Consider the following 72,089-nt stretch of genomic DNA (forward strand, 5'->3'; position numbering starts at 1 on the left):
TCAGAGTGATTACACGCTTGGTTAACTCATTCATGGACTCCACTCTGTCAGTGACGCACACTGGACGCTTCCAATGCAATCAGCTCACATAAGCACACCTTGCCCGCACGTATAAACAATAGAGAACGTGCAGCTTTATCATGCAGGTGAACGCTCAACATGCAGGAAATGCCTTCAGCTTCAGTGTGTGGGGAAAAGCAGCTTAACTTTCACTTCATATCAAATATATGAAAGGATGTTACAAAAAAGATGGAGAATGTGAATTAACACCAAACATTTAGTCAGATTCTTGATAGTCCAGGCTGTAGGCAGATGCCTTCTCTGGTTCCTCACCTCCTTTAAAACACCAAGATGCAACTGGGTGTTGCTTTTGAATTCCTGACAGACCACTAGGCAAACCAGTTTCTCACAACACCAACTGTTGGGGCAAAATATTGTCATTATTTCATGTGAGTGACTTAGTGGGAGAAGGAAGGAAGAGGAGGTTAAGCCCTATAAATCATGTTTACAAGTGACGAGAAGTGATGCAACTTGAGACAAGTCAATGCAAGAACGAGTTACCAAAATGAGGAAAACAAGTGTCAGAGGAGGGGAAAAAGCTCATACACCAAAGTTGTTAAATAAAGGCTGCATAAAATGGCAAATTTTCTGTCAAATTTACCATGATTACAACATTTTGTGGTAAAAAAAAAAACAAAAATGCACGTTGGACCAAACAGTGTGAGGAAATTTGTTTTGGCTCATACACCTGAGAACAGTTGTGGCACCTTCTGCACCCAAAAATCATCACATCTTCCTTTGCCCATAGCCTAACTATCTGTCAAACTTCATTGACGTCAGTATTTTTACTTCAACTAACTGAGAGGCAAAACAAACAAAAAACAAACAGACCTGGGCAGAGGTAATAGTAAGCTATGGCATTCTTGGTTGGGGGGTACGGAGGGACTGCATCGTTATCTCTCAGCCAGGATGTCATGATGTGAAGAAACTCCCCTGACAACAACATGCCTCCACCCTTCCTCGGCCAAGATCTGCTCTCAAAAGTGCTCAAAAACCTTTCTCTGTTTGGAGACACACCAGAGGGGTGAAATTAAAAGTTTACTTACTTGCAATCACACCCTTTGGACTGTGACTGTCCCTTCTTTACTTGCAGGCAAATACAAACTTGTGCACTGATCAGACTGATTCAGGTTTGCATAGCAAATGTGTAAGTAAATGCAGTAAATGTCAGCTGATGAACTTTGTGTCAGACTGACACCTGCACCTCCTCTCACCTGAACTCATGACTCCAACCACACGCACACCAGCATCACCCAAAGTCGGTCAGGTGTCACCTGCTACCATCAGCTCAGGGTAGCACCTAAATAAAAAACTAATGCGCTGTTGTGTTTCAGACAAATTCTCAAAATATGGGACCCATTTCTCACAAGTGAACCCACTGACACCGGGACTTCTGTTGTGTCCACAAATGTAGCGCATTAGGTAACGTGTTAGCACGACTTGCTAAGACCGGGGAGCGCACCTTGCAGAGGAAATAAACCAAACCCGGGCTCAGCCGCGTTAGCAGGCGAGACTGACAGGCTGCTAGCGTTAGCCCGTCCGCTGTGTTAATCATCCCTATAAATAAGCTCCTTGTGCAGCAAACTGGCCTCCACACACACACACACACCATCCTCACCACCTAATCTGGGCGCTGCCATCGTTGGATAGATAGCTGCAGGGCCACACAGATGCCCCCCAAAAATACCGCCTGGCCCCCGGGTAACATTAGGTCGGTTTACCGCTGCTACAGAGCTAGCACAGGCAGGGAGCTAAGCTAAGCTAGGTGACATGCTACCCCCCAGCTTGTGTAATGTGTGTGAGAGGACAGTCTGACAGTGCACCTGTCCGACGCCGGCCGTGCTGGTGTCAGTTACCGTGCGGTGAGTTTGCAGCCAGCACCGGAGAGGCTGCGCAGTTGAGCTGCCACGGAGAGTAAGCTGGCTAAAGGCAGGTTAGCTGTCGGTACTCACCCCATCAACCAATCCATGGCGCTGCTGTCTGAGGCTAGCTTAGCTAACGTTAGCTGGCAGGGGATAAATCCACCAGGAGCTGGAGGCGACCCCCCCCTAGTTTATCCAGCCACCACCCTCGCTGCCCTGGCTGCCTGGAACCCGGAGTCCCGTCGCTCTCCCCCCCCCGGGGCCCGTGTCTCTTCTCCCGGCCGCTGCTCAAACACAAACGCCGCTTGAAAACTTGGAGCGATTGTCCTTGTTTTGATCCTCAGCTAGCTCGGATCATGAAGTGGCAGTAACGCACGGTCGGATCAGTCCGTTAGCTGGTAGCGGCTGTGTGCAGCATTGAAGTGACTTTGAGCACGGAGGCGAGCTGGAGGAGAGGAGAGCAGGGGTGGCAAGCGGTGTGGGTCTGCCCGCCGGGAGTCGCGGTGTCCTGGGTGCTGTAGCGCCGAGTGAGGCTCGTGTGTTTGGATGCCGCTGGTCAACCCGGTAACCTCTGTCATGAAGCCTTGTATGGCTACCGTGCTAGCTGACAGCCTGAACCACCACTGGAGCTGCTGCTGCTGTCTGAGCGAAGTCTAAATCGGAGTCCGGAAGTAAACACAGACCCGACCCACTCTGTCTCTCCTGTGCGTAAAATGCGTGTCACGCAGGGCTGTATGAACATGGATACAATGGGATATGTAGTGAGTTTGACTGTCCTGCGCCACTGGAGACTAAAAACATTAAAGAAAATATGCTTACATCTGCTGTTTAATTAGATGCAATCTTATTCTAGGTGAGTGGGCTTAAAAAAAATAAGATGTTAGTGCTGTATTTCTTACTCAATGTGCACAAAAAGTGCAATATTAACAGAGGCAGGTCCTGCAGTATGAGATATAATAAGATTCTGCCTCTGTCTTGCAGGTGGCCATCTATAAGAATCAGTTTTGTCTTATTACCACAAGTTAAAAAAGCATAAAAGTCATGCACAGTCTGCTGCGTGACACACACAATGCACAGACAGTGGTAGGTTGAGGGGTGAATAATCTGTCCATGTCTTTGGCATTGTCTGTACTTTTCATCATTATAACATATTGAATAGAAAGATCCCTCTACACACCAAACCCAGTGAAATGTCATCGGAGGCCATAAATCTTAACAGGAAAGCATTCATGTGCACTGACCTCTCACTGTGAACCTGTGCAGGCAGGTCAGTTACCGTAATGGCCAATGTATCACTGGATAAATTGTTATATACTGTCAGCCACACACACACCGCTCTGCTGGACTTAGACACAGACTGGGCAGAGGCAGAAGAAACAGTTTTTCACCATCTACACCCACTTCAAAGTCTGCACTTAAATGATGAGCTGCTTCATTCACAGAGGAAAATATTCCCTAAAACTATTGATTAATTGATCAACATAAAAAAAATTTTTTGTTTATAATCTCTTAAAGGTTCAAAGTGTAACTTTTAGGGCGCTCTATTGGCAGACATAGAATATAATAGCACTATAACTATGTGTTCAGTGATATATAATCAGCTTAAAAACATTATTACCACAGAATGAGCTTTTTATCTATATATAGAGCACATGTGTGCAAACAAGTTCATCTTTGCCGCCATGTTTGTACAGTAGCCCAGAGCAGACAAAGGGTTCAACGTAGCACTTTTTGCGCAAGCGGCATCCTGCATGGCTGTAAGGTGAACCCTGTGCAGAAGTGCAAAAAACTTGGGGCTGGCTACAGAAAGTGTCAGTCTCCATAGGCCTCCATATTAATATGTTCAGATTCACAGCAGAAATAGACATGTTTACAGCCTGGTGCAAACAACAGTTTTGGTCTCTATAGATAATTTCCCTCTTTATAGCAACTGTACTGCTTTGCTTTTGAGTGATGGACTGTACTGAGTCTGAATTTCTCTTTAACTCACCTGCTCAAATTATATTAGGGCTTACATTATACATAATAAACAGTGTGGCTGCTTTGTCACAGGCTGATTGTTTTAGCAAGCAGGTGTCATTCAGCCCGCCTCAGGTCCACCAATGATCCACATTTTACCTTTAGGTGGGAGGCGGCGGAGGCAGGACTGTGACAACATGTCTATGGCGAGCGGTGCATATTTTTAGCCTCACAACAACTCTTAAGAAACCTAAAGGTAACATCACAGATACGCCATCCATTCTTTATAATATCAGTGGTTCTAGCTAATTAAAATGTGTTTGCTCAGAAGTTTAATAAAGGTCATTTATTGAGCAAAATTGCAGCTTATAAAGTCAAGATTTTTCTCTGTTTTATATCAGTGTTGGATTGACGGAACAAAACAAGACAACTGAAGACATTTTAAGCTCTCTTGACTAAGCAACAACAAACATAATCGACGAATGAATGGATAATGAACTGTTGAAGTCCTTGAGACGTTTTTTTGTTGTTGCAAGATACAGTATCGGCAAATTATAAAAGAAAATGAGCTTTAGTGACCACATATTGGTCTTTATCATTTCATTTTTTCAGTGGGATTTCTAATTCTGGTACAGGAATATATTTAATCCCATAATTCATCACGTGCCCGTGCCTTAACCTCAACCCTTGACCAACCACTCTGTGTAGCTTTTATCAGCTCTTTCAGTTCTTCCATTTCCCTCTTTAAGAAAACCATCAATCACACAGATGCAGTCAGAGATGGGTCAGAGATGGGATCAATGTCTGCATTGCCCTAAAATATGACTCCTCTCCTGTTGTCTGAGAAACCATTACAGAAAAAACCTATGTGCATCACCACTCCTCTTTTCCTTCTTCTTTTTCTGTCTCACCCTCTCCTCCCTGGTTTCTCCCCCCATCTCTTCCTCTCCCCTGCTTCACTCTGCATCCTCACGCTTCTATAAATATAACAGTGGCACACAGGTGACGGAGAGGGCATCCAGAATAGGAGCCCTGTTAACAGGAGGCAGAGCCACACGATTGGCTCGTTGTCACTCCTACGTCCTGCCGTCCTCCAATCAGCTCAGAGAGAGGCGGAGTTACAGTGATGATTGACAGGAAGGTGCTGGAACCGTCAGACTTGGTGTAATGCTGTTAACAGCCACTCGGGGGCGGTGTGGGATGTTTGTTGACACAGGTCTGTGCAGATTCATGTAAATGCTGGAGGAGTCAGCTGGTCCGGGATCTGTGCAAGAAAGGGACAAAATGGAGAGAGATGCACCAATCGCACCTTTTCACTCCCATCTGATCTGACACCACATGCATCCTGTGTGTCTCTTTAAGTTTGTCATTTTTACATGTATGGATAAAGGAGTCTTGTGTTGGAGAGACTGACTTATATAACCAGGGGAAGGACTGCAGAGTTTGAGACCGTGTGGAAACCTTTAATAGAGTTTCTCAGACCTTAAAGTGCATAATCATCTTAAACACAAAAATAAAAACAAACTTATTAAACTATTAAAATATATTTGCATCTATCTGCATGTTTGCTTGCTGCTTTTCTTTCCTTTGTACCTTAAAGGTCCAATGTGTAAGATTTATTAGTATTTATTGGCAGGAATGGAATACAATATTCATTAGTATGTATCCATTACTGTATGAAAATAAGAATCGTTGTGTTTTCATTGTCCTTTATATCTACAGTGAGAGCAGGTCCTCTTCCATGGAGTCATGAAGCCACTTTTGTACTGTAGGCCAGAACAGACAAACCAAACCCTGACTGCAATGTGAATTTGGTATCTGGAGTTTTTTCTCATATGCTTAGAAGAAGAGGATGAGGCATGGGAGAGTATTTATTTGGTTGCAATCTGCAACTTTACCACTAGGTGCCACTAGATCCTATACACTGGACCTTTAAAGTCTAGCCATGCAGGCAGTTTTGGTCTGTGCTCAGGTGTTGACACAACGTGTTCCAGAAATTTCTGCTCCAACTAAAGTACAACAGAGGATTTAAATTTATTTTGTTGTGCTCAAAGCATCTGAAAAATATTGAATTCATTTAAATTACAGGGCAGCACAGTGGTGTAATGGTTAGTCACCTCACAGCAAGAAGGTTCCTATTCTAGACTCAGGGTTATAGTTTGCATGTTCTCCCTGTGTCTGTCTTCTCTTCAGGTACTCTGGCTTCCTCCCACACCCCAAAGACATGCACTTAATAACTGGTGACTCTAAATTGCCCAAAGGTGTGAATGTGAGAGTGAATGGTTGTTTGTCTCTTTGTGTCAGCCCTGTGATGAACTGGCGACTGGTGACTCGCCTTATGCCAGCTGGGATTGGCTCCAGCCCGCTGTAACCCTGATAGGATAGGATAAGGCTATAGAGCCACAGTAAACACACACACACAAACAAAAAATATGTCACAGGAGGAAAAGCACAGGTGTAAATAATAAAATTGATGAGGGCTGAGTCCCATTTATTTATTCCATTTGAGCATGCTGGCTCACTCTTATACTGTCACGTCCTACTTAATCTCCTCCATCCTCTCCGTGACCACCACTGTTTATGATACTCCCATTACCAAATTCATGATGGCATTTCAGCATGACTACACTGACCTAAGTTCAGTCTGCAATGACCTAAGAGCAGTTCATGTTTACCTCTCTGCAGGATACACAGTAAGCCGCAGTGTGTTTTCAGAGGACTGGCTGGTGCCAGAGATGTGCTCTGTGGGAAAACGAGCCGGGCTCTGGTCAGGTGCTTGTCTGAGTTAGCCAAGGTCACTTCCTGAAATCCATCCATCCATCAATACTGAGCCATTCAAGGGTCGATACGTTCCCATTCCACATCATCCCAGCCGGTGCAGTGCAATGAGAGAGCTCAGCGTCAGTTCATCTAACGTATCTATACAATGCAAAGCAATCTAACAGCCCTGAACACTATCACTGTCAAGCTCATTATGTTCACATTTAGGTGAGAATGATAGAAAAGTTGATTAAGCTTGACCCTATTTGCATGTTATAAACTGTATCTTACTGGATGCATGTGGAAAGTAAACATTAAACCTTACAGTGTGATTGCAAAAGGCCTTTTTAAGAACATGCATAGCAGGCAACCTTAATGATGGCTCAATTCCATCTCAGGGTTCTAGTAAGACATACGTGTGAACACTTAATGTCAGTAATTCTGAAGCGACTGAAACGTGTCAGATGAGTTCAGAAAATGACATGACTAACTTTAAAACACTCTGAACGAGATAAATTGATCTCTATCTCTCTGCTTGGGGTGCAGGGGTATGCTTAAGGTGGCCTCAGTGTGTCATCGAGCCACCCTTTAGGACCGCCCAAAAAATCCTGGGCTGAAAACTGGTTTTAACCTCTAACTCTACATTTCAGTAATATATCTTTTAAAGTCTTCTCACATTTTCAGAAACTATTTTCCAATATATTAGATGTATTTTGAAAGAAATCTCATAATTGCCTTTACACTGTCTTTAAGTGAAATAAAGTTGTTGTCAGTGTTATCACTTTTCATGCTATGGAGATATCACACATGAAAATGTTCTGTGGCACTGCCTTAACAACTATTAGACATTAAGAGCCTCAAATGTATTATCATTGTGTCTACCTGCTCCTCGAAGACTGTCAGTTCAAGTCTTTTAACAGTCTTACAATTTCTCTGTCACATAAATTCCAGTTCGTAGGAAGTGAGAGCATCCACACTTTGACTTGCCAAAGTAGAAAAGCTAACAGTATTAACAACGTCTAGATTTAATACATTATCCATGTATCGTTTACACCTGTGGTTTTCCTACTGCAACAAATGTTTTCTGTAAAAATCAAATATACATCTATTAACACATAACACATTTGTTGTCAACTAAAAGGAAGAAAATCTCAATCTTTGTAACATTTTTGTAAAATCAGAGAGCACACACCACATACCTGCAGATCAGCTCAGTACCATGGTGAGTGAGGTATTGGCTGCGACATGACTGATATGATTTATTCATTGCTGGCAGCAGTAACTCAAAAAGCCATTAGGAGACATTAAAACAGAGACACCTCACATTACTCTTGCATGAATAATAAATGTTTAATAGATGCAATGAGGAGCGGGTGTGCGCATGTGTGTTTTTGTGTTTACATAAATTACACAATTACACTGGATTTTTTTTTGTTTTTTGTAGCTTAAAGAGGATGATTTTTATGCCCTCATAAAATGTTGTGTTTTGATTGGAAGTGTTTATGTTCCAAAATGTTCCAAAAATGTTTTGGCAAAGATCTGAAAATGAAGATCAGCATATTATCAGAGATTATTATGATCATAAACTCACAATTAAATATTATTGAAGTCATTTGTCTGTTGAAAAATAAAACACAAGGTCATGAACCTGACAGACAGATTTGTGTGTGTTTGTGTTGTACACATGTTTACCGTACCACAGTCTGATCTCATCACTGATGACTTCATTTTCAGTTTCTCAATAATGATCAAACAATATAAGGTGATGATAATGGCCAGTTGCATGACTGGGTTTCATATTGTCGGCACCACCAAGTCTGTCTGTATATACTGTAATGTGTGTGTGTGTGTTTGCTCTTGTGCTTGTGTCATTGCTGGCTCCACGCTGACGGCTGATGTCTTAGCTGCATGAGTCAGTCTCAGCCACATTACTCATGTCTGCAGCCCTACCTGGCTCCAGCGATCCCATCCTAGGAAGAAGGAGAGAGGTGGAGGAAAGAAGGGGGGGGTGGGTTTGAAACTCCAGATGGAATGAAGAGGGGATCTGAGAGGAGATGTAAGTGATTGAAGACAAGGAGAGAAGTGAAACCAGAAGGACTGGTAGACCAAAGGCACTGAGAACCATTAGGAATTTCCAAAAAGGATGCAGATATGCACCAACGCTTGTCTTGCACAATCTTGCCTCGGGTGCATCAAACCCAAACTAACAGTAGTCTACAGATCAGTCAAAGCATCCTGTTTTAATGCAGTACATTTTCCATGCACATAGTGATGCAACCCCTCCCTCCCTTCTTTGTGTTTCAAGCAAATCAGACATGAAGTCATTTTCAGCCAGAAGCAACTCAACAAAAATAGCTTGCATGTGGCTCTGAGGTCATGGGCACAGAGAGGAGAAATGATAACAGAGCGGCAGCCACAGACACTGTGTGTCAGCAGCGAGCAGTCTGCTGTGTGTGTGAGATTCAGCCTTTGTCTTAACGACATACAAGTCATCATGGCTGTGTGCTTGTGTTAAACCAGCCCGCCAGACATAACCATGGATAAATGTTTACAGTCGAAATGGAATTTTGTTTTCCAATTGTCTTCTAGTATTTTGTGTCTATAACCTCAGTCACCAGAAAAAAAAAAACATTAAATAGTGATATGTTGTATCTGCTGCACTAAGTGCATTCAGTTAAAAACAAAATGTGTCGCCATTTTCACAACAAAACATCATTTTAGAGTGAGACATCAACTGTTTGCTTTATTTTTACTTTATTTATATTTAATTTGCTTTATTCTTTCAATAAACATATATTTATCACAACACAAATTCTGTACCGTGTCTGCATGGATTCTCTCTGGGTACTCCGGCATCCTCCCAGCCCCCAAAAGACTCAGATGGACTGGTGATTTATCTGGGGTAATATTAGCTGCACCCCCCTGCACCTAATAATCATAAGCATTTATGGAAAATTGATAGATGGACAGGTAATCCATATGTAGATGCCAATTTTTAATGATTCTTTAGTTCATATATTGTAAATTTGAAAGAGGAAATGTGTGATGTGTTTTAAAAAAATATACACATTATGTGCATTTAAATGGAAATGTTATAAAATCTGACAATGTAAAGAGTACCCATCCATTATCTGTAACCACTTATCCTCACCAGGGTGATGGTGTCGCTATCCCAGCTGATAAAAAAATACGAGAGGTTAAATAAGGTAAAGAATATGTAAAAGTTAATTCATGTCATATATTACTATAAGATGAAAAGAAAACAGTGCTGTCTCATCCCTGTTCCTCTCAAGCTGTGAGTAAAACAATAAATTCAAATGGGATCATTGATTCAGTCAGGAATGGCTTAATGGTCAACCCCAGTACCAACAGTAAAAGATGTTTTTAATAGCTCACGATAGCTGAAAATAAAAAGTAGAGGACAGGAGTCCAATATGCAATAGTTGTGGGAGTTGAGTGGGAAGCTATTAACACTTGAGTATGTGTCAAAACCAACCCTGTGATTATGGTAGTCTAGTTTTCATACTAGATGAGGCAGTGTCTGACCTTGTGTCAGCAGAGCCACATCCACCTGAAGCTATGTCTTCTTCACTGGTGGTCCAGGATGTGGTTTTTGGAGGTGCAGACGCTGAGATATGGGATATGCACTGCTGTGTGTTGCAGACTCGCAGGAACAGTGTGTGTGTGTGTGTGTGTGTGTGTGTGTGTGTGTGTGTTGATGGGGTTTGGACCCGGGCAGAGTGCTGATGGAGCTAGGAGAGAGAGTGAGAGAGTTGCAGTTTGTTCCACCGTGTAGAAAGACAGAGACAGATGTCAGCACCACTAGCTGCTTTAGTCAGCACTTTGAACATACATGCACACAAGCTCATTGACAGTAAAGAGGGGGAGCCTCGCTGTTACATACAGAGAGGAAATGAGGGTAGACACACTCTTTCTCTTTGTCCATTCATTTCGTTTCATAGCTGAAAACAGAAGCTAAGCGAAACCCGAGGACTGACAGACTGATGCACATTCAATCTGCTACTGGCTTGACTCATGGAACAAAAGTATTGATCGCCTCTCACCTTCCTGTCAGGGGACAAACCTGGAGCTGCTGAGCTTGACTTGGAGCCAGCACTAGGTGGCAGCAGTCTGTTACACAACACCTGCCTGACTAATCAAAATGAGTGTGTGCCTGTGTCTACCTTTTGCCGCACAAATCAGACACTTCCATCCTCTGCAGATGGAAAATATATTGTACCTGTCTCTGTGGTTTATGTAAATCAACCAGGTGGAGCCTTGATTGACCAGTTTCTGTTGTTGTTCATATCAAAGGGCTCCAGACAAGCACAGTGTTCCCCATTGCAGTCTTTGTTTTCCGGCGATTTGCCAGTCTAGACACCCCCTCTTGTCTTGCTGTAACGCTGCGGTGTGTAGTACACAGGTGGCCATGACAACGCTAACGGCATTAAGCTGGATTACCTGAGGCCTGCTGAGCCTCAGAGTCAGCGAGGGATTCCTCCTCGCCACAGGCCTCACACACACACACACACACACACACATAAACTCATGTCTGCTGCTGCACTAATGATCTCCCTGCGTTCATTTATTTAGCTCATTTCACTGCGGTGAGTTGTAATTCATGTTGAAATGAAGACGGACTCATGAATGTGCTTATGACTGCAGCAGCAGCAGCAGCAGCAGCAGCAGCAAGAGAATATTGGACACATATGTTTGTACCAAGGCTCTTGTTGGCCTGGCATAGAGGAGAGGGGAACTACCACAGTCTGCCCGGCCTCCCAGCCCACAGAGCTCAAGTTTTTGCCCGCTTGCGTGAGAGATGGATAGGGATGAGAGAGAGGTTAGAGAGCAGGGAGACAGACAGAGAGGAATAGTAGGACGAGCAGGCAGCCAGACTACAGGGTTATATAAGGACAAGAGTTTTCCATGGAGAGAAAAAAAAAAAAAGGAGCAAGAAATGCTGTTTGGAGTCAGTCATCCATGGTGACGCGTGGAAAAGTGTGGAATGCTGTGCTGACGCAACTTTCGAGCAGTAAATGTGTGTAATGAGTGTGTGATTGAGATGAAAGAAGAAGAAGAAGAAGAAGAAAAAGAAGAAAGTGGACATGTTCTTTGAAAATATGTGCGTGTCTGTGTGTGTGAGTGCACTTTAGATGTGCATGCACATGTGTGCGAGTGGAAAAGCAGAGAGAGAGAGAGAGAGTACCGTAGCTTGCTGACGTAACAGTTCCTAACTGTTTCCATATAGACGGCCTGGGACCAGGCGCCAGGCAGCCCTCAGCATGGATACGTCTGGTACCCATCAGCCAATGTGAGAGAGAGGATATACACTCACACACACACACACACACACACACACACGCACACACGCACATATGCTTGCCCACATGCAGCACAGATTCATGCATATACATATACCGTGTCAGACTTTCATTAGTGGCATGAAACATCAACATGCCGAACCAAAACAAGAATATATATTTATTCACAGACACACAAATGCATGTATCCAAACACAAGTACACACACACACACACCCAAATACAGTTATTTATACATGCGAGCTTCATCCATGCATAATAAATGAATAAAACAAATGCATCTTGGAGATGAGATAATTATACCTAAAGTGTAACTAAACCCCCAAAGTCTGTCAGCTCCAGCAGAGCACAATCACTACAGGTGGCGTGACCGCTGCTCAATCTAGCAGGAATACAGATGCTGTTAGTCATAGCTAACCGAAATTCAGGCTCTCCGTGTCCGTGCTGGAGCCATGGCAGTCTCTAAAAGAACATCCATGGCTGTTTGTAAAAGATTTTTGTGTGTTGGAATGTTAGCTGAGAGCTCACAGAGGCAGAGCTCAACTATCACGAGTAGCTGCTGTCAGGCTCTCTGTGTCCGTGCTGGAGCTTTGGAGCAAATTCAAGACCGTTTGTAAGTTGATGTGTCGTAAATGTGTTGTGAGGTTACATCGCCGATGCCTGTTTGTCAGTATGGCTGCACAGCAGACCACAGTCTGCAGAGTAACCCCAAGAACCCCACCGGGCACGTCTCTGTCACGTTATGGCTGTGACGCTGTTTTGGTAAGTCCCATGCGTGAGTTCAGACCCCACCGTGTTTCAGAACTGATTGTTTGATATAAAATATTAACAAATATATAAAACTGCAACTATATCTTTTAGCGTTTTAATTATTTTTTTCTAGCAAAAAATGCCAAACATTCTCCGGTTTCAGCTTCTCCAATGTCAACCTTGGAATTTCCTGGCATTTTTCATTATTTTCTTCTGATTTCTGAATATTACAATAATCAGCATGTTAATTGATCATGAACATAAGACATGCATAAAGATGCACATAAAAATATATACTGTTTGTTGTCAATGAATGGACATTGGCATGTCCCATATCTAAATACGGACACACATCATTCGTATCCACGTGCACACGTTTGCATTCTTTTGTGATGACCGGCTTTAACCTTAATTTGTTTCATTGAGCAAACAATAAGTGGAGTAAAGAAGTGGTTAGGATTTAAATGAAAAGCGAGTGAGAAATGTGAAAAATTGCATCAGAAAGCTATTTCAGGCCACAGCAGGAGTACAGTACATTGGTAACAAGAAACCTGCATAAAAGTGCAGACTTCAGCAAAGCAGAAGGGAGACTGTAGACATACAGGTTACCCGAGATGCAGATACATATAATACGAGCTGAGGGCACCTTGAAACACACACACACAGACACAGACACACACACACACACAGGGGAAGCATATTGTGAAAGGATTATCTGTTATGATCCAGGTGATGCATATACACAACAACATACGGGGCTCATGTTAGAGAGAATGAAAGTGAGAAAGTGGGATTTACTATGTATCCCATTACCGTGGTGGTCTTGTAATGGGAAATTCCCATGATGCTCATAAAATTAAGACATGCACATACACACACATACACATACATACAGAAGAGCAGAGGGACTCAGCTGGAAATGCTGGTAATGCCATTACCTCTGCCTCCCCTCCTATTGGAGTGAAACACTCATTAAGACAGCATTGTACTCACTGAAAAAGGCCAAGGGCCATCTGGTCTTGCTTGTGTAAGTGTGTGTGTGTGTGTGTGTGTGTGTGTGTGTGTGTGTGTTCAAAGGATTTACTCCATCTTCTTTGCTGCTCCTCCTTACCTCACCTCTGAACAACACACTGGTTGTTCTGGCTACATTGAACCAAATAGTGGGGCTTTGGGAGAGATGCTTTGTTTGCGGCAGAGATGTTTGATTACGCGAGGTGAAATTCCACCATGACATCATGAAACCAAAACTGCCTTTGTAGTCGAGCCCCCATTGAGGGGACACGATGAATTGGCCCCCCACTGGATTTGGCCCCTGTTTTTTTGTAACATTAGTGTACTCTGTGTCCTCTGAGGGCAAATACCTCTCTTTGTCTTTCTGTTTCTCACACACTACACCACTACCTCACCTCATTCTCTCATCCCCTGGAGGTAAGCGCTGTTCAAACACATCACATCATTGGCAAACACTGCGTCCTCACCACCACCTAACCAGCCAACCCTCCCTCCCTGTGCTCACAGACAGGCAGTCAGAATAAGGAAGAGGTGGAGAAGGGAAACAAGTGGCGGAGGGGGGTGGAGACCTGAACTCCAGTCATGTGTATGTGTGTGTTGGGCGTGAGAAGAGGAAGCAGAGTGATAATACCAGACACTGTGCACGTCAGTGTGAAAGAAGACAGGGAACAACAGGGTGACGTTTCTCAGAGGCGTGGCTAACAGGTCTCTTCTCTATTCTCGGACGCACATGTCTATATTCTTACATATTTTTCCTGTATAACGACACCTCAGGGTCCCTCCTTCTCCCACAGAACTGTATCACTGATACAGGAGGTGTACCAGTATATTTCCTGTTAGCGAGTGACCTAACATTTTGCACGTTTATTTATCTTCTGCATCATCATTGACATAATGTATTTAAATCATTTTCAGGGACCTTGTAACTGAAACAAACAAACAAACAAAAAAACATATTAATCCATGTGAGTAACTTCATTTTATGCTACCTTAACAAGGAAAACATTGTAGCCTATGTTTGGAGAAATATATTTGTTTTCCTGCTGAAAGTTAATTAAGAAGATTCATGCTACTGTCATGTGGTGAATATGATCATATTATATTCTCATCTTAAAGACTGGGAACAAGGAAACAGCTATCCTGACCTTGTCCGACCGCTCCATGAAATCCCTTTTCTTCATGTAGACAGTTTTTGTACAGATTAAACAGAAAGCATGTTGTGTGTTGGTTCAATTCTGTTTTTGTCACCTGAGAAACAAAAAATCTGGAAATTATCATTCATGCATTCATAACCAGTCGGCTAGATTAATGGAATTGGTTGCTCTCTTGTCAGCTCATCCAAAACTCTTTTTCTCTTATCTTCTTTACACTGCTTTTTCAGATTCAAAGGAGCAGGTAGGCAGATCTTGTTACTTCTAGATGGACGTGACAGAGCCAGGCTTGCAGTTTCCCTCAAGTCTTTCAACTAAAGAAAGCTAACCTTCTCCTTGACACATGAACATTAACTACATAGTTTTAGATTTTGAAAAACATTGTGTTATTGTTACTTTTTGTTATTTCCACTGTTTATGTTGAATGGACCATTCTTACTGCACTATAAGTAATAATTTGGTGTAAACTTCATAATAAGATGAACCGTTTGAGCTAATTGTCTCTTATTAAATAATTCACCATTCCATCCTCAGCACATGGAAGTATGTGGCACAGTCTGAGGAAAAAAAAGAAAAAAAAAATCGATGAAGTGGTGTTGGTGTGGTCAGAGTGGAGCTGGTTAAACACAAAAATCAATATGAAGGCTCCTGAACTCGCGGATGTCGTAATGTGTTGTCTGTCTGTTTGGTGGAATTCCCTCCCCGGCCCCGTTCAGCACTCCATGCAAGCACACAAGAAGAAGAAGCAGAGAGGAGGTTTGTATTTTGTCATGTCTGTATTTTTGTCTCATTTTCACAAAACATGTACAGGGGAAGGAAAAGCCTTTTCAATAGAACCTGAGGTATTTTTGCGTCAAGCAGCCTAAGGTATCAGGATTTTCTTTTAAAAACTCATCTAAATTCATCAGTGTTCTTAGATGCGTTGCTATTTACACAACATAATAATAATAATAATAACAATAATAATAATAATAATATTCGATAACAACAATTTTAGCAAATGGGACAGCCTGCATCATCTTTGTTACATGTCATAAATAATTCTAACAACATTTCTTAAAAATATAGGGAGGAGGGTGAGGAGAGGAGAGGAGAAGTTGCTTGAGCCTTGGGGGGAAACATAGGAATCTATCTGAACTTACTGTAGCTGCAGCAGCCAGAGTGAAAGGTCAGAGATCACCAGAGAGAAAAGCTAATCAAGATCAGGGTCAAAGGAAAAGAAATAAACACATTTTACATTATAAATAAATAACCATCTCGCACCAGGAGAGCAAAGTTTTAATTTCTTTCACCTCAACATGTGAAGATCCTCGTTTTGTTTTCTCTTTCCATTTTGTTATGCAGTTTGTAATCAAAGCTTTGGAAAATAAGAAATAAGAGCAAAAATAAAAGAAAGAGAAAGAGAGAGAGAGAGAGCGAGGGAGCTTTACGGACATGCATTGTGCTGATGTACCAGCAGCTGTGTGCCCTGTGCTGGGCTTGGCTCACTGAAAGATCCCCTGAGAATGAACAAAAGGGTGTGTGTCGGGCCTTTACATGTGTGAAAATATGTGTAAGTGCCTACAGTATAGGGTGTTTGTATATATATTTATATGTGTGTATGTATGTGTGTGTGTGTGTGTGTGTGTGTATTGGTTTCAGCTTTGGTGGGATGCGTTATGACGTTGAACTGGTGCTGGCTCGGAGAGGACTCGCTGTGCAAGTCTATATGTTATAAACTCGTGAAAGAGCGTGCGTCTGTTTGCATATAGTTGTCGTTGTTATGCATGCCCTCTGGAAACTGGCAGGAAATGTTTTAATGTATACGAGTGATCAGAGTGTGTGTGTGTGTGTGTGTGTGTGGCTACTTTGTCTACCTCAGTCAAACAAATCTTTTAGTTAATGCTTGATCCCTCAACTGTGATAAAAACCCTGAATACAGGCTGCAGATGATCCAAAAGAAGAGATCCTGTCCTTATAGATCTCACTAGTGGGATATTTGTATCATCCTACAAATACAAAACAGGGGCTTTACATTTGTACTAAGAAAACTCAAAACTCGGCTTACGGAGTATCTTGTTGCAGGGGTGTGAGGGGTAACTGAACTTAAGTTATCATAAAGCAGAAAAGTGCATTTCAAAGTCATACATCACTCTCCCCAAAGAAGGAACAGCACATATTGCTTGCTTGATTTTGTTGAATGTGTGTATTTGTTTGTGTGTGTTCATAAATACCATACAGCAAATAATAATAATAATAATAATAATTCAACAAAAGAAAAAAAAAGAAATAAATCCACAAAACATTATATTATTTCTCATTACCAGAATGAACCAATACAATAAATTAAAACTATAACTGAACAAAAAAGTCATTAGAAGTCCATTAAAATTGCTATATATATTCATATTGTATATATAGTATTTGTCTGTCTGTAGTCAGCCTTTCTGGTGCATGCTCAGTGGTGACCATAGGTGGAGCAGTGGGGGTTTATAAAGGAGATGAGGGGCCGTTTAAAGCGAACCCTCGCCACCATCCCGAAACCTCAGTCCCATCACGCTGTTAACACTGGAAACAAGGGAGCCAAAGTCAGGAAAGACACACTGTGCTTTAGGGGGTGGGGGGCACTCCCGTCTCTTAAGAGTCTTCAACTCAAAGTCTTTTCAGCAACAAAGTGCTGAGGATCCTTCATAGTTTGGATACAGTACCGCCATTAGATTAAGTCCTTGGGATCTCTCTGCCTTGTGCTGTGGTGATGTGAGGAGACGGTGCTGTTATGTAGTCTGTTATTGTTGTTGATGTTGTTATGCAGAGTCTGTAGCAGGCAGAGCCATTGGGACGGAGGGGTGGGGGGGGGTGGGGAGCGGCGGACATAGCCGTGCGAGGTTCTGAGGCTTTCTGACAACGGGGTGAAGCTTTGGGAGGAAAACACAGGGCTTGGTTCAAATCACGAGCTATACACCCACTGAAGCACACTACATTTGACCGCAGGCAAGCAGTTTGTGTCCGAACTCTGTCAAAATAGGGATATTCTATATAGTAAGGATGCAACATGACACTTGCCCTGGGTCATTTTATTTTTATCTGTGACAGAGCTCAGAAAAATTAAGAATTTCAGTACCTACAGTCGCCCCCTATACCCTCCTCTCCCCCAGACTTTTCTTCAGATTTGTATGAGAGTTCAGGATGGTTCTGGTCTGCTAAGCACCACATCACAGGCTCCATCTGTCCAAGTGTGAATGCTAGCTCACTTGCTAACCTTTTCACACTAACTCTTGTCCTTCTCTCAGTTGGAGTCTTTAACACTATCTGTGAGGGGAGCACAAACAAAAAAACATCTTCTGCTCTCCGTCATATGTCCTCTTCTTGTACTCCCTCTAACCAGGTCCATTTGTGCCCCCATGGGACAGCTCTGATCATGTCCATTATCTGTCAGGATACCTCGATGATCTCCATGCTACCAGAGAAGCTCGACTGCTTCCCGATTTTCCCCAGCTCTTCTCGGGACCGTGTCTCGGAGATGCCCTCCTCGAACTCCATCTGACAGCTGCGCCGCTTGAACTGTTTCTCTGACGCAGGCCCGCTGTTGTTCGCACTGTTGGACATGGTCACTGCGGATGACGACGACATCGAGTCCCGGTGGTCTCTCTGTGTCTGTGGTGCTGAGGGCTTCTCCCTCTGGGATTTGTCTCGTAACCGCACACCTTCGCTGCACCCAAACGCCACGTATGCCGAGCTGCTCCCGAACCTCACTGTCGACTCCTCTCCCCCTCCGACCCCTCCTCCTCCCAGCTCCATCTCTACCTTGCCACCCTCCTCTGCCCCGAAGTGCCAGGGGGCATCTGTGGTGGGGGTGACGGGAGTGACAGGAGTGGTGGCCTGGACAGTGTCTCTGTGTTTGGTCCACATGGCCCCAGAGCCCATGTTGGGCAGGGAGGGTAGTGACAAGAGCAGGGAGCCCTTTAGGTTCTCGTCCAGGCTGGGGCTCTTGTCCAGCGACAAGCTAAGGGACTGTGGAGGTTGGTGTGGTTGGGAGTGGATTGGGGAACTACTGGAGCAGTGTTTGGGTTTTCTCCTGGGTCTGGATGAGGAAGAACCAGACCGATGGACTCCTTCAGTTCCTCCAAGCCCCAAACCTCCAATGCTACCGCCGCTGCCTGGTGAGGGGAACGGTGAATCAGAAGAGCTGGGGCTGTCTAGGACGGGAGACTGGGAGCAGACACCATTGGAGGTGCCCGTTCCTGGGCTGTCAAGCTTGCACAGCTTGGGGACGTCTTCAGAATGTGTGGGTGCCAGGCTGGGACTATTAGGTGAGTATACAGACTTAATGTCCAGGGAGAAGGAGCGTTTAAGCCGGTTAGTGTCCATGATCCTCTCTGCAGAGAGGTGTAGGCCATTGAAGCCTTGCTGGAGGGAGGTGGGTGACGGCAGCTTGGGTTCTGGTGGGATGTGTGGCTCTCCCCCAGATGAGTCGTAGTTGCTGAGGTGACCGTTCATCTCGAAACCTGTTTTGACTCCATTCATCTCTGAGCTTTGTTTAGTGTTGTTTTCAGAGATCTTGTCATCAGAAGTTGATGTTAAAGCTTGCAGTAATCGCAGGCCCTTCTCGAATTCCAGAAGCTGACCAAGGAAGTTGAAGTTTGGGGATATGGACGGTCGTCGGTCCTTTACAAACCTGGAAGGAGGAAGACAATTGGAAAATATTAGTCACAGGAAAACAGTTTTAACAAGGCCACTCTTGCAAACAGTTTGAGTACTATCTGTCGCTAAGGCGTAGGGTGAGAAGAAGAAGGAGTTTATGCACAATACATAATCATGTGCCAGTGTTGTCCAGGCGAGGCAAAGTAAAGCCTTTTGTATGTACTCTGTTACCTGGCAGCCATCTACCAATTTCATTTCTCACGAGTGGAGGGGGGGTGGGTGGGAAAATCGTCTAGCATTACATTCAACAGTGAGTTGCCTTTTTACTTGGGCTGACACCTTAGCTCAGCTGGTGGTGGGTGGGAGGAGCAAACGTACCTGTAGGCATCATCTGATGACAAGCCCATTGTCTTCATGATGTATGCAATGGCGATGGTTGCTGAACGCGAGATTCCAGCCAGGCAGTGCACAATGACTCTGCAGTTTGACACCTTAGCTTTGTCTGTTGGGGGGGAAACAAACAGGTATGAATACACATCCTCAGCGCAGAGTCTCGAGACAATCAGCGTCTATTGAAAGAAAACTGACATTTCCTGGAAGAGTACGAGGGGGGGGGGGGGGGGGGGGGGGGGGGGGGGGGGTCATCTGAACGGATTTGTTATACCTGATGCTATTGTTACCTTAGCTGCACGTGAATGTTTATTAACTCTGACAATGTACGGACACGTTGTATTGAATATCATGGCATTCTTCAACACCTAACTTGAGATGAATTCACTTCCTTATAGAGACAGTTCCCTCAGTGGCTATTGAGCTTTTTATTGTTGATCCCAACACGTTATCCTTTTATTAGATTTTCTTACCTATGAATTCGTTAGTTTTGTCGAGCCAGGGAAGCAGTTTCTCGCAGTAGTTGTCGTTTACTGGGATACGCATAAAGTGGCTCTCGCTGATAAAGTCTGGCTTGGGACAGGTGTTGCTAGCATTCAGCACATAGGTGATACCATTCTGTGCCATCAGATCCTGTAGAGAGAGAGAGAGAGAGATAAAATTAGTTCAAGGCCATGTTTTTGTTGCCGGGTGACAATAACAAGGATGTTATCTTTCAATGACAGTTATAAAACGAGTACAAAGAAAATTCTACCTTGTTGAGGACGTCCTTCTGTGAACCCAGGTAGAGGTGTGGCAGGATGCGAGTGGGCCCTACATTAGCCACAGGCAAGCAGGGCTGGGACAAGCTCATAGGTAGGGCAGTGGCAGGTTTCCCTTCACACAGGCCGGGGAAACAGGAGGAGAATGCAGCAAAACCTCCTGCAGAGAAAGAAGCAGAGGACTGGTTAGATACGCTAATGGTTTTCCACATGGAAGTCAAACAACACACTGGGAACTCTGCAAAGAACTGATCAAGAACATTACACCACCATCAGCAGAGCAGACCGACGCTCTGTAGTCTTTCAGAAGTGAATCTGGGCTACAACGTCTGGGGCTTGCTTAGTGCAACAGGAGCAAAAAAAAAAAAAAAGAGGCTCTCTGTGCTTCTGTGTGCAAGTTAGGTTAACTGCTGGGCGGTCAGGAATGTGTGTATCTGGCCCTTTAAGAGGCAGGCGGCTCCACTTTTGGCATATGTGTATATGTGTGTGTATGTGTGTGTGTGTGGCTCTGTTTCCTGCATGAGCTCATGTCCTGTAGCAGTGCATTGCGTCAGGCTCAGGGAATGAAAGAGGCCACAGGTGCAGGGCCAGGACAGAGGCCCAGTAACATCCCCCTGACAACACACACACACACACACACACACACGCACACACGGTCATACACATGCACACACATATTAACAAGGTCTGAAGACATGATCACATAATCTTGCAGTCAATGTAAGCTCAATATTCACTCTCACTGTCACACACACACCACATGAGCACTGCTTGCCCACACTTCTGCACATACGCACAAATACCCACACTCATCATTACTCTGCAGTACAGCGGTTGTATAACTACAGGGTGGAGGCCAACAAGAGGAGGTGGGGGTGAGGTGTATGTGTGTGTGTGTTGGAGTGGGTAATGACCTCGCTGTGAGGAGTGTGTGTATAAGGGAGGAGAGTACTTCAAGTAAACCGTGAGCCCCAGAAAGGAGATTAGAACCTAATCTAGGTTCAGCCCTGCCTATATAACCCAATCTAGGACACAACACACACACACACACACACACAACACACACACATGGTCACAGAGTGAGAGTGAGTGAGACATGACATCACTGCTCTAAAGTAGCACACACAGCACAGTGCAGGCAGGACACTGCCTTCCGTTGTAACACACACCCAGCTGCACTACTCATGTAGCAGCGGCTACACACACACACACACACACACACACACACACACACACACACGCATGTCAGCAGCATGGCAAGGACTGTGTACTCTCCCAACAGAGATCTAAAAAAGCTGCAACATAAAGTTATGCAAACACTCAGACAATAGCAGCTTTGGTATTTGGTGCGATTTCACAACACCACAGCTTCAGAGGACCCGGTGCACCCTCATGACCAAATGCTATTCTGGGCACACTGTCCCTTTAAGAGCAGCACGAAGAAGGGTTGTCTGTTTCCAGCTATTAATGGCAACCGGTGGAGCAATGACATCAGTGCTCCACGTGGGGGGGTGGAGTGGAGGGATGGGGTTGGATGGACTGATGCAGAAACAACGATCAGATAACATGCGAGATAGAGGAAGGAAAGCTTAATGCAAAGGAGGAGAGGCTGGGAGAGGGATGTGTCTATGATCTAACCCTCTTGGCCTCTTTAGACTAGACTAAACAGCCATTTGTAGTTCACAGTTTGGCTTTAGACTGTGCTGGCACTGTACAATTTCCACCAGAGCCTGAGCCTCTTTCTAGTGATCCTATGGGCGGTGCTACAGTGTCGCTAATTGATAAAACAGAGGGAGGAAGGGTAGTTCTTTGAAGGGTTTCTTCCTGGTTTCTCTTTTTCCCAAGCTGCTGGTGTGGAGCCTGTGCACACACACACACGCACACACACACACAAGAAAATAAATGGTGCTACATATATAGCCCACACCTCAGGCTGTATACTGTATCCGTGTGAGGAAGAGGCATGTTCCTGGAGACAGTTAAATCAACAGGAAAAAGCCTGACATCACACAGCAACCATTTCCTTTTCAGTGCGAGGACATTGTTAGAGAGTTGTTAGAAGGACAGAGGGCAGGACGTTCCACAGAGACGGTGTTTGTGCGCTTAACACCGAAGAGAAAGTGTGTTTGTGTTTATGAACGGAAGTGAACGCATGAATGAAAACGCTCCTTCAAAAATATTTTATCAGTTTAATCACGAGTGTGTCTGGATTAATGATTACAGCCGAGATTACTGTAGCTGACGTCACCTCGCGTTTAAAAGAAACATCAAAACGGCAGGAAGAGTGGTGAGCCAGAGTGAGTAAGGGGTTACTGGCATAAAGGGAGACTGAAGTCAGAGATAAGCGATCAGGACTGAGTGTGCCTGCCTGCTTTTTAAGGGCTATTACATTACAGTGACATTACGTCAGCACAATTACAAACACCTTCCTTGTAGTCAAAGCTTTACATGGCTGCTGCTAATGGATGTTAGTTGCACAGGAGATAGCGTGTTATTGTCACCTCGTCACCTGACCCCACTCTACTTAAGGTTACCATGACTACAAGGAAGGGCAAGTGATGTTGATGACAGTTGGCTCATCGTGTCCCCGAGTGCTGTCAAGATGGAATAAAGCTTTGGGCCGTCCAAAGGGCGCATGAACACACACTGACATACACACACACACACGAGCACCAAATAACCCAAAGAGACATGGCCTCACATTCTCCAAAAGACAACGATGACACATCCGTCCTTTCCAATCTAAGCACACAAGGCGCACACAAGGCGCACACATAAACACACTGTACACTCACACTGAGGTCACTGAAAATACCCCGTGACACACACCAGGCCAGCTGTCCATGAAGATGACATCAGAAAGTCAACTGGGAGAGATGAGTTCACCTTCGGCGCAGCATGATAATCAGCGGAGACTAACACGCTGTTACATTAAACTCACAAGATAAACTCCAGTGTGTATGAAGGGCTGCTTTCATGCCTGCCTCGGGCTGTAACGTAGCCTACAGTTTAATTTGAATATGAAACAGAAAAACTTCTCTGTTCAGATGATATCATGTCACAAAAATACTCTTCAATCTTATTATTTCTGCGTGACTAAGATCATCTTTTGTATGGTACTATGTCATGTGTCTTTAACTTTGGGAAAATGCACAGGATGTGACTAACCCAATTTTGAACACATGCAATGAAAAAAAAAGAGAAAGAAAATGTTTGAGTAGAAAGAAAACACACAACCGGGAAAGAGGGCACTGTGTCGCCATCAGCAACGCTAGCCAGCAGTGACTTCCTTTTTCCGTTTTCCTCTGCCCACTTCATCACTTATGCAACTGCTTATTTTCCTCTCTTGCCCTGTCAGAGCCGAGCACTCAGGCCTCCTTTGTTCGCTGGTAGCGAGCGGTGATCCCCCTCCTGATGAAAAGTGTGTGTGTGTGTGTGTGTGTGTGTGTGTGTGTGTGTTTAGCAGAGGATATTTGGATCAAATTCTGGCTTTTTGGGGCCATCCTGCTGCGTGAATCGATGCGGTAAGCTGAAAGATGATGAATGGCGGTGGAATCCCGGAGATATTGACCGGATGAACAGAGACACACAACACCTGCCTGGCTGTTATGGTTAATGGGAGCTCTGCTGTTACATCACTGCTGCTGGTACAATTGACTGCTTCGTCAATACGAGCTCACCCCCTCCACCCCCTCGCCTCTGTGTGTGTTTCAGTCTCTTCAGTTGCTTTCAGTTGCCCTCTTTAACTCGTCTGTTAATGGAACACACACACACACACACACACACGCACACACACAACCCTCTACAGCCTGGGGGCATTGATCTGCCTGAATGAGTACCCCGCACCCCTCCATCCCTCCCACCATCGCTCTCTTATGTGGTTCATATCGGGGGAGACATGACGCCATCCTCTGTGCCCCTCCAGCTGTCCCCTCCACTATGAGGGGACATTAGCATCTCAATGTGACCCCCCTTCCCTCCCCACCATCCCTCACCCTCCCAACATGACATCATTGCACACATGTCCCACTCAGCTTCCACAAAGGCAACGCTGCAGCCTGAAGAAGCTATGGAGTCTGTGTGTGTGTGTGTGTGTGTGTGTGTGTGTGTGTGTGTTTTAGGGGGGGTACAGTGGGCCACGTCTGTCAGAAATGTGTAGATTGACAGACTATAGATGAGCTAGTGGGATGAGGTCATCGCTTCTTACATGGGGCGTCAGGTTGATGACGGGAATGACTGTCTGATTAACATGTCATCCTGGCTGATGGTTAAACTGTTTATTGTTCCTCTATCTTAGTGAGCAGATAGCAGGAGCATGTCACTTTGATCAACTGCTGTTTCAGCAGCACCGTGTTATTGCAATACAGGACTATAAACCCTCCTGTGATTTCGCCTGCATTCACAAGTCTATTTCCACAGAGGCAGGTCGATGCGCCTCAAAATAACCTGTGACAGACACAATCCTATTTTCACCTGCTGATGGCAAACGTGTGATTTTCTTTCGCTAGCTTTGTTTGAGCTGATGGGTTTGACACTTCCAGCAGCGACACGTACAGGACGTGCACACATGCACGCACACACACAAAGAAAACACACACCTACTGTAACAGTGTGAAGCGAGGCAGGTGTGGAGGGCTGCTGTGCTAACTGCTTTGAACCAGCTCTCTGATATGCACTAATATGCATACAGCGTCGACATTTGCATACAAACTTTACACTCCTATTCTCATACATTTATGACCCAAAGGATCCTACAATGAATTATGAATAGATATTTTGTGCAATATCCACAATAAGTGTGCTTGTATATAAAGAGGACTTTTCCACAGCACCATAACTCTGCATTGCCTCATTGCTCTGTGTGAAAGGTGTTATGTTAAACACCTGCAGTGCACACTGCACACATATTGATAACATAATCTCCACAAGACACCATTCTGCAGAGAGAGAGAGGGCGAGCAGGAGCGAGAGAAAAGCCAAGAGCAGACGAGTAGAAAGAGAGAGAGAAAGAGCCTTTGTGATAGTTTTACATCTCAATGACCACAGGCTGAGAGAGCATGAGCACTATGTCATACCGTGGGTCACGGCTCTCATTCTTCCTCCCCCGACCCCTTTTTCTCTCCCCTCTCTTTCCTCTTCATCGCTTCTCGTCTTCATAATGTCATCCTCTTAATCCTACTTCTTCCTATTCTCCATCTCTAAACACATTAACTGTGCAAACAAAAAAAGGTGGGAAAACAATTAGTGGGTCCCTGTGATTTATTCCTTTAGCCTGCTGTAGCAGTAAATCTAACTATTGATCCAGTACAAGTCCTTAAAATGCAATTCACATCTATCTTTCGTTTGCAGCATGCCTGGACTGGGATACCTCAATACCTGAGAGCCCACTGTGTCTTTGTACTCATCGGCACTGCACAAACCATTATCAGTGGGTTAAGATATCTTAAACCAAGCAAAATCTACAACATCCCCTGTCTTTATATTACATTAAATCATACATCATTCTTTATGTATTCACTATGTAGGGTAGCCCAGTAACCTCTGTACACAAAGGCCCACATCCTACAACATGTTACTTGCCAGAAAGGGATGTTCTGACAGAGAAACACACACACACACACACATACATACAGATATTGTCTCCTGCTCTGAATCCAGGTGGATACACACCTCGTAGCTCTCTCCCCTCCTTCATTCGGCGGACCCTGATCTTCAGCCTCATGTCTGTGTCCTGCAGGTCCGGCCAAAAACAGTCCTCCGCTGGGGCAATTACCACATCCAGAGGCATCCCCCAGAACACGCTCTGTCTCACGCACACACACACACACACACACAGATGGAAATGTTCTGATGCTCCTTCCTTCAGGGATGGAGCACCCGCCGCACAAAAAAATGTCTGAACAAACAAACAGAAGTGGTCTTCCTCGGGAGGCTGATTAAAGTGAGTCCACAGTCTGTGATTGTAAAAATCCAAAGTAGACAAAACTCCTCAAGTCAAGTCAGCTGTTCCAGTGTCCAGGCGGTGACCCTCAGAGAACAGAACCAGTACCACGTAAACTAGTCCAAAATGTCTGTGGACACACTCCTCAAGTCCACCTATGGCACAAATCCAATGCAATGACCACAAAAATTCCTAAAATGCTCCTGCGTCAATATTTAGCAATTCTGTGGTTTTGTGAAGAACGGTCGCCCACACGGAGAGCAAGAGGAAAAACAAAAGTGAGTACTCTGTAATGCCTGTACGTATAAACCAGCTGTAATCTGTCTGCAGCTGGTTTACAGAGCGTCTGTGTGTCTCTCTGAGCGCTCTCTCTGTCTCTGTGAGTCCACAGCCAGAAGAGCAGCCCACTATTGTTGTGCTGCTCCACTCTCCCCGTTTCTCATTCGCTCAGTCGCTGGATTACACTCCTCCCTCTCACTCCCTCCTCCCCTCTCTCTCTCTCTCTCTCTCTCTGCAAAGAGGATGACGGAGCCGCACTCTCTCCTCGAGCTCTGGGGGTAAATGAGCTCACTTGCCGTGAGCTCAGACTCTTCCCTCCCTCCCTCCTCTGCTACCTCCCTTTGCACCCTCCCTCTCTTGTGGAGCCAGCGCTCCGTCATAGCTAATGTCTAAGGCATGTAACCACATTCCTTACTCACCCAACAAATACGCGGCCACCTCAGGGGCCTAGCTGTGGAGGAGGCCTCTATCAGAGAAGGATGGAGGCTAAGACACAGCTATATAGATTTATACACGCTACTGCAAGACTGAACAGTTTGTGTTGTTGATTACAGGGAAGAGAGGGACATGCTTGACTTGTAAAAAGAGACTTGTGTTGCATGTGTGCATGATAGTGCAGCTTTTTAATGTGAGCAATGTTTGCTGAGGGGTTTGTGAACTTGACGGTTATAATAAAAGAAATTTAAAAAAACAAGATGCATATTTCTGCACCTTTAATAAAGCTATACAGCCCATCATCAGTGAGCAAAAGCTGAAGAGCTACATTAGGTTGATTGCCTTAAATGTACTGTATCTGCATAGTGCAGGGGGGGATTAAGACTGTGTCAGTGTGTTGAAAGCTGATTTGTCTCCCAAGGTGAGGGAATGTGTGTGACTTCACCGTGTTTCCTGCGCTGGTTCTTGTCTAACGCGCCTGTGTTTGGACACCGCGTTCTCGTGTTTGAGGATGAAACAGTAGAGAGGAGAGGAGAGGAGAGAGTGAAGCTGTAGAGAAGGCAGGAGAAGAAAAAAAGAAAATAAATTACAGCAGACAAAAGAGGAAGGGACAACTAGAGGTGATGAGAAGACCAAACAAGCTTGTGGTCGGCAGCCATCATCCATTTGACAGGCCACAGACTCCTGGTACTTTACTATGGAATGACAAACATGTAGGCCACAAGTCCAGCTATGGAAACAAAGCAGCAGAGGACTTAACATAACCGCTGGAGGAGACTGAATGTTAACTAATTATTACATTGGTACAAAATGATTAATCAGTCTTACACGACTGTTCCTTTTGTCTGCCATTTATGTCCGTTAATTAGGAGCACATATTCCAGCAGCTTCCCTGTGTAGGCCAGTCAAATGTCCTGTCTGTCCAGTCTCAGGCTGATGCATCATGGTACACTGATTACATTCAAACCAGGTCAGAACTTCAAGTACATTAAGTCATTGCCACAGTCAGCCCAGCTCCAAAGAAAGGCAAATAAGCTTATACAAGCTGTCTAGTTAGGGGGCCAGCTGCATGCTGACTGACTGACCTCATCTCATCACTGTAGACCCCTGAATGATCACACACGGGTGAGAACAGCCTTACGTCACCCTCCGCTCAACTGCGGGTCACTGAGAGAGGCAGCGGGAGAGGAAATAGGTCACTTGGTGATGATGAGCTTTGTGAAAAATGCTGGTTTTGGGAGGTACCAAGAAAAAACACAGATTGACAAATCACACACACACACACACACACACACACACCACGCTGCCATACTTATGATAAACACACACTTTTTTACTCATTTGCAGCTGGTTGGAGCACTCCACAGTGGTCAACTGGGGTCACTACACTTCAAACACACCGATCGTCACCCCGGTTTGAATCCACACCTCGGTTTGGTTGTTCTGTCAGTGTGGCTCGAAGCCATTAAAGCGGCTTTGAAACAGACGACTTCCTCCGACACCTGCAAACCCGCAGCGATGGAAGCCAGCAGCAACAAAACAAAGTAGCCGCTGATGTTTTAATGCCCAAACTTATTTGAGTTCCTAAAGCAAACACCATGCGCTTACTCTCTTTATACCCCCTCTCCTCCTCCTCTAGTCCTCAGCAGGGTAACAAGGCTCAGAATAGTAGGTGTGTTAATTAGAGGATTACAGCCAAGACGCTATAAATGACAGCAAGGCCTTTTTTATTGACTGCACATGTGTGCCCCTGCTGCGACAGAAATAGGTAGCACGGTCACTCCAGACAACCCCCTCCTCTGACATCTCTTAGATTTAGAGCGTGCTTTTATGGTAGAGGGCTTGTTACTGGGACAACGCGCAGTTTATACACACACATACACACATAGAGACGAGCCAAAACAGACAGTGGAGATGAGTATGAGATAGCAATGTAAGACAGAAAGAGAGAAGGTGTGTAAAGGCCAAAGGGGCCTTGGAGACCAGATCAACATGGCACCACTCCTCTGCACTGGAAGCCACTAGGTGTCCTCCAAACAGTAATAGAGAATCGCTAATGTACAAGGGTGTTAAAGGTCCAGTGTGTAAGATTTTTATGTGGATTTATTGGCAGAATACTGCGGAAATGGAATATATAATCTATAAATATGTTTTCATTTGTGTTTAATCACCAGAATATAAGAACCGTTATGTTTTTGTTAGCTCAGAACGAGCCTTTTATATCCACAGAGGGAGCAGGTCCCTTTCTATATTGTCCCATGTTGCACTGTGTTTCTACAGTAGCCCAGCCCTTTGTGTTTTTACTTATACACTTGGAAGAGGTGAGCAGTATTCAGTGGACGTTCAAGACTGTTAAATGGTAGATTAACATATGAGAGATTTGATCTGGATTGATATTGTGAATGCAAATAAGTGCTGAAGTAAGCTCTGTAAACTGACTGGGACCTGGAAGCTGCTTGATAGCTATCGTCTTTAATCTAAATACTTTCACACTAACTGCAGTTATTATTTTTGCAACATTACACATACATTTGTACACTATTACCTTAACTATTACTAACTACTAACTATTCATTTTTGTGGAATTTACTTTTGAAGGATATACATGGAGGTGAAACACTTGTGGTTTTTAATCCACAGTTTCTAGGAAACCAATCTTAATTTTCACCAATCATGTCAGTCTAAAAATCAGTTTGAAACCTCCATGCAAGCTTGTACGAACATCATGATATAAATTAATTATTTTTCACTTAATATGTTTCGTCAGAGCCCGTACCCCCGTCCCTCCGCAGTGAGACAGGCAGCGACAGGAGTGTCATCCTACACCACAGATCATCTGTCAGGATATCACGGGAAAGAGAGACGTCATTCTCCGGATAGGGCAGGTTAGGGTGATGAAGACTGTTAGTTAATGTGTGTGTGAGTTCATCTGTGTGTGTGTGTGTGTGCGCGCACACAACCGTGTGTTACACCCGTGCGTGAAGAGGATGAGCGTAGCAAGGTGAGAGGAAGACAGTGAGGACATTGCTGCAAGGGTTAGGGACAGGGTCGACAGTTATTTGCACCAATATGTGTAAACACAAGCATATGTGCCCGTGCACAAGTGTGTGTGTGTGCGTGTGTGTGTGCGCGCGTGCGTATGTGTGTGTGTATATCTGTATGTGCATGTGTGTGCGTGTTGATAGTGCTGGTTGTCAGGGGATCAGTAACAAGGCTGCTCTTGCAGTGATGTAATGCCTACAGGAGAACACAGCTGCCATGCCTGGGGGGTGAGGTAGTCACCAGGGGAGGGAGAGGGGAGGATGGATGAACGGATGGAGCAATTGAGGGTGGGGGAGGTGTTGGAGGAGGGGGATATTAGGTATCTGGGGGTGCTGGGTGTAATCAGGGGGTGTTTGAATCTTTAGGGAGATGGTGGCAGAAATGATGTGATCATATCACAAAGGGACATTGGTGCAGTGGGGTGTGCATGTGTTATGGGCACGGTTTCCATGCCTCAGTACTTTTTGAGTGCTCACTGAAATGTTTGTAGGACGTTTAATTAATCAAATAATAACATTTTTCTTTGATTAGATACAAATATCTTTATTTACCATTGATGCATGAGCTGTTTGGCATATTTTTTTATTTAAAAAAGGCGTCAAAAGACTACATATTCCTGAAACAAAGGAAACTATTTTGGTCTCAGGACTGAAACTTGTATTACACCGATCTATTTTCAGACGGACGACGGAAGCTGATAGCATCAAAGAAAGGCCGACGAGGTGAAATCGAGGAAGAAACCAGAGAAAGATGGAGGGAGGCGCTCTTTAGATGTAAAGAGCAGCCAGGAGGAGAGATGTGAGATTAAGGAAGCACTGGTGCACTACTTGGTCGTGTGCTCACGCATGAGGTAGTTTCATCTCTATCTGTGCAGCCTGGAGGGAGGCCTGCCCGCATCAGTCATGCAGCAGACCCCCTGCCCTCCAAACAACTTAACCCCCTGGAGGAGCTCAGCACCCGGGGCTACTGCACCAGTAAATCTATCGCACTGGCACACACACATAATATACACTCAGGCAAACACATATACATAAGACACACACACAAAAGGAGAGACGAGCTATCAAACACACCAAGGGGGGCTTTCAGGACCAGACGGGCCCTCATAAACCAGATGAACTACTTAAAAATCCCAGTTGGAGATGTTCAGCGGTGTTTGTGTGTGTGTGTGTGTGTGTGTGTGTGTGTGTGTGTGTGTGGAGAAAAAGGGGGTGCTGTTAAGCCTCAACGTGAAATGACACCGCAGGCATGCGCCTACAGTATGTTTGCATGCATATAAAGCCTGTGCATTCACTCTGTGTAAAAGTGTGAGAACGCAAAGTGAATATTCATTTTAGCCGAGAGTGAGACGGATCACAGCTGTTTTTTTGGAGGTTGTGTATAGATGCATATGTGTGTGCGTCAGGGTGACAATAAACGCTCAATATGTGTGGAGGCCATGCACATCAGTCTTTAGGAATGAAAAGATAAAAAATGTGTGTGCACACACTCTCATTTGATTTCCCCAGAGTTTTTCTACCCAGGTTCACTTGAGCATAACGGATTGTTATTTCATTCTAAATGCTAATAGCCTCAGCTGGGATGCACAGGGTTTCCTCGCAGTGCTCCAAGGTAATAATGCGCCGAAAACACACCTCATCCTTCTCTCGCTCTCGCCGTCTCTCGCATGTTGGGCTGTCTGACACACAGACACACACGTGTAATGATGGCGCTGCTCCGACAGAGAGGAGCTGACAGCGGATCAGTTTGTTTTTAATGAGCTTGTACCACCGCTACATGCAGACTGACAGGCAGGTCTCAGATCAGTTCAGTATTAATTAGCTCCTATCAGCGCAGCAGGCAGGCTGACAGACACACTGTCCTGACACCAGTGCTGGAAGCCAAGCCATCTGGTCCTCTATTGGTTACACACACACAATCACACACACACACACACACTCTCAAGTGTCTAGCAGTGTCTTGTCTACCTTTCTCACAATTAGCTCAGACTGTAACCAGGGTGTTTCTCTGTGTCTGTCTGTGCCTGTCGCTGAATAATATGATCAGTTTCCCTCAATATTCTTTTACACAACAACTCCTATTATCTCATCAGCACATGCAACATGACTCATGGCATAATGAAAGGTGAGAAATGTGTAAATAGTGTGTGTTTTTCCACTGACCTCAAAAGTAGCGCATGACAAAAGGATTATTTTCCAAACAGAAATGGAAATAAACACTCCAGCTGATGTTGGAGTGAGATAATATGTTCCTGAACACATAGTTATATGAATTCACTGAAATACTGATACCATATCAAAGTTTATGGTGCAGATTTCTGAGGGGAAAAAAAACACATGAAGCAGAAGTAAGGCGTTACACCCTGGAGACTGTATTTGAGCCTACAGGACATGGTGACAGCCATGGTCAGGGTTGGCTTTCCTGCCATTACAGAATGTGCAGATGATGTGTGTGCGTGAATGTGTCATATCCACAACGCTGCAGTGACATCACTCCACCAGCCACAGCAGAACAATAGAGAAGGAATGACGTGATGCCGCGAGAGGAACTGGGCAAGCTGTTTATGCGTGCGCCCTGCCAACGCCTTCACTGTGCCTTTAAAATTATTTTAAAAGCTGATGGTTGAGTTTAAAAAAAAAAAAAAAAATCTTATCAGCAGTTAATCAAAAGACACTGTAAAAGTACAAATAGTCAAACGCTCATAACACGCATGATGAGTTCCTTAGGCGTCTCCCTCTTCCACCCCAGGGAGTCCTGACTTACTTTATCAGAAAGAGGAAATAGTTACACAACAGAAGGGGAAGTGGCCTCTCCGTAGGCTGCCTTCATGTATGCATGTGTGTACGCATTCGTGTACCGAGTGCGTCTGTGTTTGTGCGTGAGCAGAGGGGGAAGATATCAGGAGGACCGGGAATGATCACAAACTGCTGCATTCCTCAATCCGGGGGCCTCGAGCTTGCCTGGAACTCCAAAATTAGCCTGTTACCGTGGTGACGGAAAATCTCCCGCCTTTATCAGGAAGCAGTGGCAGTCCCAGAGGTTCAGCCCAAAAGTTTGTGTGGTCACCATGTATTTACAGTAATAAGACCTCCGTTACAAGTCTGTGTACATAGCAGGAAAAGTGTTAAACCGCTGAGGATTTAAACTGCTCTGCTCTGCTACAGGCGACTAGTCTACTCCTCTGCCAGTGAGCCTGGAAAAGAAAATCCCCCTGTCTGCTTTTGGAAAATTATTAGTGAACTGCACATTAAAATAGATTTTCTCATACTGTAACACACTTCAAAAGGCTGCCAAGAAATAAAACCTCATCCACATGGATGAGGTGCAGTCTAAATCAGATTAAAACAGCCGAAAAAAAACAAACACCCATGGTAACCAATTAGATAAACAAGGAAGCAGCGCTGCGGCATGCCAGAGATAAAGAGCATCAAAGACAGCACGGTGATAAACAGGAATCCACCATTGTTCCAGGGAACGACGCTACGACAGGAGCGGCAGTGGGCAGTCCAAGCATGAATGGAATCTGGTGGATGCAATCCAGCTCTGGGTATGATAAACTTGTACAGCTTTTAAGCTACTCCTTTCCCTTCCTTTTTTTTTCTTCCTTTGGAAATTTCCACTCCACATGTGTGTCAGAGTCATCAAGATAAATGCTGCAGCGGTAAACTGATGGCGCAGCAACCAAACTACGAAGCACTTGGCCCAAATTCATGGTGAGGTTCGAGTTATGAGGTGCTGATGGGGGCGTAGCATGGAGAAAGCGGCCTGGGTTAGCACGCTGTTCAGCTTCAGCTCCTGTTGACCTGATGTGTTGACACTGCCTAGGTAACAGTTTAAACAAACTATTTTTATTCCATGCTGGATGAATACATGACAGGGGTGGGTTGGGATGTTCAAAAGCCCTGTAGATAGATTTCAAATGCTGCAGGAGCCAGAAGGTATGCACTGTGAAGGGAGTATATACACAAAGCAGCTTCAACAACTATGTTGGACGTATTTAGGGCACTGTGGTACAAGAATTTCCCCCACAGGACTTCTCCACTTCAAACTTTACTTATTGTAAAACAAGCAACCTGAATCTTGTAGGAAAAGAAACCAAAGGTTATTGTAACATATTTTTATATGTTATATTTAATTTAGGCTGGCACTTGATTGTTTTACAGATGCTCCACATTCACTTTTTTTTTTATTGTATCCTAAAACAAACTCAAGTATGAGCTTTGCAACACAATATTCACTTTTTAGGACTCACAATTAGTCTATCGTGAATATTTAGTAATTAATGTGACCTACTATACAAAAAGGTCATGTTACAATACTTTAAAAGGAAGTAACAAGACTTACTTCTCTATGCCTATGAATGGGGAATTATGATTTGAATTTGTCACTTGTTTTATGAGTTTGCAGTCATAATATTACATGTTGTTCATTAGGTATGCATCGAATATAGTAACATATCAACAGAGAAGGTAGTCGCTTTACCTTTATCCAGATCTAACCTCAAATATTGTGCGTGCAATTGTCTGAACTGACGTCTGTAGCTCTAATCTTTATCTGCAAAACTGAGATTCATGCACATCTCCTGTGCGTGCATGGGAGAGAGAAAGTCTGAATGTCTCTTTCTTTGCATGCTAGAGCATATACGTACAACTGTGTTTCACTTCTGTGTGTGTATGTGTGTGTGGCCCTACGAGCCAGCAAGGGACTCTGAGTGATGGAGGAGAAGGGGAAGAGGAGCAGGAGGCAAGCAGAGCAGTGAGATCACGTCATGGTGGAAACATTTGGCAACGGCTCACATACACACACACACACACACACACACACACACACACACACACACACACACACACACACACACACACGCTGGCCTGTTTTTGTTCTCTGGTTTTGAGGGAAAGAAGGGGAAAATGACATCAAGCTCATCATGTGAGGCCAATGAGACAGACGAGGGAGGGGGGTGAGAATACTGGCAGAAACAGAACATTGTTACATAAAACTCAGTACAGGCCTCCTCTGGGCCCTGTTACCATATTATAAGTGTGTGTGTGTGTGTATGTCTGTCCATATGTGCATGCATTTGTTTGCTTGCAGGAGTGTGTGTGAGTTCAGCATTCGCACAATACTTCATCAAGGTGTGCACCTAAAAAAAGGAGCTTGTTACATACCTGCACAGTGACCGTTGGCAGAAAAACAGAGTGTTATGTCACTGCGTAGCTCAAAGGCTTCTCAGAGTCTGTAACACTTTTCAGAGCAAGGAGGTGAGGTCATAGATATTTTTGTAGGCCATTTTCTTTGACCTTTGTGCTCCCTTGGTGCTGGCTGGGGTGGGGCTGTGTGGGTGTGTGTGTGTGTGTGTGTGTGTGTGTGTGTGTGTCCTTGTGTGTGTTTGTGTATCTACAGGCCAGGGTGAGAGCACAGAGGCCACTGGCGCCAGATGTGACGACCGCAGGAGTCTGGGCCTAAAAATAGTGCTCTGTTCTCAGCACCGTGAAACAGAAGAGAGGAGTGAGGGAGGAGGAGAAGGGAAAAGAGAGGAAGAAATAGAGGGGGAAGGTAAAGGGGCTGAAGGAGACATGGAAGGAGGGATGGAGAGGAAAGGCGAGGTCATTGAGAATAATGTGTCCAATCTCCCCGGGGAAGGTGAGCTCACCTCCTAATGGCACCACTGGCTCCTTCTCAATGAAATCATTGATCTGCTGGAGCTCCCCACGGCGTAATGGAGAGGGGTCAGATATAGGCGGAGGCAGATGGGGAGAGAATGGGGCAAGGAGGTGAAGAGAGGGCAGCTTGGGAGGTTAAGACAGGGGAGTGATAGAGAACGTGGAAGGAGGAAAGGATGGAGGAAGGTAGAACATGGACCTCAAGCACACCGCTGTGATTGATGTGCACCTCTCTGACCTGCACTGTGGCCAATCACAACAACCCGGAGGCACAGAGTGGTAAACGTCAATTGATCATGTCAACCTGATCTCCATCACACAGGCATCTACGACAATTTATGAGCCCTATCAGGACTTGAGATGGCGGTGTTTACAGTGACTACAGATGCAGGCACCACCTTTTTTGGGCCACCAAGCGAATGCACAGCAGCAAAAAGACGACACCTTCTTTTGGTTGGTTTTCTTTCTTTTGTTTGTCGGTTTCTAATTACATAAAATTAGCGATCCGTGTCACGCAGCACGCAGTTGCACTTTACAACTCTACAGGCAGGTGTGCATGCACGTGTGTGTGTGTTTGTTCTGGCAGAAGTTGTGGTGGCTTTCTCTCCTCAGGCTGGTTCAGAGGATGTGGAGACTTCCTGCTGGAATCCAGAAGGAGAAGAAGAAACCGTAAAGTGAGACTTTGAGCTCTGAGGAGGCTGACGAACACGGCACAGGTCAGCATGACGGCCGATCTCACTGAACGACCACACACACTCTGACTGACACAAACGCACATAAATGTAGCCAACTTGCTTGCACACACACACACACAGTATTACCTCATCTCCTCAATAGCTCTCCTCCTTCTGTTTTGTCTTTTTCTTTTTCTCACACGTGCACTCTCAAACATTGCCACATGCGCGTGCACGCACTACTTCATATGCACATATTCATGCAGACATGTGCACAGACGCACACAAACACACATACGCGCTGACACAAACAGACCTCCTTATGTAGCTCATTGGAATGTCTCTGTGAACGGGCTGCATTGTGAGATTTGGCCTCCCACGATTACCTCACTTCTTCAGCTTGTCTCGGATGCACATACATACACAGATGGACACACACACACACACACACACACACACACACACACACACAGAGGGGCCACCGCCCCATTGTATAAATGCACAGTAGAATGACACATAACTGAGTTGACCTTTGTACCTCTGTCTGTGCAGTCACACCCTAACCTGATCTCATCAAAGCCCCGAGCTACACAGCAGCTCCTGTGTGTGTTTTTAGTGTGTGTGAGTGAGCCAAAGAAAATGAGTGAGAGGCACCTTTCATCTCATAATACCTCTCATCAGTGTGTCATCGCCATGTCTCATCATGTATACTTGAATTGAGCTGTGCAGGTTGACGGTGTGGGAGTTAACATGCTTACCTGTAAAAACAAAACCTGTGTCCCACTTAGGTACTACGTACTAATACTTCATTATGTACTCTCATCATCATAATGTACTGTACAAGCTCAGTTATACAAGTAGATATCTGCATGTGAACACAAAATCTGTCAGAAGGGGACCAAGATTTTGGCCCTGAAAAGTGTTGTGTAGTCTAAAGTTCTAAAGAGGCATACTGCAGGGGTTGAAGTACAATCTTGGAGCAGCTATCATCTGATGATGATTTCACTTTTTATTAGCTCTTTTAAAGTTATCTGCTCTGAGATTAGCAGAAATGTGTCTTTCATTTGTATCAATTTGCTAAATGGGCTGCAGAGGAAGTCATTTTTCAGATATCTGCTGGCACTGGAAGTCCAGAAACATAAGATGAAGCCGATGGGTTCTGAGATTGAAGAAATGACATCAATCAAACTCTGGTGACTTTGGATAGCATCTTCCGATCAAACTTGACAAAGAGACATTTTCTGTTTTCTGTCTCACCACTGTCCATAAAATATTCATATCTTTTTCCCTGTTGTGAATATCTAAGAAACAAATTTAACAACAATAAGAGTACTCAAATGAAGTTAGCATGCAAGTATATTAACATTTATTTTTAGTGCGACGGCATGACAAAAACAAAACCTGGTCAGACTAGTACATAGTGTGGAATGTGACACAGTCTCACCAAGCCTGTGGACAGATGGAGTTTAAAGGTCGGAGCTACACACACTGCCTATCTGGAATATACCTTGTGGACACATCACCTTGACTGATGAACAGCTAGTTATTAGCCTTTTGTGATTAATGGATGAATCATTTAAGTCTTTAGGTGAAAGAAAATACTGAATGTCTTTAAAGACCCTGTGTGTAGAATTTAGTGGCATTTATGGTGTGTTTGCAGATTGCAACCCTCTCATTTCACCCTCTCCACATGGTGGAAGAGGACCTGTAACGTTTATAGATGTAGAAGGCAAACAGTACAAAACCCAAAGATATTCAAATTATTGCATTATTAATTATTAACAACGTAAAAACAGAGAAAATGCAGGAACCCCCACATTTGTAATTTCTTGCTGGCTGAAATGATGAATCAATTCTGAAAACTGATATGTTGAATAACTCACTGTCTTAGTCCTTGTGTTAATGATTTCTGAGGACTGTAAGTTAAGGCAGAGCTCAGATGTCATGTGCACGCTGCCATCTAAGTCTCCGCAGTGCAGAGAATCTCGACACGACCGGCACGTGGCATCACCCCTCATCTCTGTCTCATTTTCTTCTGTGGCCCTGTTCTCTTCTTTCGCTTTGACCCAGTCATGTGACGTTTTAGTAATCCAGTGAAAAAACACTGGCAGATGGCACTAGGGAAGATTAAGAGCAGTGTTGCACATCTGTAATCACCACACACACATTAGATGGATGAAATACACACCTGCAAACCTGCACCCCTGTCCCCCACACCTTAAATTTCCTCTTTCATGACATAAACAGGTTCAGGAGGTTCAAGAGGAGATTAAGGTGTGGTTTGTCAACCCCATTTATAATCTCTTTTTGCATTTGTTCTGTTTCCCTGCTGTACTGATTTCCTGTTATCAGTTCTTCAAGGTGCTTCAACAAAATGTGTGCTATGAACAAAATGCATTGTCATTTTCATCACTGCCTTCCATCATCTTGCAGCCATTATCCAACTCTCTTTTCATCTGCAGAGCATAAGTGCATATTCCACACTTTCTCTTCTCTCTCGCACTGTTTTTTTTTTTATTGTTATTCTCTTTGTATTTGTCTCTGTAACTGCTAAAACTAGAACATGAGGTTTTTAGAGGCCAACATCAAAACATTTCATCCTGGCAGGCTTACATCAGAGCCCATGTGACACATGACATGGCTACGCAGCTGGCATCGCCTAACATACCACCTTGCTACACACTAGCAGGCAGTGTTGTCTTTGGTTTGGCTGTGTGCTGCAGACTGGTGGGAAACACGCAAACTTTAGACCCACTGGGGAGGCAGCTGGCTCCAACCAAGCGATGTTCTCCTCCTTGACAAAAAAAAAAAAAAAAAAAAAAAAAAAAAAAAAAAAAACACACACACACACACACACACACACACGCAAATACACACAATCTCACACACACACACACACACACAAATCAGAACTCTGAAAAAGGCAAGACACATCAGCCTGAGCTCCAACTGGGTGAGATCATTGCTGTGGTAAAAATATGGCGTCCTCAGAGAGACATGTTTCTCACAAACACTTTCACACAGTCGATGAAGTAATAACGCAAACATGAGCACGCACACAAGCATTACCCACAAGAACACATGCGTTCACATGCACACGCACACATATACATTTTCCAACTGCTGCCACCACCGCATCCTGTGTGAATATAGATTTCAAACTAAACACAGGGTGAGAGTCATTCGCCATTCACAAAAACAATGACTCTCCTACTGGGACACAGCTTTCTCCATGACATCATCAATAGGAAGTGGTGCTTTCTATTATTGATTATTTAGTGAATGGACAGAAACCTAAGAGGAGCCACCAATTGTTTTTAGATCAATACGTTCCCAGTACAAGTGCTAGGGTTGTGTAACAAGTCATTCGAGCAGCTTATTCGCCAAATTTTTCCTGCAATCAATTCCCTGAGTTTATACAAAGTTTATGTCCTTAAAATGTAGCTCTGAAATATCAAAAACATAAAGCTACCTTATAGCTTATATTGCAAAGCTGTGCCCTAATCTCTCGTTGGCAGGCTTCTGCATAAGTAACAGTTAGGGCAGAAAATCCTCTCCCTCTCTGACAGCAAGCTCAGCAATTATTCTTTTATTCACCCTGTCCATCCCATTTATGGATTCTTTTCTTTTTATCCCTCCATGTGATCCTCCCTCCTACCCCCGTACGCTTGCATTACCCCCTCACTTGATTTGCAGCGACGTGACTGTGCGTGTGTGGTCTGCACACACAAGGCTGAAAATAAGTCGTCAGTCAGATATGAAGTCATCGCAGGAATTATTAGCATCATAAATCAGAGGTTCAGTAGAGGGGCAGGGGGAGAGGTGGGAAGGAGGAAGGTAGAGGGGGGAGGGAGGGCAGAGGAGGAAGACAAAGGGGGTGGAGTAGTTTCTGGTTTGTTTGTAGCTTGAATCTTTAAAAGTGTGGTCATTTCAACAATAGGATGTTTAAAAAAACTTTACATGCTCAAGGTGGCTGGTGTGTGAAGAGCCCAACCTGTCACAGCATGACGCCTGACCTCTATGTGTGCTCAGTACTTGTCTCCTTGCTGTAGGCTGGCATTATCACACACACACACACACACACACACACACACACACACACACACACACACACACACACACACACTTATACTAGTGCAGGCTCTAAAGCTGAGCTCACACATTCTTTGTAACACAAAGAGCTGACACCCATGATTAAAAACGTTTTCCCCATACATTTTCTAATTAGCATCATGTCATGTTAATTGAAATAATTTGAGATGAGATGAGCTGGTCAAAAGCCTTAAAAATTCCCTGGCAACCATTTCCCTTTCTTGTTTCTCACGCCAACTCTCTCATGAAAACTCTGCAGCTTCCTTTGACACACAAACCGATGCTGCAGCACTCACCCACATGTTATCCTGCACAAATGCGTGCAGGCGCAAATGCATGCGAGCATGCATTCATGTACACGCAATACCCTCTCCCAACATACATACATACATACATACTCACATAAACATCAAGTATGCACAGACACAGGCTGCTAGCTCCACTGACCCCAATAATACAACCACCCAAACAACAGCCAACGCCATTGGCTGAGTCCTTCTGGGGAATATTCTCTGCCACTGTTGTCGTGGAAACAGCAGAAAAGCAGGGACAGAAATGGAAGAAGTGTGCTTTTTTTTTTTTTCTTCTGAGGAAATGTAGTGAGTGTGTGCTGAGGAGACTGATAAAGAGGAAAGGGAGAAAACTGCTGACATGGAAGGGGTCTGTCATTAAGAAGGGTATGATGTCTGGTCAAAAAAAAGCTGAGGAGGAAAATCCTGGCTTTCAGAGACAATCAGCAAGAGTGTGTGTGTGTGTGTGATATTCAACATGATTGTGTGTGTGTGCAAACAGTATATACGGGTGTGTCCAGCCTAAGCATGCACTCAGTACATCTCTATGACTAATTGTAGAGACTGGGTGCTTTGAGGCAATCCTCGGCATCTATGAATGACTCATGAAAAAGCACTAATCTCCCAGCGGAGAACTGAGAGGAGGAGGAGGAGGAGGAGCAGGAGAAGAATGGGGATGTGGGGATGCAGAGAGCAGAGATTTGACCGAACAGCATGCCTCTGCTGTCTCATTTCCAATCCTGACTGAAGCAGATTACGCTCTCCTTTCTGCGTTGACACATTTGGGACGGATTCATAAGCCTTTGCTGGTGGATGGGTGTGCAATGTCGTCCTTTAAAAAGCTGCAGCCACCGCAATCGAGATGTTATTAACTCAATGAGGCTATTAACAGTCTTGCTGGGGCTCAATTATAAGTCTTAGTGTGCTTAGTGGACACTATGACAGGATAATAACTGTGGTAAATAAGGCCAGAGGATTGAAGCTAAGCTTCAGCTTTATTTCAGTGATGTTGGGTAAGAGAACGACTCAAGGGAAGCTTAAACATCAAAGAGTCATCAGAGAGGCTTTGTATCCGGGCTACATGCTTTTATACTTTTCTCCTCTCCTTTCTAACTCCACATATACCTGTGAACGTCTCATTGCCAGTTCAAAATGAGGAACAACTAGAAAAACGAGTGACAGGGGAGGTGAGTGCTTGTTGTGTTCATCAGGGACATCTGCTGACCAAACTGTGGAACTACAGCAAAATCAGGCAGCAGGGATAAGGTGAGATACACCTGCCTGCTTAACAAGCAGGTAATAAGCAACTGAAAAATAGCTATTATAATATAAAGATGTATAACACATGACATACATAGCAACAACATAACAGCACCACCATCGTCACAGTCATGCTCCAAACACTCTCACATACCCGTGAGCAGGGAGACTTTGTGGAAGGTGCCCTCCAACTTTCCCATGAGAATGTGCACAAAGCCGTCTTTGGACAGATGCCCCGCCTCTTTGGAGCTCTGGTCATAAACCACCACTTCCTGCTTCCTGCCCAGCTCCACCTGCACAAAGAGAAAACAACAAGGAAGAGAGAAGAGTTTATTTTCTAATGTGGAAAGTATGCAGTACCAATAAGGAAGACTTTGTTAGTTAACATGACAGGCATATTGGAAAATGCACACACACACAGGTTAAACAGGTTAAACATATACATTTTATCAGACTAACTGTTCCTGAAAATTGATACTTAAAAGGTAGTTCATAGTTACATGAGCTGCTGCAGGATTCAAACCTGCAACCTGTCCGACCCTGAGACAGTTTTACCAAACACTCTTGAAGCCCTGATATGCACCAGGAAGCAGCAGTAAGAAAATCATTATGAACTTACAAACACACCACTGGGAGTTATGACAATAAACATTCATCGATGCCAGAGACTGCAACAGTGAGCAGGATGAACTACAGGTGATTCTAGAGTTAGTTATGAGGTTATAATGATAAGGATAGGATCATGAATAACGCATTAGGGCTGAGTGTTGCACTATGTAACTGTGACTGCAATATTTACTGTGCAGATACTGCTGACGTTGTTGTTTGCCAGGTGATATTAGTAAACTCATAAGAGCGCGACATATTGTGAAGGGTGTGGGCATCCATCAATGCATCATTGTCAGTATCAGAACCAGATTGTGAGAGGGATGTGAAGATGTGAGCATGCGTCGCCTGTGTGTGCTTGCACGAGAGAGTGTGAGCATGTGCATGTGCCTCGCGCACACACACACCAGCCCAGGCTGTGTTGTTCACCATGTTGTCAGGCAGGCTTTGGTCACATGACCATCACGCAGTGCCTACTGCAGCTATGAATCACTGCATCATTGAACCGCCACTGGACAGGAGAGGAGAGAGGGAGGAGGAATCAGGGTGAGCGGAAGGGAGGGATGAAGAGGGTGGGGGTAGCTGTGTAGCGGGGCAGGGAAAGATAGAGATGAGATGGAACGAGATGCAAGAGGAAAACAAAGAGGGAGTAAGGGACGAGGATGACAACTCACTGTGTTTTTTTTGTTTATCTCAATATGCAGCCCACCACCCTCATCTAAAATGTGCCATTGAACAGACACTAGCTGCAAGGCAAAACAGCACTTTCTCTAAGCGTGACATCCATCTTTTCTTCACTCCCTGTATGCTTAAAAGGCACACTGGTGATGATAGCTCATGCTATACACAGCTACACAGTGTGCATAGAGAGTGCCTGATTATGTTTTCTGCTTACAGAGCAGCTGTATCTGGGCAGACAGCCATGCAGGTGATTTAGACAGCACAAGGTCAGTCTCTGAAGTCTGGTTACAAGTAACTCTGGTCCAGTAAAAACTGGCTTAGCTCCGCCTGCCTGCATCCAGCACCAATACCGACATAAAAGCATAAAAAAAGCTGATCTGTAGCATTGATCATGAGTGACTTCAAACATTGTTTTGATGATACACCCATGATGCCTAAAAAGATTAATGTCTTCAAAATCTGTTTGTTGAGTCTCAGTCTCGTTGGGGACCTTTGTTGCATGCCATTCCCTATCCCTCTATCCTCTAATTTCCTGTCATTTCTAAACGTTACTATTAAACTATACTATTAAAGTTATATAATACACCAAAATACTTTCTTATTTGTCAGAAACACGGATGACCTGCCATTGCACCTGGCCAAGTATTTGCTTACATACAAATAGTCTATCAAGAGATATAATCAAATAAAACACAAATTTACTGCAAATTAAAAATACCCCGTGTTTACCCTTTGTTTGCTAACTTTCATCTTTACCTGTCCATGTTCATCTTCATTCATCCATTTTCTTGCTTTAAATCTCCCTCACCCTCCATCTTTACTAACCCTGGATAATTTCGGCTAATAATCCTAATGGGATCAAATCTAATTTGGGAGACTGATCTGAACGCCCGAGGATTACAGGCCTTTAATTATACATACGTGCATAACTACACACACAGACTGTACAACATACTCAGCGGTCTTGTTTGTCAACTGCACAGTGAGACAAGCAATGAGTCACATAGTATTTATCTGCTTCACAACCTCATAACTTAACAAAAATTTAAATTGTGAGTATTTTGCCTGATTTTGCAGACAGACCTAGTATCTAACTCTCTGGACTAACTACATCCTTCTTGTTCTTGTTGATGTTATGTATTTAAATTCAGCTGCAAAGGACAGATTACAGTTTTAATCTGTAGTTTTCAATGAATGCATAGTAAATGATATTCATTCAATGTTAGAGCTAAGAGGATGAAATTACAACTCCACTCATCGCATCTGAACGTTTTCCCTGCACAAGCAGCCTCTACATCTGATAGAAGTGTATGAAAAATAGTAAAAAATAGTATAATATCAGCTAAACTTTAGATTCTGCTTTAAGCTCAAGCTACACTTACAGCTCAGTGATATGCACAGAGTTTGCTGCAGTGTTAGAGGTCAACGACCCGAGGAAGCGTGTGGCTGGCGGTCTGACTGCAGCAATAGTACAGATCCCTCGTCCCTCTGCAGTGCTACAGCATCACTACTACTACTGTACTGGGCCAGGCACTCTGACGCATGCACACTGCAGGTAAACAAGGAATGCCACTGGCAGCGAGAAGGAAAAAGGAGGGGCCGTGGAAAGAGAGGTGAAAAGTGGGGGGGGGGCAGAGTTATATAAGAAAATGGGGGGGGCAGGAAGAGGTTTAGGGGGTAAATTGAGGCAGCCAGACGTTCAGATGTAAATAAAGGGAGAAGAGGGAGGAGGAGGGTGCAAAGAGGGACAGAAGGTGGCACTGGCAGACCAAATGCTTATGATCCTGCTGCACCCGAGCTTTCTCATGAGGATTTAAGGGCTGGCATCACAGCGGGACAGAAACAAGGAGAATGGGCGGACAGGGCAGACGAAACACAGTATAAGAAGTGTTTACATTATGTGAACTGAGAAAAAAAAGAGTAAAATGGAAAAAGTGAAAGTGTTGGGTTGGAGACAGAAGTGTATGCATGTTTTATATTAACTCAGTGTTATGAAATATAAGAGGAGTGGGAGGAAAACAAGGTCAGACACGAGGCTGTGAGTCAAGGCTCGGCCTCACTGTCAATGCTCCTCTGTAGGGACAGTCCTGGTGCCACACACACACACACACACACACACACACACACACACACACACACACACACACACACACACACACACACAAGCCATGAAGGATAGATGACTGGTAGCTTGGCAACAAACAATATCTGTTAAAAATTGTGAAAGCAGCCACCCTGTATATGGTAAGTGCTTGCGTAAGAAAGTGAAACATGGTTTGTCCTGACCTCAGCAGTGCTACTGACCAGTGACAAGGTCAGTGCTGAGGTCAGTGCTGAGCGGGACAGTATGTGTGTGTTTGTGTGTGAACTGGCCTGTGAGACAACATCAGCATAAACAGTCTAAAAATGGCCCCACATTCCTGAAGCACAGTCTAGGTCCTTTCAGTGTGTGTGTCCTCTCTGGGATGTCCCACAGAAAACAAGTCCAATGCAGTATGAACTCGCTTCAGCTTAACCGTGTTTCAAGCTCTTACTGTGAATGTAAAGCTGGGGAATAAAATACACTTTGCATTTTGATGCCAAGATTGTTTTTAACAAGGACACAAGAGTCAGACCATGTGCTTTTACATCTGTTCACAAACTTCATACATACTGTACATATCACACCTTCATTCCCCTGCTTTTGCTTAATTTAAAGGCACATTTTGACTAGACTTATTATGTAAATCTGAATCTGAAGCTTAAAGGTTGGGCACTCCCAAAACAACACATGATACGAAATCCGTTACATAGAGGACCTGCTGAAACAGGTCTCTTCGAGCAGTTGATGTGTCAGTTTAAGATACAGGGTGCGACATATACCACTCGCCGCTGTAAAGATACCAGCCTGAGGCCAGATGATGTCATTGACTGGCACTGACAGCTGCCATTTCCATGTGTGTGTAGGTGTGATGTGTGTCCCTGTGCTTCTATCCTTATGAGGACCAATTAAAAAGTAGTTTATAGTTCTGGGTTTAGGCAGCAGGTTCAGGTTTGTGTTTAAAACTAGCAACTAGCATGGTGTTTACATTTACATAGATGATTAAGGAATGGGAAATTAATCTTGTTAGTGGAAAGTCCTCAAAAGTACACTGTTAAACTGTGTGTGTGTGTGTGTGTGTGTGTCAGACAAGGATGTGGCAGGGTGGTGAAAGTCCCTGATGCCTCTGTGCATGTGCAGTGTGAGGTCATCAATGATCGCTTCAGAGATCTGGTCATCTGATCTGGTCACACCCTCACACCCCTAATGTCAGAGCACCTTTAAAACACACACACACACACACACACACACACACACACACACACACACACACACACACACACACACACACACCACATTCCCCACATAAGTAATGCCTCTAGCCAATTACGTAGTAGACAATTTCTGTCACATGCTGTAGATCCGGTTATACAACGTCATCTTCACAAATAATGAAAGCCACATTTCATATCTGAACATCATCTGTGAATTTTTCCATTTTCAGCCCATGATCTTAAAAATACATTTTTACATAAACTTCCACAGTCCTTCATGGTTCAGTAGGTTAGGTCTGAAACTATACACAGTGTGTGAGTGCGTCTATGTCAAACAGTAAGTTCTTTAAAGCAAACAATGATTCATGTCATGACTTCATCAAAGCAAACACATGACATATCCGGCTCTGTCGAAAAAAACACCGCCAGCTACAGTGTCTTTGTTTGAACTTGGCATTAGGAAAAATGTGAATGAAACATACAAAAAAATTCCCTGTGTTTGCCCTCTGGGTAATCTGGGAAAAAATCCACACAATGAGTCATCAACTAAGTTCTCAGTTCTGCTGCTACCGTTAAGGCGGATGACACTTGAAACACTTATGTGGATCTTTGCCCTGTGTCTGACACTTAGATAACAGGCAATGTAGTTTATTCTTACTCAACCTCGGGAATACTCGCCTTTGTTTCTTCAAAATTAGCCATGAATTTCCCATCATGTGCTGTTACAGCCAGCACACTTCCAAGAAGGATAAACAGGACTTAGGGTGTGTCAAAACTGGAATTGATGGAGGTCTTCTACTTTGCATAAATGCATTAGTTGGGCACGTGCCGAGTCCCCTTGTGCTTGACAGCAGGGCACTCAGCCAATCCTACCAATTAAAATCATAGACAAGATCACAGACCCATCGTCTGGCTCTCTTTATTACTACATGGCCATTAGAACAAAAAAAACAACATTTGGGCTACCATTCATTATCATTATCATGTTGGTATATACTGTAACACTTGAAGACATACTAACAAGAGCACAAATAATTAACCACGTATGTGCTATTCCACTGTTACAAAGTAACAAAGCATTAGAGCATTACAAATAACGACCTGCTGATTATTTTTCTCAATTAATCTTTTAGTTTATACAGTTAAAAACAACAGAACCACACTGTGTGGAGCTCATTGTAATCTGATTTTGTGAGAGGAACAACAAAGTTTTACAAGAACACTAACGATAATGTGGATTAGCCACATCTGGTTTATACCCGATCCACTTAATTAGGTCACTAAGCCAGTCTTAAAAATCATAAATGTCGAATCACAGGCAAATTTAATGCTCTATTTGTGTACTACAAAATAAAGCCTTCTAAGACGTGGTTTTTAAATATTTAATTTCCATTCACAGCCAAGAGTAACGTCTGTCTCCATGAGTACGCTGCTGGGTTCCATTCATCCAAGGTCTGCGGAGAAAGGATCTACCCACTTCTTGTCAAACTCTGTCAAGCAAACCTTCAAAAACCGGTAGAACATTAGCACCTTGATCATCAACGACACCATATTTCCGTACATTTTCACCCACCACCTCCAACTGTATCACATTGTTGCAGTTAGCCCGTGGTAATGCCTTGTCAACCAACTCTCTGATTATCCCTTTCGCATCCCGATAAAATGTAGCAATATTGGGAACATCTCCCAGAGGGGGAACGGCAAAGATACGTCTAACTGTATGAGTGTTAAAGTGATCATGTGAGGCTGCTCTGATATCTCTGTCCCCTAAGTCATTTATAGAGGTCAGATGGTTCTCAGATACGCGTTTCACAGGTACCTGATGTCTCCGACCACATGGTGAGAGAATTTCTCTCATCCGTTATTATTATTGTGAAAATAATACCCCAGCTCCCAAACATAACACCCCAGCAACTTACTCACAAAATAGCCATACATCATTCTCACGTGACCAAACATCTAAACATATGCTAATTCATACCGTGAGAAACATTACGTCATCTTTAGTTATAAACATATGCTAATTTATGCAGCGGGAATATTACCTCAATTTCTTTTATAAAAATATGATAATTTATGCAGCTGGATGATTACGTCAACTTAATTTATGCAAAAGGGGGCATGGCTAAAGAACAACAGGACCTGTCAAAACCGAGTTCAACAAGAAGTGGGTAGATCATCTTTCTGTCTGCCCTCCATAGGAAGGGTGCTTCCCCAGGCTGGCTCCCGGTAGCAAAAACCTCTGGTCCATCTGTCAGGACGGCTGTCCTCGCCACAGCAGCAGGGATTAGTCAGGTTTAAGCCAAGAAACCAGCCGCCTGCCCTCCAGCCTGTCAGAAAAGGCACGAGGAAGCCCCATTCCCAACGAAGCCTGTGCCATCCCTCTCCCAGCAGAGGTCCACCACCACCTAACCTACTGTATCCAGCTCTTGCTGACCCACATTAATAGACGGCATTAATAAAGAGGTTATGAAGGGATGGAATGTGAAAGGGAGAAGAAAGAGGACACCATTTTGATTGCTACTGCTGTGCTGGTCATGGATGTTCATTCAGCTCAGTTAACTGAAGCGTTGGGAGCTTCTATGAAAGAGGGTGAGTGCAGCGCCTTGGGGGACGCAGGCTATTAGTGCTCAATGGGATGTGAGGCGGGAGGCAGCCGAGGAGGAGGCGGAGGCAGCAGCCCATCCGTGAATACCCACAGTGCTGCTCTCCCGCTTCCTGCATTCACTTCCCCAACAAAGAGTCACAATGGTGTCCTTTGCTGTCTTGGCTGGCTGAGGCGGCTCCTGGCGATGCTCAGAGCCATGTGGGGGGTAGAGAGGAGGGTGTGTGTGTGTGTGTGTGTGTGTGTGAGGGGTTAGCTGGGAGCCGGCTTTAACACCACACAGCCAGTCTGCACGTGCCCAGCCCGCGGCCTGCCAGTGGTCGCACAAAAGGGATGATGTCATGCTTAGCCAATAACAAAAGAGTCTGGGTCCGTCGGGCCCTCCTCTCTCACACGGCTAGTTCCAGCTTTATCCAGCCTAGCATTAATCGCAAGCCTTATCCTCTTTACTGGGGGTGGGGAATGGATAATAACAAACCTAGAGATGGGGCAACCTTAGATAGAGAGAGGAAGAAGAGAGGTAAAAGGAATAAATGATGAAGGATGCTGCAAGCTATGGGAGAAAGACAGACAGACAGAGATCGAAAGTGAGAGGATTCAGGAAGCATGGCTCTCTGGGGTGCCACAGTGTGAGACCGGTCAACCATAGGGCCCCACACAGAGACAGACCCAATAGGCCCAGCAAAGAAACACACTCAAGCTTGCTGCACTGACTCAAGTAATAAAACTCAAAGTCTGATTAGATCCAAAACCTCTTATACTTCACAGCTCACCAGCTGCAGCTTTTATTTTCTTTTTATGCCTACATGCATGTATTAGAAGAGCAGCCCTACAAGAGCATGCGTCATCGCAATCCAAAATATGTGAGCAAAAGTGGATCGGCCGGAATGGGTCATGAGATACGCCGTCTCCCGCGTAGTTTCAGGCACAGAGGTACATGTAATTTAGACTGGCAGGCCTCATTATACAAGAGGCATTATACAAGATTCTTGTCCAGTTAATAGTGGTAAATTTTGAGTGAGAAGAAAGGCATGTGGGTTTCAATGCCAGAAGCCCATGCAATAAAGCTGAATTAAAACTAATTGGTATAACAGAGAGTCGGTGAGAGAAAGCAGGCGTGTGAGGACTCTCTGCCAATGTACCAATTATACAGACGCTATTAGCTGAACTGAAGGTCATTTGACTTGAGAAAGTAACAATAATCCACAGTTCTCCTCCATTTTTACAATCTGACCATAAGGAAAGTGTCAGTCACCTACAAGCGTTAAGTGTAATCCAACAGGAGTAGCAAAGCAATAATCTAAAGCAATAATGTATAATTAGCACATTTGGTGAGCAGGGTGTGTTTTTGACGATTAAAGCTGTGCACCAAATGGAAATACAGAGTCAGTTTGTTCTCTGCAACTCTGGGGACTGATATAGTATCCATAAATGATAAAATGAGAGCAGGTAATACATCTCATTCATAAGCAGGTTCAACAGAATGAGATGTGTTGCAGATCATACTCACCTGCTCTTGGCAATCAGATAGTAAGACAAAAAAGCAAACAAAAGCATCTCATGGAGTGCCCTTCAAACTTAACGTGTCACACCTAAGAAAAGAATTTCAAACACCTGTTATGTGTCATAGGTTGGTGAATCAGCATTTTATTGCATTGGGTGTAACCCGGTTAAAAGTCGACTAAATGTCTAAAAATAACAGGAGAATGAGTGCAGCTTTCTCCACAGCTTTGTCCAATAGCATAGAACGGTTGGTTGACATACGCACACACGAACTACATGAGAGCACAAAACACATCCCACACATAAAACACAAACTTCCACCCCCTCCGTGCTTAGGTTTCCCCTCTCAGAGTTCCTTCAGTTTCACACAGCGACTAAAAATACAGGAGACAGCGTGCCACGACTGGACAGGCCATGGAAAAAAGGCTGTCATATTCGTAGGAGAAGTCATGGAAAACGCGAGGATCCGATTTCAGGGCCACTGATAAGCGACAAACTTACAGTACGCGCGCCTGCCCGCCAAATATAGCAGCCACTGACGTGGTGCAGACTTTGGTTAGCGCAGAGGAGGCAAATCTAGAACTGCAGCGAAACACGGGTCAAGCTGCTGGAAATGTTCTGAGGAACTCATGGAGATGTTAGGGAGTCACCGTCTTGCTGAAGGACACTTCAAACAGGGTGGACAATTGTTGACATGGTAACTTGAATCTGAGACCTCTGGTTAAAGGAAAGTCTTTGCTATTACTATCACAACTAGATGTATCTGCCTCATCTCTGAATAACAAAGAACACATAGTGTACTTCATCTCTATTACATACATGACACACAGAACATTGCTTTACTGCTGTAGTATAGAAGGGTATATCCTAAACATTAGCCCTTGAACACAGAGATGTTCTGAGGCTCAGGATTAAAACTCCATTTTATACATTTTGTCACAGAAGTCCCTGCTGCATTTGTGCTTTGCATTCCCGCGGTGCTTCTGCTGCTTCTGCCGAAACAAGCAAAATTATGCTGACTCGTTCCAACACACTGTGCTGTAAATGCACCACTACTCCCAACCCTCATTTGCGAGAGAAGTGTCAAATTTTGTTTCTGTATGTCACATGAAAATCTTCTAAATCCCCAAAGTCAACTTAGTACCTGTGCATTTTAAAGTGAAATAATCACATTTTCTTTTTATTGGGATCCCAATTGGCAGAGTAAAATGCATAACGATGCTATGACATGTGCATTCATTTTCCTAATGAATATACTTGATATATATTTTGGAAAATTAACTTAGAAGGTTACACACAAACAAAACTGGACCTAAATCCAGCGTTATGCTGGATGCTAGTGTTATGTTATGTGTGCAGGCCCCCACCTTCTCGCTCATCTTCGCCCAGACCTAAAACATCGTATTCACTGATCGTGTTATGTTTGTGTGCATAATGTTAAAACAAAAATACAACGAAGAGTTTATCAACTCAAAGCCATTTGAAATGCGAAGAAAAATGTGTTTTATTCTGGGAAAAGGTTTTTCCTGTTAAAAGAAGAGACTTTCAATATACAGCGTTTTGACAGTGGATGGTTGATTTGTAACAGTGGAAAGTTGACAACTTAGCTGGATTATGTGTTGTATTATTAAACTGGTAGGGATCCAGTGTCTTAAAGACAAGTCTTTCTAATCACTGCCATCACATCCTACCATCCAAAAAGTAACTGCCAGGCAGCTTTGACTCACCTTCACCTTGCCGTTTGGTTGCAGCAGCTCAGTGACAGACACCTTGTCCTGCTGCAGTCGTCTCTTCACCAGCTTGGAACAGCAGACGTTGACCGCACCTTGTACGTGCGACGCATTGTACTCAGAAAATGTCCTGCTGTCAATCACCAGCAAACGTCCAGTTCCTCTCTGGATGAGGCTCGCCAGGCGCTTGATGTCCATGGCGCTTCGCTTAGTCGGCCCTTTCTCTCCTGCCATGTTGTAGGAGGGCGGAATGATCACCCTGGGTCACTGACGTGAGGTAGTAAGGGATGGGGGTGCGGAGGAAGAGGGGTAGTTGAAAGAGGGAAAGGTAGAGAAGAGATGGGGAGGAGGAGTTGAGGTCAGCGGAGGAGGAGGGCTACCACCGGAGCAGGTGCTGAGAGATCCATGGTGCCTGAAAATAAGAAGACAAATGGAGAAGAAAATGTAACAGTTAGAAAAGAATCACACTCTCTGAGGAAATTATGGCATTTAATGGTCTGATCTGATGGTCTATTATTGGCCTGCAGTGACACTGACAGCTGATGATCAGACATCAAGGGCTCGAGCACCTCTTGTCCTGAGTTTTAGTCTACTCATTCCAAGTGCAACAAATAAAATCAGTCAAACCACACGGCTACAAAGCGACGATGACAGATTAATTTCCAAACCACAAAGTGCACATTGTATTTTTGTGCATTTGTATTATGTTTTACTGTCAGACTTTGAGGACTCTGAATATTAAAAATAGCTACAATGCTAAACACGAATATAAAAGTTATTTAAAGCCTTAAAAGCCAACCGGATCGCCCGCCGGGACTTATCAGCTCTGAGATCTGACAAGTATCACACATCCAAACACAAAGCCGAAGACTTAAGTTAGACATGCACAACAATAAAAAAGCATGTGTGTGCGTGCGTGTACAAGTGTGTGTTAAGGTTGGTTGCTGTTGATCGGGGGTCTCTTGTGTGGCAGCTCATGAAACAGGAAACTGAGGGCGTGAGATAAATTAAGCAAGGGGAATTCAGAGAGCAGGTCTGGACACAGGCAAACAGGCCTGTGTGACATCCTGTGTATGTCTGTGTGTGAAGGCGAGTGTGCGTTTGTGTGTGTGTGTGTGTGTTAAAGAGAGACGCCCCTAAACGACGAACTGCCTCCTCCTATCCATCACTACTAATCACAGTGATCTCCTCCCAGTCACGTTCACCACAGCACTTGTACATTAGACGCAAGACACACACACACATACAATCATTTATCAGTGCTGGAAGATCCATGACTTGTATGTGTGTGAGAAAAAGTGCGCTAGGCTAAATACGACCCTTATAAAATCCACTGTGCCATTAGTTGGGAGAGAATATATATTTATAAGGCCCCTGAGTGAGGTCCTGATCCTGTTGAGGACCATTTCCTTGGTCAACGGGGTGTCACGCGACAAGTGAGAAGGTCAGAATGTGAATGCAGTCATGTTGTTTTATTCATCTACAGGCACACGGTGTCATGAAATATGAATGGGCCTCCTCTCATTTACCCCAAAGCCTAAATGGAGGTTTAAACCTCGGCTAAAAAGGGAGAGTGTGACAGACAGTGATGTACAAGCAGATAGCGGAGGGAGATAAAGCAGAAAAACACAAACACTATCGCACAATAATCACACATTCGCAAAGAATACAATTAAAGAGGGGAAATGACAGGGGGAAATGGAAAGCAAAAAAAAAAAAAAAAAAACTTTATGTAGGCGATGAGAAACAGAAGCATGAAACATTTTGTACACCAGAACAGTGGTGAGATGGTGGGCGAGAAAACAGAGACTGAGAGAGAGGAGATGTGGAGAAACTGGGTCTTCTGATCAGTAGTGTCTTGGGAAGATGCCCAGGCAGCTCAGCTCTGCAACTTTTCACCTCTGTTCTGACACTACTGCCGTGGAGGGAGGGGAAGGAGTGAGGAGGGAGGGGAGAGAGGAGTGTTGAGGTAACAAAGGATGTTTTTCAGTGAGGATCTCTCCAGCCTAGCAACTCAGCCGGCTCAAGGTAAGGGTGGACAATCGTGAAGGAAAGAGATAAAGAGAAACAGTCCGCTTGAAAGAAAATGAGAAAATGAGTGACAGAGAGAGAGAGAGAACATTTACATAAGCTAACTTGCAGATTGCACCAAACCTAAGACGTGGATGTGGACTCGATCATCGTATGTCTTCTGCAGGCTGCAGGCCAAGCCTGAACATAGATGTACACATGCTGTTGCTGCCTGGCAACCTGCCTGATGCAAGCGCAGCAGCACAGAAACATGGAAGAAAATCTAGATAGACAGTAACAACTGTCTGCACCGTAAACACAGCCAAACAGCTGCTGTATCAGAAAGTAACTACTGTACAGTTAAGGCATGTGCAACACAAACAAGCCATAACAGACAAATCTTAGTTATATAAAATATAAGATAGTCAAGCCAGACAAAAAAAATTCAAGGTGAACATAGTGCATCTTATAAAACAAATAAAACGTAATCCAGTTAATCTAGTTTAATCTCTCTGTTGTCATAGTGATGATTGAATGTGGATTTCTGCATTAAATCTTTAAGCAAAGCACAATTTTTACGCAGCACACGAGCATACTTGACACAGTGACATTTACCCACTTTTCCAATGATGCAGGAATACTAAGGATAGCAGCAATGCCAGTGCTCCTCTACCACAAACAGCCCCCGCCACATTACGACCTGCCCCATCACCTGTTGTACCATACCTTTTATGGCGCGGAGCCCTTTAGCCGACCAGCTAACAACACAACGTCCAGGGGTGTGAATCTTTTTTCCCCTCTTTTTCCCTCCTGCTGCTGAGCACAACATCTGACGCTGCATATGTCTAATGGCGACTGCTCTCCCACCCGCCCAGCCTCTCATGCTTTTTCTCTCTGAATCCCTCCTTCCTCTCCTCTATCACTCTCTTTCTTGCTCTTGTGCAGCGAACAGGGACGGGGAGGAGTGTGCAGGTTTACATGTGTGACGGTAGCGAGAGGGAGAGACTGGTGCTCTGCACCTTTCTGGGCTGGTAGACAATCATCATCCGGTAACCTTGCGGACACTATTTGTGTGCACAAGAACAGGAAGATGACAGGAGGAAGTAAAGGCAACAGAGAAAGAGACAGAGACAGGACAATATCAGAATATGGAAAGGGAGAGAAATAAGATGATGAATGAGACAGAGAGGAAGCACAATCCTCAGCATGCTTACTCAGCATAACAACCACAAACCGACCCCCCTTTATGCAAAAACCACCTTTCTTCCTCCATCTTGCATCCAGGCAAAAACAATAGGGAGCAAAAACAAACAAGCTCCTCAAACTAAAATAAGCGGCAGCCAGAAGCTCGCTCGCTCGCTGTGAGGCTGAACAGAGGAAAACAAGCTGAGAGGAGAGAAAGCGAAGAGACAGAGACAGTGTGTATAGGCCCGGAGCAGATTCTGTTGTTGCCATAGAAACAGCCCGGTTGGGGTGAGCAGGGGGCACGGGGAGGGTGATGGTGATGGGATGCTACTGGTGCTGACGCTGGATCAGGATAGAAGAGGGGAGAGGGCTAAAAATGACAGTGTGTACACTTGTAGAAGAGATACTCTCAACTTGAGCTGTGTGAATACATCAGCATTATTAGATTTTACAATCTTCAAGGTGCCATGTTTGATATTAATATTCAAAATATTTCCGAGATTTGGTCTGGTCCCATTCTACTCGTCTGAGAAAGCAAATTTAGCATCACTCTTCTTTCCTAAATTTGTCCTGAGACGTATGAAGGACAACATCGTACTGGCTGCTTCTTCCAAAAACACAAGTTGATGTGCAACAAGTGCACGTGGACAAAAGATGTAGGCATGTGTGCACCTCCTTAAAGTTGAATAAATGCAATTACACCTTACCTGTTGGTGTGAGGCAGAAGAACCAGATCGACTGGTCCATTCTGGTCCGGCTTTTTCCATGTAGTTGGAGAATTTGAATATCTGAATTTACCTACAGTGCCTCCGAAGTACTGAAACTTTCAGTTGCGCATCTCTAAAGATATGGATGAGAAGCCTGTATTTATACAGAGCGTACACATGAAAGTATGAAGGAAGTGAAATGTTATACTTCCTTCATACTTTCCCTGTGGTTGGGGTACTGATACTTGTGTCTTACCTGCACTTCAAATTCATAAAAAAACAGGTGATACCTTATCGACTTTTATTAATCATACTCGACTCAATAGCTGACTAGATAAGATAAGAAATAATTGTTATTTCCACATTTAGAAGCATGCGTGTTTAAACTGACTTCAACACGTTGTTTTCTAGCTAAAGAGGAAATGCCGGAGATGTGCAGATTTTCCCCTGGCTTGTCAAGTCGAATGTAGTCACACAAATCATCAACAGACTTTACTGCTTCTCTCCTTACAGCTCATAACAAAAGACTGATAATAAAACTTTGTAACAGCACAATAAAACAAAGTTAGGGAAGTAACTTTGTCTCCATAAAATGGATAATCCATGCAGATGTATTCATAGGTCCTTTACACAAAACCATAAGCTAAGCATGATGGGCCAGCTCAATGATGCCATATCAGACATCAGGGAGGGAGGCAAACACAAAGAGAGCAACTGGAGGGCAACCAACACTGAGGTAATACCATCCAGGTTATTCATTAACTCCCTGCATAACGTCACCTGTGGCTAGAGCCTTTAGTACACTGATATGAAGCTGCCTCGTAGTTTCACACAATGACAGACACAAGTTGTTTGTTTAGACCACAAACAATTACGTCACAGGAGCATCTCATGCCCTTTATTCTGTGCCGCAGACTCTCTCATGAGCTAAAAGTTTGCATGTGCTTTTGTTTACGCACCGTGTCTTTACAGCGTGTGCGTCATTCATGCTTTAAAATGCGACCACAAAAAAGGGACTGCGCAGGTTTTCAGGCTAACACCATCAACACAGGGCTGCTGATAGGATTATAGAGTCAGCGGTGGAGGGGAGCAAGGGGAGAATTAAGGTATGTTGATATGAAAATGCTGCCGGATTAGGGGCTGCATAGGTTGTGTTTTGTGTGACTAACCCACAGACAGAATAAAACCCCATTGAAATCCAAGTGAGAAACAGGAATTAGAAAATGGATAAATTAATTTCCTGTCAGTAAACTAATAGATTCATTGTCTCAGCTCGACTTCAACTCAGAGATCAACTACCATGCCCCAGTACAGGCACAACAATCAGATAATAACATCCAAATCCAGTGTTGACCAAACTCTTATTTATGAACAGCTACTACATGTGATTGATAGCAATATATTTGAGCAGCTGGACATAAATAATAAATGTGTTCATCACAAATAGGGTGAATGACATGCCTGGTGTGTGTGTGTGTGTAATACAGGAATCGCATACATGGGAAAAAATAGCAGTGCAATATGAGTGATCCTGTTACAGTGATCATGTAATCTGGAAAAATCAATTCCTGGTCGGTTGGAGCAGAAACATCATCATACTGTAAACAACATAACCAGGTATAAAGCCTTCTGGTGCCTTTAATCAATACTCCTCCAATGGGCTGCTGCAAATTGCGGGGTCAGATAACAAACAGGGACTACCCTGGACTACAATAACAATAATTACGACATGGATATTGATGCAAACAATACTTAGAGAAAATGAGCCTTGAAAACTGTGAATGAATAAAAATCCTTAAAATGCACATCCTCAGACATCGTGACAAAGAAAAAGACGGGACATGGTGGCCTGTTTTGGTAACGTTAATAACAATGACGGAGGGTGAGTGCGCTTGTAGCGCACTATAATAAACCGACCTAGATTAGAAATAAGAATAGAAACACAATGCGGACAGCGGCCATTGCCTTTACAAAGGTTGCACAATCAGCATCAAGCAATGTTAAAATACAGGTTTGTGGAGAGGCTCGACTGCGCGTTGTTTTGAGTGGGAAACCTAGCCCTTGTGTTGTTATGACGCGTGGATATGCATGCGAAAATGTACCCCTCCATTTATCGGACAGGCTGTGATGATGATGCTGGTGATGATGATGATAATAAGCGAGCAAATAAAATAAAAAAAAACTGAGATCTGCCTACCTTTAAAGTGGCGGGACGGAAACACTCAGATCGGATGTTTGTTTAAAAATATAAGGATCGATAACTTCAGCCTGGGCGAGTTTAATTCCCATTATGAGACGGGCGCGCAGATGTCGGAGGGGGGCGGGGGAGGAGGTGCACGCGCTGACGGACTCGCCGCCGCAGCAGCAGCAGCGGTCTGGGGGGGGGCGCGAGCGCAGATACAGTAGCGAACAACCGCCGCTGCTAACGTTAGCTCTGCGGGTAGCAACGCACTTAGTAACAGCGTTTCACGTTTCTACTAATCGATACAAACGCTCGCACAAACACTCACCTACCTCAGGGGCTGCTCCACGCGGCTCCTTGTGTGTTATTCACCTGGCCTTCATGTGTGAAGGTTGACAGCGGCGGCAGCAGCGGCGGCGGAGGCGGCGGCCGTGTCTTCATCAGGCTGACCGGTGTTTACCTGGCTGTGTAGCGCGCGCGAGCGCTGGAGGGGGGGTAAGGGTGGGGGTGTGGAGGAGGAGGAGGAGGTGTGTGGGGGGGGGAGGACAGCAGTACAGCTGACACGAGCGGGTGACAGCGCCAGGAACAAACGAGACATGAAAGCGCGAGGACAGGCTACAAACCGCTTCCTCCAGCCGTTAAACTGACCTGGATACGTGGTCGGCTCGTGCAGGGGTAGATTAGCTCTGCTAGGCTAGGTTATAGCTAAAACGGGTAGTGTGTGTGTGTGTGTGTTGGGGAGGAGGAAGAGGAGGAGGGGGGGGTTAGTTACAGAAGGTGCACTTTAGCACTTTCTTGAACTAAAGCGATGAGGTCATGGTTCAGGCGAGAGAGGAGGAGGAGGGGGAGGAGGGGGGTATGAGGTTGACGTCACCTCCAGCCAATCAGCGCACACGGCTCAGGGGCTGGGTGACGTCAGCGCTCTGATCCGCGGATTAAAGGGCCAGTCCGAGGTTTTTAAAGGAGACGCGCTCATGAAGAGCGCTGTCACCATGATGAACAGGAGCCAGTGATACTTAAAGTGATTGTTTTCAAGCTATTCAGCTTTATATTGTGCTAATAATAGTTTCTTTACTAATAGAATGTCACTATGGGTTACATAGATTAGCAGAAAATTATATACAAAGGCTGATTTGTGGGGGTTTTTTGTGTTTGCCTCCATTGACTGGGAAATTAAGCCAATGCGCAAGTGCTAAAAACTGCAATTCCTCGAGCAGCTGCTTGAGGCAGGCTGCAGAAGAGAGTCAATCTCCACAAGCGGCAGTATTAAAATGTCCAACTTCACAGCGGAAATAAACATGTTTACAGGCTGGTTCAAAAAACGGTTTTGGTTTCCTTAGATAATTTCCCTGTTCATGACAACTATACTGAGGAAGAATTTTGTTTTAACTCATCAGGTAAAATTATATGAAGACTTAAAGTTATGCATAATTAACAGCGTGACCGCTTGATTGACAAGCAAGTGCTGTTACAGATGGCTTGTTTGAACACCACCAATGTTCCACGTCTTTGCCAATATTTAGATTAGCTGGGAGGCAGAAGAAGCAGTACTGCCAATAAGGTGGCAGCCAGTCCTTTCCATTCTTTATACTGCCAGTGGTTAAGGCTAAATCTGGTTGGGATATGGCAACAATATCCTTGCAGATCAGTCATGTGTAGATGCAAAATAATTTTAGGAATTCCAAATGTCTTTTTTTTATTCAGCCTGTTGATAGTATTCTTCTGTGCTGTCTTTCTGTGTTAGCCTAGCTCTATGTGAATGAGATGTACTGTATACTCCAGTCTTCTTTATTATTTCAAAATATTTTTGAAGATAATGTTTTAATAATAGCCCTGTGATGAAGTGGAAACATGTCCAGGTTATACCCTGCCCTTAGCCCCAAAGCCAGCTGGGATAGCCTCCAGCTCCCTGCAACCCTGATAAGGAAAAGCAGGTACAGAAAAAGGATGGATGGATGTTTTAATAATCTACCCCATGCCACCACCAGTTTGAACCAACAAGCTACAAACACAGGGTCATATTAATCGTATTTCCTAAACCTTGTACATTGCAATTGAATGTTTGCACCACAAATGTATCATATAGGAAAAAGCTAAATAACAAATAAGCATGATAATATAATAATCAATATTCTGATAAGGTAGCTATTTTAGAATCATTGCTTGGCTTAATTTGCACACCCACACAGGTGTGTTTAATTAGTCAGGCTCATTAGATCTCTAATTAGGTTGAAGTTAGGTGAAGCTAATCTTGGAAATACATGATGTCACCAAAGTCTGCTTTAAGGGCTTCAAGAGAGAGATGAAGAATGTATATTCTCATTTTGGTTTAAAAAAATAATATATTGGTTTGAAATTAACACAGATGTATGCCCCATATCACATTCATACTAACCACTGAATAAAGCAGCTGTAATAACTGGGTGTTGGGTGTTTGAACTCAGTATCATGACGTCTCTTTTGTTTGATTGAAAGCCTTTGTTCTGCTCCTCTGCCATTTCAAAGTGTTCATGAGAAAGCAGATGAATGCAGAGTGATGGAGCTACTGGCAGCATGTGCAATTACATTGTATATAGTGACACCTAGTGGTACAGACGTTTAGCTGCACTCTGTGGTGCAAGAGGTGATATGAGTGGATATCACCAACACTGCTTCATTCCACTATGTGTGTGTGTGTGTGTGTGTGTGTGTGTGTGTGTGTGTGTAACAGAGAGATACAAAAACACAGATTCATGAAAATCTACCTTTATTTGGATGCAAAAACTCACAACTTAAAGCGATACTGTAGCAGAGGAGAGGAATACTGATTGCTGGTTGGTTGTATATCTGACTGTTTGGCTATTTCGTCATCCCCATTTTGATCATCAGAAGAGGAACAGGTAAGCATTGAAAACAAGCACTCAAAATAAAATCTTTTCAGTCAAGTACATTGGACATTATCAGAGGATTATGTCAAAAGTCAGATTGTATCTTTTCTTATCAATCCCTGTCCTATTTTTCATGTAAAAGATCATTTTGGCAGTTTAATTTGCTAGTTGATTTGATGTCTATAAATTGGTCCTAGCCCACGCTGTTAATTCCATCCTCTGATAATGTTCATGACTGTTGTTTGTTTGTTGTTTGAGTGTGATTTTTTTTTTTTGTTACATAGAAAACGGTCTTCACTGTTTTAGCTGCCTTACACATAGCAATTATTTCTCATGTTGTCAACTGAGAGTGGCCTAGAGTCACAGATGGAAATCGAGTGGAGACTGAAACTCAGTCTGAGGTAAAATTCTCCAAGAAAACGATAGAAACATACACAGAAAGCAAAGCATATTAAAGCAAAGCCTAAAGGCATAAAGTAATAATACTGAAGACTAAACATAATCTATTTATTTTCTGTACTGTAAGGTAACTTAGGTAGTTGTCACATTTTTGTTCTGTCAAATCTTGCAATATAAACCAATGGTTTGATCCACAGTATGAGCTACATTCCATCATGGTGTAAACGGAAATATACACAAGGCATCTACTCGAAAGGATTGTATCAAAATGTTCTAAAAATATCTCTGGTTGGTTTCACAAAAGCAAACTGTATCAAAAGCATTGGCCGAGAGCAAGCAATATAATAGGCTTAAACCCTTTTACACAACAAAAAGCAGGACAACCTATCACGTCGCTTTGATTGTGGACCTATGGAGTCCCATACAGCACATGCAATCCATTAAACTCAACACAATCAAAACACAATACGGGAAAGAAAAGAACTTTTACAGCTGAACATCAGAGACAACCTTAGTTGGTCTATTGTGCTTCATACAGATTAGGCCTGGCCTGTCTATACAACAATCATGGGCTTCTTACTTCACAGATGTGTTCAAGCTACTGTTGAAAGCAGAGGCATCACAGAGCATGTAACTCAGAGGGCGACAAGCTTCATTAGTGAGACCTTTACAAAAATATTATGCAATGTTTTGCTTTCCTCTAAATCACATTTCCCTGTGTGTGTGTGTCCCTGTGTGTGTCCCTGTGTGTGTGTCAGATTCTCGAGAGGTTTGATAGGGCTTTGCATTGATTTTTCCGACGGTCTGATTCTATTTCTGGCCTCTGTCACCTCAGTGTCGCTGGCTCTGTGATGCCTCTGAGTGTATGTCTATGTGGCCTTAATGCAGGAAGTGTTTACTGTAAACATCATGGGCCATGAGGACTGCACAGGCAGCATGGTAAAACTGTAATACTGTAGATTGCACAGAAATCCTAATTAGTTAATTAATAACCTAATTGTTATACATTCCTAAATTCCATAACATTGCACATGCCTTTAATGAACACTTAGCACCATGCAACCTGAAGATGAGTTGGCTCCTGAATGCATCAAAAGTTGAAACAGGCCTTCTGTAATGATTTTTTACATTTAAAGAGAGTCAATGAGAGTCAATGAGAAAAGATGTAAGTTAACTTATATTTTATGTGAACTTTTACATCTATATACTGTTTAGATTAGGCTGGCATTTGATCACTTCTGTAGATTTTTACTATGCTGGCATTTATACTGTAAAGGGCCCTTAGTATTGACAATAACTTGGGAATCTGAACTTGAATTTCATCCTTACAGCAAACTGACCCTGCTGCAGGTGATCTGATTATACATCAGCTCCAGTTTAACCTTTTAAAACTGTACATACAGTATGTGAGGGGGGTTATTTCAGACCTAAAGTACTAAATTAGGCCTTGATGACTGAGACTCGTGTACAGTAAGGTGATAAAACCTTAACAGTGCAAATGATATGATGTCAGGAGTGTTGGTTTGGATTATTTTGAGCCTGACTGTTAAAACTCTCCAGGACTGTGTGGATCAATGAAACAGAAGTGCCTGTCCCCAACTCCCTATGTTTGTCCTCTTCAAAGACATACAGTAAAGCACAGATTTCATGTCAACCGTTCAGTCCTGTGTGAGGGAGCCTGTCTTGGGTGAAGAGATTAACATGGTTCAAACTTGTTAAAGGGTGACAATTGAGATGATGCTAGGTACAGTGGTGCATACCACCAAAGGTGGTATAGTGTACAGTGGTGTGTCTCGGTCTGGGTGTGGCTGTAGCGCTCACTCTACTCCTCAGCAGTGTGAGACAGCTGCTTCTCATACAGGCTGAGGACATGATGCACAAACTGGTACTGCTCACACGTCTGGATCATCCCACCTCTGAGAAACAACCACAGAAAGCATAATAATTCAGACAGGAAAAAAACTGTTCAGCTATGCAAATAGATTGACTCTATGACATGCTAAACTAAGATGGTGACCATTACTGTGTCTCAATTTAATGCATTCACACTGTCAATTATGGTAAACTGCAGTGTACTGTCAGTACTCGGATGGTGCATTTATAAAGGTAAAAAAGATGAGTGTGAAAAGCTTTTTACCCTCAGTGGTCGCCATTTTGGCTACTTAGTGGAATAGGAGGGACCACTGACATTATTAAAATGGTAGCCTAGGAAGCTGCTGAAGCAAAAGCGGTTGTGTTGAATACTGCAATATACAAATATAAGGTGTAGCTGTGTTTTATAATTATATTTTGGCAGTCAAATGTTGGCACTAATGCTCCACCCGGTCTCACTTCAGCAAAAGAGGGGTAAAATACTGCTGTGTCTGTGAACTGAGACAACACCCTACCCTACTGAAATTAGAGAACTACACGAGGAAGTACACAGTGTACACAATGTAACACAGTAACGGAAGTATCAGAATTGACACACAGCACTAGTTAAACATTTTGCCTGCTCAACATCTGCATGTTAGCATTTTTAAATATAAGCATGTTAGGATGATGACGTTAGCGTTCAGCCCAACCCTCCACTGTGTCTAAGTTCAGACTCACAGAGCTGGTAGCATGGCTGTTCATGTTTTATCTGTTTATTTGTCTAAATCTCGGGTATGGCACTCATCAAAAGCTATAGGTCCAACATAGTCTAATAGACAATCAGATAAATTCAAGTGCAAAATGTCTTGAAATTGCTTGTGAGACTTTTTTTTTTCTTAAGCTGTAGCACAAAACTATGTAGTACAAAGAAAATGAGTTACTTGATATTTGGCTAACATATGCTATTTATATGTTGTGAGATATATTGAGACAGAGCACTCTGGCTATGCCTTTTGTTTTGATACAGTACAACAAGTTCTACATTTGTATACTGCATATTATTTGTTTCTGTAAAAATGTAGAAGTTACTGTAGCTGCTGTTTGAGTCAAAATTGCTCTGATGGTTCTCCTCATAATATTATTATTATTTTTATTTATTTTACTTAACTGAATTTTAATTGAAAACTGGGTTACCGTTTAACAACTCCAGCAAAAAACAAAGTGTTCACATTTTCTGCCCATGATATTTTGACTTGTCAAACACAGGATTAACTAATATTGACTGCATTACTTAAACGTGCCACAGTCAAGGCAACTCTATTGGCTTTCTGGGACACACTGAAAACAGAGCCTTAATTAATTAGTTTTAATTAAAATCTAGCATTGCCTGCAATTCGTTAAAATGTCTACTGTGAAAAAAAGCCAGCAAAAAACATTTTGGAGATTAAAACATTTTGTCTTTCTTAGTAATTCTCAGTTTGTCTTATTTCTAGGGCACCCTTATAATCTCTTTACCTGACAAAAAAATAAATAAAAAAAATAAATTAAATTATTAGTTAATTATGCCACGTCACACTAATTATGCCATTTCAATAGTTTACATATCACAAGAAGGATTTCGCTGTGTACTGTAACACACTTGTTAGTTGTTTTATAAACTACAAGTTTTGGGGTAAACTATTAAAACTTAAGCCCACAGCAACGTACTGTAGCTCAAATCAACTCAAACTTGGGTTCTTTTCTGATTAAAAAAAAATAAAATAGACATAAGCATGGGCTTAGAATATTTCTAAGAATATTTCACCTGTCCAGACGGAGCTGGCAGGTGGTTCTCAGGATGTCAACCACACCCTCAGTCCTCAGCTGCTTGCACAGGATGGAGGTGGCGATGAAGCAGCCAGTTCGACCAATTCCAGCACTGCGGACAAAAAAGTTGTAGGGGTAAAAGGACGGAGGAGGGTGGAGAAGGAGAAAATGGATGGATGGTGTATTGATTTGTACTGATCCCACTAATTTGATTAATGCCAAATCCTCCTCGGGGAAATAAGACAGCAGAGGACTGGAAGAAGACAAATGCTCTGCTTTGCCAAGAGGTTTCTATCATAAAAAGCAGCAGTTAAAATGTTTCCTCTAATATGGAGAAACTGGGAAATTTCCCCTATGGCTGTATATTATCAGCACTGTTTTATTTTTTAACACAAACTCCATATTCATCCCTACATCACAAACAAGCTACCTACATACCTGCAATGAACAATTATAGGGCCGGTGGAGGGCGGTGCTTCTTCTCGAGCTCTTTCCACTTCCTGCACCAGCTCCAAAAGAGGCGGAGCCTTGTCTGGAGTCTTCTGATCAGGCCACGAGGTGTACCAGTACTGCCGCAGACTACGCTCCTCTTCCCCACACTGGTACAAACACACACAGAGACACCAGTGGGCATTCAGGCGTAAAAAAATACTGATGTCATGTTGTGCACACATGTACATGAGACACACAGAGAATCATTTCTGATCAGCCTGTTGCTCTGCATGTATATCCGAATTGTTACCTTGGTGTTAGTTGCTACGACAACAATGAGCACAGAGCAAGACAGCAAAAAAGAAAAAGGAGTGAGGGTTATAAAATATATCTTACATAGTGTGTTCCGCCTGTACTGTAAGAGAATCAAATCCATCAGCTGCCTCTATTCAATGTTGGTCTGAGAATGATCATTAATGTAACAGATAGACAACGTAAACAAGAGGAGCTGGATAAACAACAAGCTTTTAACTCAGTTATATAATGATCCCCTGGTGCTTAGTAATCAGATGCAGGCTGCATTTACTGAATTATCATGTTTGGCTTGCTAAGTACCAATGCCACCGTGACCCTAAATTAAATATAAGGCACCAATCATGAACACATGAATGGAACTGAAAAATACGACTGCCTCAGGAACATTGAGTTAACCGTGACCCACGACACACATCTGTGCTGAGTCTGTAAGCACCTTGACAGTCTGATAAAAACATTTACTTTGGAAGTAAGAAAACTTGAGTAATGTTTGCTTGGTCTGTTGCCTGGTAGGATCACAATCTGGTGTGATGGCAGACAAGTCTGCACTGCACTGCATCGTGTTTCATTATACGGTCACAGAACATTATTCATGAGATCAGATGTGTGGACAAAGCCAATCGTCTACAAAAAGAATTTCAACACACACTTAGCTGGTTGTCAACTGACAACAACAAAAAAAAAAGTTTTCGGACGTCAATGTCGGTCCACCACTTCACACCACAATGATATTTTGTACAGACATTCTTCATCCCCAGAGGATGAACCCTAACACGTTTGGTGACTTTTCCCCTACAGCCACTGCAAGGTTCAAATGTGTAGTTTTATGCAAAATATCTTGATAGCTATTGGATGATTTTTCCAATAGTGCGGTCCAGATATTCTTCTTCCCCTAAGGATGTCATTTTAATAACTTTAGTGATCCTATAACTTTACATTTAGCACCACCATCAGGTCAAAATTTGAGTTTGTCCAATACTTAATGACCAAATACATGCAAAACAAATCACATCCATGGCTAAGACGGTGAACATGTTAAACATTATGTCTGCGAAACATTTGCATGATAGCAGCTGATGTGTTACTAGTTAGCTCAAAGAAGTTTTTCTGTCTTACCTTCAAAGTAAACACCCTCAGACTGTAGTCATCTTCTTGGGTTACCGTGACAACAGTGATCTTGATGCCCTCATGAGTCACAGTGTCCTCAGGCCAGTACTCTGCACATTTCTGCAAGACACAATGAACACTCAAGTGAATATTTTTACCCATCCCTTTACCAACTGTCCATTTACCAATTAATGCATCCATCGCCATCGTCAACAAAAACATCTGCAATGTGCCACACTGACCTCGTTTTTCTCCTCCAAGTTAGTGATCATCACTATGATCGGGCTTCTCTCCTGCCACACCATCCTCCAGAAGTCTCCCACTGTGTTCACAGTGGGACCCTGGGTAGCAATGTATGCACACTCCTCATCGCCATAACCCTGCAAACACACAAACATGACCAGTCTTGTCATGTTATCTGTTTCTACTGACCGTGAGCAGAGAGACAATGAGAACACAAGGTCACATCCACGGAGACTGAATTAAGTTACAGTGGCTACCATACAGAGCTGTGCTGGGTCAAGATTTTGCCCATAAATATGCATATTTTCACTTACCTTAAGATAATTAGCATTGATGTAAGTAATAAGAAAATCATCTTCATCCAGTGACTTCAAGATCACTCTGCTGTGCGGGTCTGGAGGTGGACAGTATGAGATTATCATGAGAAAGGGAGATTGTAATTCAAAGAGCAGAAGAAGATGGCTTTATGCATACATACTATATTATATCTTACAGCTCAGTTTTATTGCAAGGTTGGTTCATGTCTTTTTTGTTTTCTGTGTCTCATTGTGAGTATCAATATTCTGGTGCACGGAGATAGACTTTTTGCAGACACATCTTAGCTAAATAGTTGATGAGTATGTGGAATTATTAAAGAGAAGCAGCATAAAAGCAGTTTTTACAGAATTTACAATTGCATTATCTCTTTCTTGTGCCTCTTCCAACTCGTGTTAAAGCTGTACTCACTGGGTAAAATGGTTTTGTATCGGTTCTTTCTCACTAGCCCCGGGTAGTTGTACTCCTTAGGGTCCACAAAGTTCATGGGAGTTTCCTGCCAAATGGACACAGAACAATGGATGCAACAACAATCAGTCCTTGCAGAAATGTAGGGGAAGTCCTAGCCTCATCTTCTGCCAGGCAGTGGTGAGAAACTATTATCCAACATTAATTCATCAACTGCCCTTCACACTAAATTGTTGCTGTCTAATTGTACATAATTGAAATTCTACGGACAACTTGTGTATGATCTTGAACGTACATCCTTCTGCCTAGCAGACACTGAAATCCTCTGTGGGTTTATGTATGCAAATATGCCTGTATCTGTCCTCCCTTCGCCCACTTACAGACAGTGGAAAAGCTTACGGGTGTGTGCAGAGCTCCACTGGGTGTGTGTGGGTGTATGTATTTGTGCCTCTGTCTGTGTGTGTGTGTGTCAGCGTACGTCTTTTCCGGCGAGTCTCTGCTCATCCCTGTTAATCTAAAGCGTGTAGGTGGGTGAGCTGTTGTTGTTGCACTCACATAAAACTCAGCCTGCAGGCTCTGGTCATCCATGGCCCGTGTGTGTAGCATAGCAGGGGTCAGGACGTGTGTTCCCTGTCGGAGATACTCCTGGGCTGACTGGTCTCTGGGGGAGAGCTGGGCTCCGTAGCCGTAGGGCTCAGTGCAGCCGGGTGTACACATATCCAAGGTCAGGGAAACATTGGAGCCCCTCCTGTGTGATACATAGAGACGTACAGTATGTGTACACTCATCTGCTACTGTATCTGTTAATATGGATTTAAAATGCATGAATACAGTAGATGCCTTCCTGCAAATAGAAATGTAACCAAACAAACTCTACTCTCTAACCTCTCCTGAAGCCCAACTGGCGTGACAGTGAGGGTGGCTGCATCTCCCTCCGTCCTGGTGTCAGTGCCCATTTCAAAGACCGGTGTCTGGGGCACAGGGTCCATGTCCAGCAGATCCTCCTGTGCGTCTGTCCACTCTGACAGGGTGAAGGAGGGCTGGCGGCTTACAGACTGTCGCCGATCACCAATGTCCCGTGACACTGTTCCTGATGACCACAAGCCAGTGCCGTAACACCACTTATACACCATGTGGAAAACCTGGGGAGAGGTTAAAGGGAGGAAGGATGCAGGGAATGGCAAATGTGTCTTTATTTATCAGTCAATAAACATATCAGTCAAGCAAGAAACTAGCCATGCAAATAAAGAACAATGATCCAGTCAAGTGAGTCAAGATTTAGGTAAGAAATGGTTCATCCAGTGTTTTACCATGATAACGCAGATGGCCACACCGATTCCTGCAGTTCCATGGACAATCCAGTTGTGCTGTTTGGTGTTTACAACTTCCCTCATCAACACCACAGACTGGCCAGTGCAGAGAGAGAGGAAAACGAAGGAGGCATTTAGACACAGCCAACACCAGATACATATCTGCAAGGCTTCCAAGACAAAGGTGTAAGTGTGATCCAGTACTGACACTTACATCCATCCCAAAAATCGGGTGGCAGGGTAAGATGAAGCCAAGGTAGAAGTCGATAACCTGCAGGGCTTTGTAGATGGAAGAAAGCGGCCCATTTCCTTCCACAACAAAAAACACCCAGTACCCCTGGGAGGAAAGAAGGAGGGAGCCAGATTGTCACTGTGCACTCTCCAGTCATTCATGCACTGGTAATCAGGCAGGGCTGTGGCTGCTCTCAGGTGAAAAGCAAATACAGATAAAAAAAAAAAAAAGAAGAAGATGGCTTATTATGCAGGCATAATAGAATATGTAAATTGACCACATGCAGTCTGGTGTCATAATCATGGGCGCATTTACAAAGATCTTTTTTTTGTTTAAACATATGGCAGTGTTGCACCTGTCCTTTTTTTTCTTGAATGAATCAAACATGAAGTCAACAGAGGCAGAAGTGAGAAAAGGGAATGAATACTAAAGAGGTGTCCAATTTTATCCTAAAATTCTGCCTGAACAAAGTACGCTTTCAACTAGAGTATGACGCACACAATGTAATGACGCATATGAAAAGAAAAATAAAGGTCAAGTTGAGAGAATGCCTTGTGCTTAAGGTGTCATTTGCATTGCTAATGTTGCAGTTACACTACTGTGGATTTTTCATATTGGTCTACATTACACAGTGCACTGAAAACCAAAGCTTATGCAGGGTTTAAAACAGACATTTGACATTTGAATTTTATCCACTTATTATTTTTCAAATTTCAGTGACATACCGTGACTTGGGAGACGACAAACAGTGCAGCCCAGCAGTGGATCTCAATAACCAGCGCATATACCTTGTGCATAAACACTTCCTCTCCCTGTGGACTTTGGCCCCCTGGGGGTCCATCTTTGCAATTTGGGAGTCCATCTTTTTTAGGGACTCCGTCACCTAGCTTATCAGTCTTTGTGGGCTCATCCAGCCAGACGGGGTCCTCGTCGGGCCTCAAGAAGATGGAGTCCTCAGTGTGGGAACGGGTGGAGCTGCTCAGCCGGCGGGTCATGATCCCCCTGTTAAACGAGGCTCCATTGTGTTAAAAGCATTTCAAAGCTGGATTCCGACTCTGCTTTGTGACATTTGTTTATGCTTGCCATATATGCTATCTGAACATCTACCAACATACTGAAATAATAAATGTATGTGATCTCAAGAAATGTCCAGTTTAGCTGTTACCTTAATGTGGTGTAGTGTTGTTTTAGATTGTTTCTGAGACCTTTGATGCAATGTTCACCTTATGTGAATATTTAACATGCAAACGTACTTCAAACTTCACAAAATAACAATTAAATAAACATTTTTTTATTTCATGTGGCCTTTAAAATGTTTTGCATTGTTGTCTTTGTAGCTTTACTAATACATCACGTGCTTAGAAGATGCTGATTTACAGTTCATTTACATGTACGTGTTAGCTGCTAGCTTGTCAGGTCATGTGTGTTTGTCTGACTGTGTGTTTTTAAATGAGTGTGTGTGTGTATGACAGAAAGGGTTGTGTTTATTCCGCAGGCCTATTCAGATGTATAGCTAAACGGCTTGGAGTGGTTCTCATCTCCGGATCCTCTTGTCTCCCTCAGATTGGACTCTATTGTGTGAATGTGTGTGTGTGTGTGTGTGTGTGTGTGTGTGTGTGTGATTTTTTTTTAGAGAGAGAGAGAGGCTCTATTGTGGAGAGATGAGTCAGGGGTAGCGTGTTTACAGCCCTGTCCGTTGCCTTGGCAACAGAGTGGCTCTCATCCCTCTCATCCGTCCTGAGCATTATCATCTACTGACAACACACACACACATGCACAAACACATACACAGCCTATCTGTATCAGTCAGCAGTGTATTCAAAGCCCTTTTACGCCCTACACTTTTGTCCTTCAACCATTAATAAAGGTGTTTTGTATATTTGGCGGATTACTGCCACATGGTCTATGCAGGGATGTGTGAATGCGGGGGCCTGTGAAGAGTGGTGGTGTACTGTTTTGCGCACATATCACTTTTGTCTG

The 72,089-nt window shown here is 43.7% G+C and overlaps 3 protein-coding genes across 8 annotated transcripts in view; all 3 read right to left on the reverse strand.

Annotated features, from left to right (window-relative positions):
- The window catches only part of mob2a (MOB kinase activator 2a), a 55,556-nt gene extending 52,915 nt beyond the window's left edge, over window positions 1-2,641 (reverse strand). The window contains exon 1 of the mRNA XM_010752273.3: window positions 2,013-2,641. Coding sequence (XP_010750575.1) covers window positions 2,013-2,029 — 17 coding nt within the window. The 5' untranslated portion in view covers window positions 2,030-2,641. The remainder of the gene's footprint in view (window positions 1-2,012) is intronic.
- Window positions 2,642-15,631: 12,990 nt separating this feature from the next.
- dusp8a (dual specificity phosphatase 8a) lies at window positions 15,632-59,562 on the reverse strand. Of its 5 annotated transcripts, none has more exons than XM_019263088.2 (7): window positions 59,154-59,562; window positions 52,735-53,149; window positions 42,473-42,611; window positions 20,639-20,805; window positions 20,358-20,517; window positions 19,873-19,996; window positions 15,632-19,528 (listed from the first exon to the last, which is right to left on the reverse strand). In XM_019263088.2, the coding sequence occupies exons 2-7, from the start codon at window positions 52,969-52,971 to the stop codon at window positions 18,286-18,288; spliced, it is 2,070 nt and encodes a 689-aa protein (XP_019118633.1). In that variant the 5' UTR covers window positions 52,972-53,149; window positions 59,154-59,562; the 3' UTR covers window positions 15,632-18,285. The 5 variants fall into 5 exon arrangements, with proteins under 5 accessions (XP_019118633.1, XP_019118634.1, XP_010731056.1 ...); XM_019263089.2 differs by having other exon boundaries at window positions 59,150-59,562; XM_010732754.3 differs by lacking the exon at window positions 59,154-59,562 and adding an exon at window positions 58,837-58,972.
- A 1,988-nt stretch (window positions 59,563-61,550) lies between these two features.
- ptpn5 (protein tyrosine phosphatase non-receptor type 5) overlaps window positions 61,551-72,089 on the reverse strand; it is a 14,521-nt gene continuing 3,982 nt past the window's right edge. For both annotated transcript variants that reach the window (XM_027273105.1, XM_027273106.1), the window contains exons 3-14: window positions 70,835-71,111; window positions 70,092-70,214; window positions 69,878-69,973; window positions 69,453-69,709; window positions 69,123-69,315; window positions 68,571-68,655; window positions 68,159-68,238; window positions 67,844-67,981; window positions 67,611-67,721; window positions 66,186-66,346; window positions 65,746-65,859; window positions 61,551-64,003 (exon numbers count right to left, since the gene is read on the reverse strand). In XM_027273105.1, the coding sequence (XP_027128906.1) occupies window positions 63,910-64,003; window positions 65,746-65,859; window positions 66,186-66,346; window positions 67,611-67,721; window positions 67,844-67,981; window positions 68,159-68,238; window positions 68,571-68,655; window positions 69,123-69,315; window positions 69,453-69,709; window positions 69,878-69,973; window positions 70,092-70,214; window positions 70,835-71,104 (1,722 nt within the window). In that variant the 5' untranslated portion in view covers window positions 71,105-71,111 and the 3' untranslated portion in view covers window positions 61,551-63,909. The remainder of the gene's footprint in view (window positions 64,004-65,745; window positions 65,860-66,185; window positions 66,347-67,610; window positions 67,722-67,843; window positions 67,982-68,158; window positions 68,239-68,570; window positions 68,656-69,122; window positions 69,316-69,452; window positions 69,710-69,877; window positions 69,974-70,091; window positions 70,215-70,834; window positions 71,112-72,089) is intronic.

This window comes from Larimichthys crocea, chromosome XXI (genome assembly GCF_000972845.2).
Source record: "Larimichthys crocea isolate SSNF chromosome XXI, L_crocea_2.0, whole genome shotgun sequence".
Lineage (NCBI taxonomy): Eukaryota > Metazoa > Chordata > Actinopteri > Sciaenidae > Larimichthys > Larimichthys crocea.

Coding starts and splice junctions, on each gene's coding strand:
- dusp8a (XM_019263088.2), bottom strand. CDS start 52,971: ATGGCAGGAGAGAAAGGGCCGACTAAGCGAAGCGCCATGGACATCAAG. Junction 42,612..52,734: donor AACCAAACGGCAAGGTGAAG/GTGAGTCAAAGC, acceptor CTCTTTGTGCAG/GTGGAGCTGGGCAGGAAGCA. Junction 19,529..19,872: donor TCATCAGATGATGCCTACAG/GTACGTTTGCTC, acceptor TCCTCCTTCCAG/GTTTGTAAAGGACCGACGAC.